The following is a 72089-nucleotide window of genomic DNA, read 5'->3' as shown; positions in this document are numbered from 1 at the left end:
TATTATTATTATTATTATTATTATTATTATTATTATTATTATTATTATTATTATTATTATTATTATTATTATTATTATTATTATTATTATTATTATTATTATTATTATTATTATTATTATTATTATTATTATTATTATTATTATTATTATTATTATTATTATTATTATTATTATTATTATTATTATTATTATTATTATTATTATTATTATTATTATTATTATTATTATTATTATTATTATTATTATTATTATTATTATTATTATTATTATTATTATTATTATTATTATTATTATTATTATTATTATTATTATTATTATTATTATTATTATTATTATTATTATTATTATTATTATTATTATTATTATTATTATTATTATTATTATTATTATTATTATTATTATTATTATTATTATTATTATTATTATTATTATTATTATTATTATTATTATTATTATTATTATTATTATTATTATTATTATTATTATTATTATTATTATTATTATTATTATTATTATTATTATTATTATTATTATTATTATTATTATTATTATTATTATTATTATTATTATTATTATTATTATTATTATTATTATTATTATTATTATTATTATTATTATTATTATTATTATTATTATTATTATTATTATTATTATTATTATTATTATTATTATTATTATTATTATTATTATTATTATTATTATTATTATTATTATTATTATTATTATTATTATTATTATTATTATTATTATTATTATTATTATTATTATTATTATTATTATTATTATTATTATTATTATTATTATTATTATTATTATTATTATTATTATTATTATTATTATTATTATTATTATTATTATTATTATTATTATTATTATTATTATTATTATTATTATTATTATTATTATTATTATTATTATTATTATTATTATTATTATTATTATTATTATTATTATTATTATTATTATTATTATTATTATTATTATTATTATTATTATTATTATTATTATTATTATTATTATTATTATTATTATTATTATTATTATTATTATTATTATTATTATTATTATTATTATTATTATTATTATTATTATTATTATTATTATTATTATTATTATTATTATTATTATTATTATTATTATTATTATTATTATTATTATTATTATTATTATTATTATTATTATTATTATTATTATTATTATTATTATTATTATTATTATTATTATTATTATTATTATTATTATTATTATTATTATTATTATTATTATTATTATTATTATATTTATTATTATTATTATTATTATTATTATTATTATTATTATTATTATTATTATTATTATTATTATTATTATTATTATTATTATTATTATTATTATTATTATTATTATTATTATTATTATTATTATTATTATTATTATTATTATTATTATTATTATTATTATTATTATTATTATTATTATTATTATTATTATTATTATTATTATTATTATTATTATTATTATTATTATTATTATTATTATTATTATTATTATTATTATTATTATTATTATTATTATTATTATTATTATTATTATTATTATTATTATTATTATTATTATTATTATTATTATTATTATTATTATTATTATTATTATTATTATTATTATTATTATTATTATTATTATTATTATTATTATTATTATTATTATTATTATTATTATTATTATTATTATTATTATTATTATTATTATTATTATTATTATTATTATTATTATTATTATTATTATTATTATTATTATTATTATTATTATTATTATTATTATTATTATTATTATTATTATTATTATTATTATTATTATTATTATTATTATTATTATTATTATTATTATTATTATTATTATTATTATTATTATTATTATTATTATTATTATTATTATTATTATTATTATTATTATTATTATTATTATTATTATTATTATTATTATTATTATTATTATTATTATTATTATTATTATTATTATTATTATTATTATTATTATTATTATTATTATTATTATTATTATTATTATTATTATTATTATTATTATTATTATTATTATTATTATTATTATTATTATTATTATTATTATTATTATTATTATTATTATTATTATTATTATTATTATTATTATTATTATTATTATTATTATTATTATTATTATTATTATTATTATTATTATTATTATTATTATTATTATTATTATTATTATTATTATTATTATTATTATTATTATTATTATTATTATTATTATTATTATTATTATTATTATTATTATTATTATTATTATTATTATTATTATTATTATTATTATTATTATTATTATTATTATTATTATTATTATTATTATTATTATTATTATTATTATTATTATTATTATTATTATTATTATTATTATTATTATTATTATTATTATTATTATTATTATTATTATTATTATTATTATTATTATTATTATTATTATTATTATTATTATTATTATTATTATTATTATTATTATTATTATTATTATTATTATTATTATTATTATTATTATTATTATTATTATTATTATTATTATTATTATTATTATTATTATTATTATTATTATTATTATTATTATTATTATTATTATTATTATTATTATTATTATTATTATTATTATTATTATTATTATTATTATTATTATTATTATTATTATTATTATTATTATTATTATTATTATTATTATTATTATTATTATTATTATTATTATTATTATTATTATTATTATTATTATTATTATTATTATTATTATTATTATTATTATTATTATTATTATTATTATTATTATTATTATTATTATTATTATTATTATTATTATTATTATTATTATTATTATTATTATTATTATTATTATTATTATTATTATTATTATTATTATTATTATTATTATTATTATTATTATTATTATTATTATTATTATTATTATTATTATTATTATTATTATTATTATTATTATTATTATTATTATTATTATTATTATTATTATTATTATTATTATTATTATTATTATTATTATTATTATTATTATTATTATTATTATTATTATTATTATTATTATTATTATTATTATTATTATTATTATTATTATTATTATTATTATTATTATTATTATTATTATTATTATTATTATTATTATTATTATTATTATTATTATTATTATTATTATTATTATTATTATTATTATTATTATTATTATTATTATTATTATTATTATTATTATTATTATTATTATTATTATTATTATTATTATTATTATTATTATTATTATTATTATTATTATTATTATTATTATTATTATTATTATTATTATTATTATTATTATTATTATTATTATTATTATTATTATTATTATTATTATTATTATTATTATTATTATTATTATTATTATTATTATTATTATTATTATTATTATTATTATTATTATTATTATTATTATTATTATTATTATTATTATTATTATTATTATTATTATTATTATTATTATTATTATTATTATTATTATTATTATTATTATTATTATTATTATTATTATTATTATTATTATTATTATTATTATTATTATTATTATTATTATTATTATTATTATTATTATTATTATTATTATTATTATTATTATTATTATTATTATTATTATTATTATTATTATTATTATTATTATTATTATTATTATTATTATTATTATTATTATTATTATTATTATTATTATTATTATTATTATTATTATTATTATTATTATTATTATTATTATTATTATTATTATTATTATTATTATTATTATTATTATTATTATTATTATTATTATTATTATTATTATTATTATTATTATTATTATTATTATTATTATTATTATTATTATTATTATTATTATTATTATTATTATTATTATTATTATTATTATTATTATTATTATTATTATTATTATTATTATTATTATTATTATTATTATTATTATTATTATTATTATTATTATTATTATTATTATTATTATTATTATTATTATTATTATTATTATTATTATTATTATTATTATTATTATTATTATTATTATTATTATTATTATTATTATTATTATTATTATTATTATTATTATTATTATTATTATTATTATTATTATTATTATTATTATTATTATTATTATTATTATTATTATTATTATTATTATTATTATTATTATTATTATTATTATTATTATTATTATTATTATTATTATTATTATTATTATTATTATTATTATTATTATTATTATTATTATTATTATTATTATTATTATTATTATTATTATTATTATTATTATTATTATTATTATTATTATTATTATTATTATTATTATTATTATTATTATTATTATTATTATTATTATTATTATTATTATTATTATTATTATTATTATTATTATTATTATTATTATTATTATTATTATTATTATATATTATTATTATTATTATTATTATTATTATTATTATTATTATTATTATTATTATTATTATTATTATTATTATTATTATTATTATTATTATTATTATTATTATTATTATTATTATTATTATTATTATTATTATTATTATTATTATTATTATTATTATTATTATTATTATTATTATTATTATTATTATTATTATTATTATTATTATTATTATTATTATTATTATTATTATTATTATTATTATTATTATTATTATTATTATTATTATTATTATTATTATTATTATTATTATTATTATTATTATTATTATTATTATTATTATTATTATTATTATTATTATTATTATTATTATTATTATTATTATTATTATTATTATTATTATTATTATTATTATTATTATTATTATTATTATTATTATTATTATTATTATTATTATTATTATTATTATTATTATTATTATTATTATTATTATTATTATTATTATTATTATTATTATTATTATTATTATTATTATTATTATTATTATTATTATTATTATTATTATTATTATTATTATTATTATTATTATTATTATTATTATTATTATTATTATTATTATTATTATTATTATTATTATTATTATTATTATTATTATTATTATTATTATTATTATTATTATTATTATTATTATTATTATTATTATTATTATTATTATTATTATTATTATTATTATTATTATTATTATTATTATTATTATTATTATTATTATTATTATTATTATTATTATTATTATTATTATTATTATTATTATTATTATTATTATTATTATTATTATTATTATTATTATTATTATTATTATTATTATTATTATTATTATTATTATTATTATTATTATTATTATTATTATTATTATTATTATTATTATTATTATTATTATTATTATTATTATTATTATTATTATTATTATTATTATTATTATTATTATTATTATTATTATTATTATTATTATTATTATTATTATTATTATTATTATTATTATTATTATTATTATTATTATTATTATTATTATTATTATTATTATTATTATTATTATTATTATTATTATTATTATTATTATTATTATTATTATTATTATTATTATTATTATTATTATTATTATTATTATTATTATTATTATTATTATTATTATTATTATTATTATTATTATTATTATTATTATTATTATTATTATTATTATTATTATTATTATTATTATTATTATTATTATTATTATTATTATTATTATTATTATTATTATTATTATTATTATTATTATTATTATTATTATTATTATTATTATTATTATTATTATTATTATTATTATTATTATTATTATTATTATTATTATTATTATTATTATTATTATTATTATTATTATTATTATTATTATTATTATTATTATTATTATTATTATTATTATTATTATTATTATTATTATTATTATTATTATTATTATTATTATTATTATTATTATTATTATTATTATTATTATTATTATTATTATTATTATTATTATTATTATTATTATTATTATTATTATTATTATTATTATTATTATTATTATTATTATTATTATTATTATTATTATTATTATTATTATTATTATTATTATTATTATTATTATTATTATTATTATTATTATTATTATTATTATTATTATTATTATTATTATTATTATTATTATTATTATTATATTATTATTTATTATTATTATTATTATTATTATTATTATTATTATTATTATTATTATTATTATTATTATTATTATTATTATTATTATTATTATTATTATTATTATTATTATTATTATTATTATTAACCTATTTAGGTGTATTTATGAAAAGTTTACAATGTTTCGCTGTAGAGCTCACAAAAATGTATAGTCAGAAACATTATGTTGGATGTCTACATGCATTGAAAATAATGTTCATTGTTCAGATTTCGATTCGTGAACTGCTAATATCTAATTGGTGATAATTCAATATTTATCATCAAGATAGATCATAAATCTTTTAAGAAGTATCAAGTATCTTTAGTTTCCTACTGTTTATAGTCAAACAACATTGATCATTTAACTTGTATAGTAACTGGAATGACTAAAATATGGTTACTTTTTAACTCAAAAAGTATTAATATTTTTGATTATTTTCAATTAATTCAATACTATGACTGTGCTAGAAAATTTTATTTAACTAGTAATTGAAATTACTATAATGTCCATAAAAACTCCTTCTGATTATGATCATTATATGCGCAGTAGTGACTGACTTCAAGAGGTATTACCTGGGGTTCTAATGAGAAGCAGTGACTAGTGGAGTTCAACCAAGTCTGTTGTGAGATAGTAACTCACTAATGACAATGATGAATATGACAATCAATTTCGTGAATTAGTTGGAGTCAGACATTAACACCGTTGGATGCCGTCCGACTCAATGATCTAGAGATTAAGCGTTCACGCGTGAAACTGATAGGTCGTAAGTGAGAACCTCATGAGGCGGCGGGATGTTGGATGCACACTGATAAGGAGTGCCACACTGGGACGAAACGTCCATCCGATACTTCCAAGTTTTCCATGATGGACTATCTTTATTTGACTAATAATCTCAACTATTGATATAACTAGTAAGCACCTTTTTTCTTCTTTTTTGTTTTCACAAGCAAATAGATTCAATATGAACAATGAAGTAAACAAAAATGATGGGTCATATTTAACCGACAAACAAAATGAAAAAGTAAGTTACATATTTTATACATCGACACACTTCATGGTTTATATACAAATGACAATGGATATTTAAAGAGAATTACTACAATGAAATTTTTTAAATTCTTTATATGAATGACAAGTTAATTTTATGTTGTTTACAAAAAGAAGAGGGACACTTCTAAACTAACTGAGTTTCAATTATAATCTTAGCCTACGCTCAATTAACTAGTTTTATTAATTTTATTTTTGTTTTTGATAATACAAACTATAGAGAATAACCATTTTGTGAACTTTAAAATAACTACCGGTTTTAAGCAAAGATGGATAGTAGCTAGTTGTAGAATCCAAGACGAGCGTTTTGTCCTATTTGGGACTCGTCAGGTGGATACGTCCAGATACTTCCAGCTTGGAATTTAAACTTCACCCCATTGCACAAACAGGTGGCTATGAGAACTCAGTAGCTAAATGGATAACGTGATGGCGTTTGAAGCGAACGATACTGGGTTCGGGTCCTGTAGTGAACATCAACTGCGAGGTGCAGGTACACCTAGTCGACGAGTCCCGAATGGGACGAAACGCGCTTCAGACTAGATTCCACTGCTATTTACTATCCATCTTTGCTTAAAAGGCTTGTGAATTAAGGTTATATCGAGCCAATGAGCACATGATGCACATGTGCCGATAAGAAAGAGACTAATCAGTTGCAGTCCTAAATAACAATGGGAAGATACAAGTAAAAACAACACCAAGTGAATTTAAACTACAGATTTTTTTATCTCTAACTTGTTGTCTATCAAGATTTAACATTATAGTAGGTGTAACACGAACGTACAGGCTGGATGCCATTCTGAAGGAATACTATAATAATGTTATTTTGAGATTTAAATGTATCTTAGCAGTTAGACGTGAATGTTGAGATGAAGAAGATTTATAGCCCAGATGGATGATTTTGTTAAAGTTTTGTTCTCTGAGTTGCATAGTTTGGTTGTGGAGCGTTCAGTGTTCTTCTGAACAACATCATCAGTAAGAACTTCAGGTAGAAGTGAAATGTTCGGATTTCTCCACATATGGTTTACTGCTTGTCCTGTAGACCTCGATGTTGATTGGTTTTTGTTGACCTTAAACCTGTCGTTGCTTATATGTAGTGAATCCCACTACTTAACAATTATAGATTCAGTCGGAAAATTTGACAATTCAACAAACAACAGACCCGATATCTTATGTATGCATCATAAAACATTAGTATAGTTGAATTCCATATTCGGAAAAATTATTTACCCGGTCTCAGTCGATCCTCGAAGCTAGTAAGATATACGCAACTCATTTTCTAATGCAGAGAATTAAATCTTTAAGATTTCTTGGCATTCAGGCAAATGTTTGTTTTACCTAATTGAATATGGTTTACACTAGCCCCCGAATGCCCTGGTACGGCGGAGAGTGGGGAGAGTCAACTCTTCCTCTCGAAATACTCTCAAGTGGCCACATGCATACAAGCACTGCCACACAAGTCCTACTCACTGCCTTCTCATGGTGGGGGTTTTGTTTACGAACTTGAAAGAACAAAATGCGAATGTCCGACGCCTTAACCAGGTTGGTGGATACGGATGATCCACCTAGGGGAATTGAGAAACCCTGATTTCAAACAAATTTTGCACATGGGCTCCAGTATCCTAAGGAAACAAATGGCGTATGAACAAATTGTTGGTCACCAGCTATCCTGGGACTTCGTTTCCTGATGTTTCGCCACTACTTTTAGATCAAAGGCTCGGAGTGTGGCCCTCTAAGAAAACCATCTGCTTCGGTTTGGGCACCCGGGTATTATATCAGCCCTCACATAAATCGAATGATTTATGTGGCGCATATCTGTTTGGTGCATCCTTGTACCTATGCTTATGTGTTTAAATGAATAAATAAATAAATGGTTGACACTAATAAGGGTGATTATCAAAAGGGCCAGTGTAAAAGGTAGTGGATATTGAATATATCTGGTAACTAATTTGGTCATACGAAATGACCAGTGTATTAACTTAGTCCTAGACATGCTTATTTTAGCTTATACTAATGTATATAAAAAAAATTAACTGATTCGACTGTGATTTTGTGAACAATTGTTTAGTACTTTAGATTATCTTTCACTCAAATACAGTCATTAAATGAAACTTTATGAGGGCAGATTCATTGGTGTTTACTCTCCATCATTATTGTCCCGGATTCAATGCTTTCTATGTTATTGAATGTGAAATGTGACAACTTAAATCTATCTATATCCATTTCAGTTTTAAACTGACAAACAACGCACTTAATATTAGTAATAAATTTTCATTTTAGAATGGTAGATAAGGATAATAACCTAAGTTTTTATACAATGAAAAGCATAGATCGTTTTCAAAAACCGTTATTACTAGTAAGACTACTTCAGATACTGAACCAGTTTCTATTCCATTCAATTTCAAATGACGGTTGAAGAGAAATCTTGATCTGGAAAATTATAGGTTGAAATAATATGATCTGTTCAATATATGGGATAGCTGAGTTATATCAAATTTTCACGGCATATTGAACAAAACTGTCAGAGAATTTGTAAAACGTTGGTTGGGAGGGAAAGGTATGTTTATATTGATTACAAATTGGGGGGAAACAGCTCTTTTTTTAAGTGTAATTAAAGAAAATTGTCTGTTCACACAGTTTCAATGAAGATAGAGTTGGGAATGAGAGAGCAATTAAGAACCCTGATTTCTGTAGTGTTATATTGCAAATCGACCAAATTTAAGGATTTCAATCATTGGTTTATAACGGACTGATAAAAAATACATCACAGTTACCATCAGATCTGATTACCATTGGTTAGATCATGATATTGAGATATTAACATACTTGTTTTAAGTAATCAGCCATTTCCGATCTGCCATATAACATTCAGATTCAAATTTCGGATTTGTGTAGTAAGGACAGAAGGCCTACGACCAATGTTATTCCTTTTCTAGTATGCTTCTGTGAGTGTCCAGTCTTCTCTTGAATGAGTCAATTGAAGGTGCGGACACTAACGCTTCGGGTAACAGGTTCCAAGTATTGATAACTCAATGTGAAAACTTGTATGCCACAGGTATCTTGTCTTCGTAGTCAACTCTTTATTAACATTGTCTAATGGGAAGTAAGTCAATAGTGTTTGGATAAACGGCTGCTCTTTGAAATTAAATCAAGATTAAAGATTTTCCAACACAATAGTGAATCTATTCAAATTTTCTTCAGGGTATGCATAATTTTTGTTTTCAAATTGAATTAACTCTTACTATTACTATCAGCAGAACAGGACTCTAACAATTACTTAAAATAAGTATCTGAGATGCAGGTACATCCAGCTGACGAATCCCAAATAGGACGAAACGCGCGTCCTGGATTCCACTGCTAGCCACTAACCATCACTGCTTACAAATAGCTTGTGAATTAAGGCAATATTGAGGCATACGCATAGTATGCACATATGCCAATAACAGACTGATCAATTGCAGTCTTAAACCTCAGTGGGAAGATTCAAGCAAAACAATACCAAGTGAATGCATATAATAGTTTATAAAAAATTGAGAGGTACATCTGGTGTTTGAATTAACTAATGATTCTTTTGAACTTGTTGAATACTGGGTTTCGAATTCTAAATACAGTACATTCGTTTGTGCCTATCCATTACTTCTTGATCTGATTACGTTGTTTCCGGGATTCTTAATTCATACTATAATTCAAATAATTCGAAATACCAAAGTACACTATTATTTATTAAGCTAATCGAAATTTACCAAGGGTTTCAGGTATCAAATGCAAGTTTCTCAATAGTCTTAGTAGTATTAAAAAGTAATGATTTTTTAGAAATGTAAGAGATAAATTTTATAGATTATATCGTAGATTGACCTTAGTTAAATATTATTTGAAGACTGGGAAGAAATAGAATATCCACGATTCCTCCTTTAGACATTAAATTCCTGGATTTGTTTCCTGAAAACAGAGCGTTTAATCCATGCTGTTGAGTTTTCCTATAGTTAAAAATCTTAGAAAACAATTATGAGGAGTAGAGGAGATGACTTTATAGTCGCTAATATTCAAAATGAATAAAGTAGAATAATGTAAACGTAGTAAAAATTATAAGTGAATGTGCAATCACTCGACATGATTAGAACCAAAATCTACTTCATACATGAGTATTAATAAGTTCATGTAAAAGATAAAAAACAGAAAAAAAGTTAAAAATCTCATTTAACTACAATCACAGCCACCATAGAAGAGTAATTTTATCTCTCTTTCTCACCGTATACATAGGTCCGGTTGGAAGTATTTGATCGTAATTTTCTCTACAAAATAGATCAAAAGTGGTATGACATGTTTCGCAATTATTCTAGTTGATTGACTATTTTTTTGCTGATTTTCACTATCCATCAAGTAATTGACGACTAAACTTGGGAAAAGTTTGTCTCTTTCCTATCAAAATTTTCTAAAGGGACGCTGAAAAAACCCTAAAGGGTAAGAGTAGATTTGTACATGACAACGAAAGAAGCAATATTGGTCTAACGCTAACGGTGTGATGAATGCTGGATATGGTATGGAGGAATCAGTTAAATTAAGATTAAGCGTATTTTCAGTATTACCCTGATTTTCCCATCAATTTTTCTTGAAATCTAATCTCCGAAAGATGGATCAGAAAAACATTATGCCGGCAGTCAGTTCTTAATGATTCTTTGAATGATGATTTTGATATATTATTATAAATGTATTCGGGTAAGGGCTTTTATTTAGTTTTTTAAATAACCTGGTCCCATTAAACAATGTTTTTGTTAAAGAGTGTTTATGAATGGAAGGATATGATCTACTGCAGTTTAAGTAATTTTGTGACAACGTTTCGTTTCGATACATACTATACATAATCTTTTCATACATTCCTTGTCTCTAATTGGATCCCACAAAAATAATTGGTTCGAATGGTTGTAAATGGAACAGAAGAAGCTTTCGCTTAATGGGTTTCCCTATCTAGTAGCAGCGGATAACCAATGACTCTAGGTAAAAACCTAGGTGCACTAACGACAAACGGAGAAAACGAAAAATTTTTAGTAAATCATAGTGGGGTAATGTCCTCAATCTTTAAGAATACGTCGAGATTTCCCTTAAAAAACTCCTGCGAAGTCTCTCAGACTAGCTCAGCCAGCAACCAATCCCAGTATTTGACTACTCTTAAGAAGCAGAAGATGTGTTCACAGTTCGTTCTGCTGTGATGTGTCTCCAGCTTTTTGGGTTTTACCCCTAAGGTTTGTGCTGGAACTAAGCTTAAGTGGGTGTTTAAGGGGATACCCAGAAGTGTTTAAAATGCTACAAGTCATCAGAAGGTCACATCTAAGACACCTATACTCTAGTGAGTAAAAGTTCATTAATTTGAGTCTCCTTCCATAAGGCTCAAATCTGAGTCTTCAAACTGATTTTGTGACTCGCCGTTGGATATATTCCAATATATCCTTACTTTTCGGAACGAGGAACAAGAATACTATGTTTCCGTACTATGACTGGGGATGCATAAAACCATCGAAGATTATGTGGAAAGTTCTTCCATCGAACTGACCGAAAATACGTCCTAACGTTATCAGTGCACGGTTTGTTCGGCAGGCATTTTTGTCGCAGTTAGCGTAATACCTCAGATCGTAGAGTACCAACGCTCCTAGATCTTTTTCAACTTGGGATACCTCTAGAGGAGTGTTTGTAACAGCTCAGGTTAGTTGGTTAAGAGTTGACCCCAAACAACCAAGCATATGCCAGAACAGTATTGTTCAAGTATTCATTAACTTCCTTATTTTTTATAAGCGTTATATTCCCTATTATCTTATATTGGATGTTGGGAGCCTTTGTTTGTCTGAACAGATAATCCCACGCTCCACTGTGACTGCGCGAAGATCGAAATAAAGGCCTATTCACTACTTCTCTGGTTTCTTCTATCAATAGCACGAGGGTTACCTTAAGGCACGAAAAGTTACCTAGGTTGTATTCGTAGTCTGTAACTTGCCTCAAACGGACTACTTTACACTTTGAGGTATTCAACTTAAGTCCGTTGTCATCTGCTCAACTTTGAAGTCGAGTCAGATCCTCCTGAAGTGCCAGTTTATCCTCTTGGTTGAATACTTCTCCCCAAAGTTTCACGTTGCAGTGACCTACTTTTATCAAGAGAACGCGATTAGTGTAATGGAAACAATTATTATTATAACCAGTTGTGCCAGGGATTGTTTTGCCGTACTTGTTTGTTTGACTGTACCGGAATACATACTTCCTTTGATTGTGACCTTGCGCGAATTCGGTTACGCTCAGTAACCACACTTGGCACGATCTCGGTATTCTTTCGATACCATGAGATCGCCAACGAATACATCTCGACTACAGCCATCAACTGCCTCCTGATATTCGGCTTTCGGGGTCTTATCGGTTAACTGGCACGTAGTCTTCCTGTAGTGGTGATCGTAGTCAACCGCGACTCGACGCCACACTACATCATCATCGAAAAGTAACAAACCAGGCGATACCCGCTGAGGAAGGTCGTTCGTACAAATTAGGAATAAAGGTCTTATTACTGAATCCTGTGAGACCCCACTAGGACATTTCATAGCCTGAGAGAAAGTGAGGTTAACCCTGACCTTAAAATGTCGATTATTTAGATATGAAGTGAGCCAATTAGTTGAAAGTGATTTGGACGTATCACGCCAAGCAGACAGCGCATGAGTTGAGCGGAATTAGAAACAGCGTTGAATTGAATTCCGATACGTAGAAGAAACATATTCTTATGTGTTTTAGACTACTCCACTCACTAAATACATATAGGAAGTTGCTCGTTAAGTGACACTGGATTCAAGAGTACGTTCGGCTGTAAACGTAAACCATAAGGTTTTAGAATACTTAGTAGATAGTGAAGAATACAAATCTAAAGTGATACATCAAGTTCGAGTTTTCGAATAGTTCTACGTGGTTCTACAACTGAATAAGAGCGTGATAAAGTCATACCGGACGATGCGTAATCATCGTTGGGAAAGTTTGTACGTGATTTGTGATCCGTGGATGGGGCAATTAGCTTCAGAGGATAAGGAGAATCTCAAGCCAGTTGTGATCCAAACTTGGTCCTTAGATCAAGCGGCAGAATCAGTTAGACGACGGACTAGCCATGAAGGCACTATAACTAATTTGAAGATGCGAGCTCAGATGTCTACAAGTAGGTGCGTACTCTTATGCTTTCAAACTGTTGTACTCAACTGAAGTCTTTAGTTTTCGAAGACAAAAGGTGGACTGAGATAATTTTCATCCGAGGACAGACCTGTTACTAGAATCTGCTTACACTGCTGTCATTAGATCACATTGCACAAACGAAATCCAGAAGTTGTTTAAGCCAGTGATAACTGATGAATTCGATCGTGGTCACCTGATTTTACTTTCATGGATACAATCGGATATTAAATCGACGACAGATTTGGTGATGCTCGTGTACTGGTTGTTCACCGGAGGATCGCCAGTTACTATTGGCGAGTACTAAATTGATATTTAAGAAACGCGTTTCATTGTTTCACGATCAGCTGGTTACCACTTCTTCATTCTACGTGCACTAACGCGTTCACGTACGCAGTACAGAAATTGTCACTGGTAATTTCCTGTTGTTCTTATTTTTCGTGTTATGATGCATAAATAAACTGTTCCACGTGATCGATATTTGTTTTAAATGTCATCATGTCCGTAGCAATACGGAGACGTTTACCGACCTTTCTCCCCGTATGCAGGTGGAGGAGTTTCATGTAAAGTAGATGAGTGTTAGTTGACGTGTACCAAGACAGCAACAGTACGTTCACCCTGATCTTGACAATAAACCATGTTCCCCTATGTGGTTTAGCACGATAGCAGTTCGGTTTTACAACTCTTCTAGTAATGTTGTAATTACAAATGTGTTGTGTAAATAAACGGTCACACCTGTAGCCCTGTTAAGGTTTTTTGCAAAAATAATACATTTGTAGATAGCACTAGTCCAAACGTCATGTGTGGCTAATAACTCAATAAAATATATCTTTCACTCATCTAAAAATTAGTAAACGCATAAATCTTTTAAAGGTCTCAAACATTTACGGAGTGGACGGGAATTCATCCTATGTATTTATGATGAATCCTATATTCAAATACTTTGAAAGCTGATAACTCTTTCACTCTCTCTCTCTCTCTAGAGACAGGTACTTAGTCCTACTGTTGAAAAACAGTATATGTCATAAAACGTTAAAAATCTGGAGATGAAACTAATATGAACATTAATCGGTTGATCGACCTTGCTCACGTAATCTTTGGGATATGGAAAATATTGTTGCTGATGAACTTACGGGTTATTTGCTCGGTGAAACGCTTATCATTGGGACTCGTCATATCTTCTTCATAACACGGTCTCATATGACTCTTCAATTTCGTAATTATTCCAATCAGCCGAGAATATCTACCTTTAATCCCATACTTTGACATTTATTAAGCCTTCAATAAGGTTGCTCATCAGCTTCTTATGGGCAAACTACATCTTGTTCGATCAAAGATCATCTGTTTGCTTGGTTTGATTCTTTCTTCAGTCACCCACGCCAAATAGTTAAAATCAACTCATCGTTGGATGCTGTCGTAAGCGATGTAACTCAATGTCATATCTCAGGTCCTTTGTTCTTAATAGATATATGCACGCTATCTTAAAACAGTATTTATTTTCTTCTCATGAGCTAGATAATATAGAAAACTGCAGCAGTGTACAAGTCAAAGGACAGGCCGGTGGTGCTCAAAATGGCAGTTGCAGCTTGACATAAATAAATTTGAACAGTTTTGCCTCGGTAATATTTTACTCAATCTAGATCTGTCTATAAATGGGAAGGTGTTATCCAAATTTCATACAGTTGTTGACTTAAGACAAAGATATTCCCACAACTTGTCAATTTCAGGTCTCTAAACAGACATGCAAGTCTCAACGTCCTTTAGTTTGCACGCTCCGCAACTCCTAAAACAACAAGTCACGTATTTAGATGTAAATAGTATGTGTCTGATTATTCCTAAAATACTGCACATTCGTTCTTATTGGTGTTCACATTAAGGATAAATTAAAAACGGAGTTCCTTCAGAGACGATTTAAACTTCTCATTATAAGGATTGATTGTATCTTAACTTTTAAATTCGGATGTAACAAACTTTGACTAGATTTTATGAAAAAGGGAACCGAAACCAAATCTGATCTTTTTCTTCAAGATAGTGAACCATCTTCAACATTTATCGAAGTAATTCAATATTCAGATTGTCCCATTTACAAAATCATTAACTCTCGTTTATTAGTGAAGCACCTCATTCTACATCATCCCTTTATATGCATTACTTCATCAGTACATTTTCGAGACTATGAAATAATTTTCCACAATCTGTATATGTACTAAGATCAATATCATTCTTTGTTCTGTGAATGAATGCTTACTTCGCTGAAAATGCTCTTAACGTGCTTATACCCGCATGTATACTTCAGTTCACATATGGGACTATAGGAGCTGCAAATGTTGGGTAATATTTATTACTGGGTTCACTAGTCAAGCCTCCCTACTTGCTAATACTTTACCCTAACATTGTATCTGGTAATCTTAACTAATTTGAATCATATCCAACAAGAATAGTATGTCACAAAATAGTCTGGCACATGTATTTTGGCAGATCTGAATGGCCGAATGACCTATGGTGGTAATTATTGTTTTTTCTGTTCCGTGACCTCCTTTACATTTTACATCCTCTAGTTATAGATGATTGCAATTAATTTATTAGGTCCCAGAAATCGATCATTAATATACCTTTGATACATAAACAAGATGTTACTTTTAAAAGTTAAAAGTCTTCGGCTGGCGCTTTTCACTGGTGTAATGCACGGAAACAATGTACTACCTATCAAACAATCTAATATCCTCTAATGCCTCTACATTTAATACTAATATCTATATCAGGTTGACCATGCCTGTTACCTGCATGAATTTCGTAACCATTATTTACAGAATATAGTATCATTACCAATAAGTACAAAACCAATTGGCGCAACTCTCTCTATATAATACAAAAGCATAACCTTTAGGCATACTGATATGTAGCAAGCCACAAGATACAACAACTAATCAATAAAGGTAGAGGCCATGCTGAGTATTACATTAGAAGAAAGATGCTTGGAGTTACCTTTGCCGAAGGGATTTCAGAACTATTGACGGGATTTCGGTGTTCTTGAGATTGCCATAACAGACAGATTCATGAATACCGGCCTAGACCTACATCTGAAAACCTCAACAATTAATAAGCTTCTTTGGAAGCAGTCATATCAAGACAAAGTTTTGTTGAGTTCAGCCACACTAATGTATAACTTTCTTCTTTCAAGTAACGAACTGGATGATACTGGAAAACTCATGGTTTATGGTGAATATTCAACGACATTATGCTGCCTCGACGACTTATTAGTTTAGATAGTTTTGAGATCTACTTGAAGGGACTAAATAACTGAAAGACACGCCGAATAATAAATCTTTACACAGTATACGCACATCAAATATGTCATATCGGTATGTAAAAAGAATGAGTTTGACCCAACTCTGAAGTATTTCTTCGTCAAATATATTTTACATTTGAGTATAAGCACGTTGCATTAGGGTCAGGTGCCTGTCTTCAGGATGTATATAGTAAGTGGTTAATAATATTCGGACCATAAGCCTCCTAACTCATCTCCACAGCTTAGACAAAGAAGGTGACATCTGTCATCCAGGTATAGCACATTCCAAATAAATGTATGTTTTAGGTTTAATTACTGCTACTGTCAATCTGGATTTTGCTTTTAAGCTTTTAATGGTAATCTAAATTTTGACTCCACTGGAACCGTTCAGAATTCTCATCGCACAGAAGGGTATGCTTGTGTCATTCTTCAAAATGAGACTGTGTCAATTAAACTATTGCGTTTGAAGCTGCTTTTGTTGGGTAATATACCAACTCATAGCGTTCAAAATTCGGTTTCTTTCAGGTTTCACCTCACCATGGACTATGTTGCAAAAATAATGTCACAATGGTATACAGGTTGCAAATTGTACAATCTAACAAATTACTTAGGACATTAAACATATCAACGATGTCTGATGGAGAGTTCAGTTTGGTACAGAAGGTACAGTATTATGAAATGAGAATATACCTTCGATTTGTTTCGGTTGTTAAGAGCACATAAATGGCAATCGCTCTTTTCTAGAAGTTGTTTATATTAATTTAGCTTAACAGACCTGCGAGATTGACAAAGATTTTAGTAATAACAACCTTATTTAGAGGTTTTCACTGTCACAGCTAGTCGTAGCAAATTCTCGGAATGTTTCATAAAACGAAGGCGACCTTATGTGTAAGCTCCGCTTTTCATGGTCAATTATATTCAGGTTAACTCATTAAAACTAATACCTGAAAACACATCTTCTACGGGGCTATGGATACATGAGAGGTCACTTAAGTAACAGGAAGGCAATGTGGACTCGCCAATATCAGCTACGTACTGTTAGCTTGGGCAGTCAGACAGACAATGCTGTGTAATGTGCTAACATACCCTTAAGCGAATGTCACAGATGAGGTAATCCTCCTCCATTAGCATTCTGTGTAAGATCCATCTTGAATGCTTTGTGTGTTTGTGAAAATCCCCCCATGTATATACTTGCACTTTGTTCCTATTGATCCTCTTAGTTGCACATTGTTAACTTTTTGACTACATTTGAGTTGTTATAATTTGTACTTTATTGAAGTTTTTATTTTTATTACGCCTTCACTGAGTCTCCATGTTTCTTCTTGAACTGCACTTGTGTTGTTTTACTTTATACTAAGTCTGGGCGGCAGCCATATTGGTTTGTTCCTGCTTTTGATTGCTTGACCTGTGTTGACTGGAATCGTGCATTTTGGTTGTGAATTGAGGCACTATTCCAGAATTGAGAACACTCTGTGTTATAGAGCGACCAATTATTACCTTTTGAACGAATCTCTACGTGATCTATCCAGACAGGATAGACTAACAGTTATTTGTGGTGATTGGTAATTTTCTTGCATCCTTTATCAACTTTCTTATTTATTGTAATTTAGATTTGATCAATTGAACAATTATTGGTTGGATGTCTGAGTGGTTATATTTGTTTAGGTAATAATGTACACTTAAATTTATGATAAATTATAGAACCGTCATCTTACCCAATTACTTTGTTTTGGTTTCAATCGAAGAAGGGCGCGTATCTAACTCATCCAGACAGCTGTCCGGCAGTCCAAACCATAGTTTGGATCTTAAATTCTGAAAGGTCTAGAGTACGACAGAAATTATCCAACATTTGCATTCATACGATGAAACACATGGTCTATAACATGTTGCCCTAAGCTTGAGGTAAGAAATCCATTTAAAGGTATATTCGATTTCACTGCAAACACTTTCGAGTGGACTTACAAATTCCCCAGCTAACACTGTAGCTGTTAAGCATAAACCCGTTAGGAGAGTGAGACACAAAGTAATAGCATTCACTGCCACATTTGGAACCGTAATTTGCCTTCATTTTTCCATCGATTCCTTTATGTAACTATCAGCTTTTTACGACAGTGTTTTGGCGGAGAGAGGGCACTGCGTAGCGACCCGTCTTGTCTTACTCAGTGGCTGTAAAAGATCGAAATGAGTTTATGTCAGGTGTCGATAGATACAGATTACCTGATTATCGCCATGTCCATGATCTTAGTGAAATTACTTCTTTTCTCAACTTCTATTCCGCTACTAAATGAGCTTCAGTACCAGTGGGCTACTTAAAAAGCTGACCGTAGTGACTTTTCACTAGGATTAACTTGATTTCGCCGAGCATTTTTTGAAGTATACACGAGCAAGACAGAAAAATCAAAGAAATAGAGTCCTATAATCTGCGCAACATTTAGGGGGTGGATGATAGAGCTAATTTGTGCTAGAAGTAAAAGAGTAGCATTGTTTGTAAAAACTGGATACTTACCAATGTTTTCTACCTGTCTTCAATTACAAGCTGCCAGGCGCTTCTATACGTCCAGGAAAAATCCTCAAAAATTAAGAACACAAGCGATAAATCTTTTTTACTGAATGCTCGAATAAGTTTCCTAAGCACTTCTAATAATCTCAGGCTAAATCTGCGCAACAAGTTGACCATTAGATAAAAAGAGAAGAGAGAAGAGAAGAGTATTACCTTTGTTGGCAATTAGCAGTCAGCACTTGATGGTATCTAGGAGGACGGAGTTTTTTTGGTTTAGCCTTATCTCCTAGTCTTTTTTTTCTGAAGAGATATACTGTCATTTCGACCCAGTACCTTTCTCCAAGTCTTACGGCCATATGTATATAACACACTTTAAGAGTCTGGGGTATAAGGTAAGTTGTTACCAAACAAATAGGAAAGAAGTAGTTCAGCAATTGAGCCTGTGACGCTCCATTAGTCGTTGAGATCCAATCAGATAGTGTAGTTGGAATTCTGACAGCTTGTGGTCCCTCAAAAATAACCTAAACGTTATACCAAGAAAAATCCAGACGAAACAAATGTTATTTAGTGTCCAACGTGCAGTAATCGTCTAGGTGTTCTGGAAACATTACTCTTCTTCCAGAACATGTTGTTTTGAGTCTGTTTTCAGGTACCCTCAAAGCATCATCGTGATTTGTGGCTATCGGATGAGGTATCGTAAATGTAGGACTTGTGTATTTCAATCGCTCCGAAGGAAAATCGACATGAATACGCTTTTCTTCTAAATGCGCGGCTTTGATGGGATTGATGCTGATGCTATCGTTAGTTCGTTCTTATCGATTATATAGTGCTTAGGTTCACGATGAAGAACAGTGAAGGGTCTTTCGTATGCTGTTTCGAGAGGTCATCGAAGTGAGTGGCAACGTACAAAGATCTGTGTACTATGTCAGAAGGCAGGTTGAATGAAAACATCAGTTGACTGCGGTCGAGTGGAAACAGGCTTAACTGAACGCATTGCGTTTGCAAGCCTGCCCGTGTAGGAGTTTAGATCATTATTCCTTGAAGTAGATAAAGGATCCACTAAATCTCATGGACGTCAAAGTGTCATTCCATAAACGAGTTGCGCTACGGTGTACACAGTGTCATCTTTCAATGCATTACGAGTACCAAGTAAAACGAGTGGAAGAGCGTCGGTGCTCTGTGAAGCGTTTGCGACTGATAGGGAAGCTTATAGCTGTCGGTGGGATCGTTCCGCCGACACTTTTGCCTGTAGGTGGTCGTTCAGAATCGCGTTATTCGTAATAATGTGGTCAAACAACGACAAAGTCCAGATTCGAACTGGCGTCCACAGTCCGTAGTGATAGCCAAAGGTCAGTCAAACTTTGCTACCCACCGTTCGACGAAAGTGCAGGCCAGTGTTTCAGCAGTAATGGCCTTGTTGAGTACTGCTTCTGACCATTGAGTGAAACAGTCTGCATAAGTTAAGATGTAAGAGTATCCATTTGAATCTGGTAAGGGTCCTACTAAATCTAAATTGACATGATCAAAACGAGCGTCGGTAGTTTCGAATGAGCTCAAGGGACATTTGTTGCGTCTAATCATCTTAGATTTCCGGCAGCCTACACAGGAGCGTTTTCACTACCTCATGTCTTGATTCAGGCCGGTAAAATCGTTCTGCTTGGAACTTGATGGTTGTACAAAGACCTGTATGAGAAGGATTTCTATTAGTAGGACCATAAATAAGTAGAAAAACCATATCTGGAAATTAGTAGTAATAAATAAGTGTGACATGAACAAGAAGGAACTCACTAATATCTAAGGGATATTGAGCTTCCTATAATCGGCCATAATTGAACAGCACTCATAGGGTTAGTGAGTAATTTTTTTACGAACTAGTGAGTGAAAAGTTATTTCATTCAATGTTCTCGCAACTGAGGTTTGGGGATGACTCTTTACAATTAGTCAAGGAATCTCGATTGTGAGATGTGGTAGTCGTTGAAGAGAATAAAGACTTATCCTGAGAGGCAAAATCTTACGAATTTCAAGGGAAGTAAATAGACAAACTACCATCCTCACCTCCCACGATAAGTGATATGTGTTTATGGAACATCTGAAAGTCGTCAAAAAAAAGTTTGCTATCTGTGGTATCGTAGGAAAGCCAAGTTTATTAAGATGCTAGCGTAGTAACGCGCCTGATTATCGGAGAGAAGGACAGCCTTTTGGAAAATGTGATACGGAGTGAATTATATAGAGACGTATCTTAAAGTTGCATACAACAGAAAAATGTTCTGAATATCCCTGCATTTCCGTCAAACAGCATTATTATTTCCTGAGATTTTCTCTCGACTTATTATGTTAAATTTTATTCTCAACTCATTTAACAATTTTTATTACGCTAAAAGTTTGCTCCAGTTCGTTATTGAAGCACGGTCGATTGATCCACTCGTAACTTACGACCCCAAACAACAAGAGAACCAATTTCCAATTCAGATACCAAAGTTTATTCATAAATTATAAGTATGAACCCACATTTATCGTCCTAGCAATAATTATAACTATTACAAAACAAACATTCAATTTTCAGGTCTCCGAAGCAAAACGTCCAAAAGAGTAAACCGAAACATCCGAGGTCAAAGTTATAGACAAACAAGTTCAAAATATGTGTCAAACGAATGCATCCAAAACACAGTGAAGTTATTAATATTTAATATAACGGTTTTTATTCAGTCAAATATTTTTAGCTTTTACCGAAACACCTTCGACCGAAAGAATAGTAGTTCCTTTCACGGATGAATGAATTGACAATACCAATTCAAAGATTAGGCATCGCAAATAATCACTAACAAAATTCCAGAATACTGACAGGCTACAGTGTCTACAACGGTAAACCTTAAGTCACACTCGACAGCTTGATCCCTAGGACTAACACCTAAGGATCCGAGTAATCACATACCATCCGCAACCTCAAGGAGACACAGTTGTCGAACATCTTTGAATAAGATTCGTATCATTGCTCTCAACCCTATTAGTCATACTAGACCATCATTAACCAAAACTTAACGCTCTGTACTAGACTTCATTAATTCAATGGAGTTGTCCTTAAAGTAAATTTATCGCCGTGATGCCCGTATATTCTCAGCTCAATCAACTTCTAATAAACTGAAACTGCCGAAATAAATGTATTGATTCAACCAATCAGTCAATAATTTCTTATTAAAGTTAGTTCATATCTTACAGAGTAGTTAATGTTACAAAATCAAATCACCAAATCTGTCGTCGATTTAATATCCGATTGTATCCATGAAAGTAAAATCAGGTGACCACGATCGAATTCATCAGTTATCACTGGCTTAAACAACTTCTGGATTTCGTTTGTGCAATGTGATCTAATGACAGCAGTGTAAGCAGATTCTAGTAACAGGTCTGTCCTCGGATGAAAATTATCTCAGTCCACCTTTTGTCTTCGAAAACAAAAGACTTCAGTTGAGTACAACAGTTTGAAAGCATAAGAGTACGCACCTACTTGTAGACATCTGAGCTCGCATCTTCAAATTAGTTATAGTGCCTTCATGGCTAGTCCGTCGTCTAACTGATTCTGCCGCTTGATCTAAGGACCAAGTTTGGATCACAACTGGCTTGAGATTCTCCTTATCCTCTGAAGCTAATTGCCCCATCCACGGATCACAAATCACGTACAAACTTTCCCAACGATGATTACGCATCGTCCGGTATGACTTTATCACGCTCTTATTCAGTTGTAGAACCACGTAGAACTATTCGAAAACTCGAACTTGATGTATCACTTTAGATTTGTATTCTTCACTATCTACTAAGTATTCTAAAACCTTATGGTTTACGTTTACAGCCGAACGTACTCTTGAATCCAGTGTCACTTAACGAGCAACTTCCTATATGTATTTAGTGAGTGGAGTAGTCTAAAACACATAAGAATATGTTTCTTCTACGTATCGGAATTCAATTCAACGCTGTTTCTAATTCCGCTCAACTCATGCGCTGTCTGCTTGGCGTGATACGTCCAAATCACTTTCAACTAATTGGCTCACTTCATATCTAAATAATCGACATTTTAAGGTCAGGGTTAACCTCACTTTCTCTCAGGCTATGAAATGTCCTAGTGGGGTCTCACAGGATTCAGTAATAAGACCTTTATTCCTAATTTGTACGAACGACCTTCCTCAGCGGGTATCGCCTGGTTTGTTACTTTTCGATGATGATGTAGTGTGGCGTCGAGTCGCGGTTGACTACGATCACCACTACAGGAAGACTACGTGCCAGTTAACCGATAAGACCCCCGAAAGCCGAATATCAGGAGGCAGTTGATGGCTGTAGTCGAGATGTATTCGTTGGCGATCTCATGGTATCGAAAGAATACCGAGATCGTGCCAAGTGTGGTTACTGAGCGTAACCGAATTCGCGCAAGGTCACAATCAAAGGAAGTATGTATTCCGGTACAGTCAAACAAACAAGTACGGCAAAACAATCCCTGGCACAACTGGTTATAATAATAATTGTTTCCATTACACTAATCGCGTTCTCTTGATAAAAGTAGGTCACTGCAACGTGAAACTTTGGGGAGAAGTATTCAACCAAGAGGATAAACTGGCACTTCAGGAGGATCTGACTCGACTTCAAAGTTGAGCAGATGACAACGGACTTAAGTTGAATACCTCAAAGTGTAAAGTAGTCCGTTTGAGGCAAGTTACAGACTACGAATACAACCTAGGTAACTTTTCGTGCCTTAAGGTAACCCTCGTGCTATTGATAGAAGAAACCAGAGAAGTAGTGAATAGGCCTTTATTTCGATCTTCGCGCAGTCACAGTGGAGCGTGGGATTATCTGTTCAGACAAACAAAGGCTCCCAACATCCAATATAAGATAATAGGGAATATAACGCTTATAAAAATAAGGAAGTTAATGAATACTTGAACAATACTGTTCTGGCATATGCTTGGTTGTTTGGGGTCAACTCTTAACCAACTAACCTGAGCTGTTACAAACACTCCTCTAGAGGTATCCCAAGTTGAAAAAGATCTAGGAGCGTTGGTACTCTACGATCTGAGGTATTACGCTAACTGCGACAAAAATGCCTGCCGAACAAACCGTGCACTGATAACGTTAGGACGTATTTTCGGTAAGTTCGATGGAAGAACTTTCCACATAATCTTCGATGGTTTTATGCATCCCCAGTCATAGTACGGAAACATAGTATTCTTGTTCCTCGTTCCGAAAAGTAAGGATATATTGGAATATATCCAACGGCGAGTCACAAAATCAGTTTGAAGACTCAGATTTGAGCCTTATGGAAGGAGACTCAAATTAATGAACTTTTACTCACTAGAGTATAGGTGTCTTAGATGTGACCTTCTGATGACTTGTAGCATTTTAAACACTTCTGGGTATCCCCTTAAACACCCACTTAAGCTTAGTTCCAGCACAAACCTTAGGGGTAAAACCCAAAAAGCTGGAGACACATCACAGCAGAACGAACTGTGAACACATCTTCTGCTTCTTAAGAGTAGTCAAATACTGGGATTGGTTGCCGGCTGTGCAAAATGTACATTTTGCTTTGATATAGTTCAGTAGTTTTAGGCTATACTCAACCTTATCAAAGCCTCTTGTTGACTATGTCATTAATTTATGTTTTTTCGTTTTAGGTTCCCACTGGGCTCTCCAGATTGTGATTCAAAGTATCTTAAAACTGTTATAGTATAATTTATTGTTGACCTTTGAGAGACGCTAGACTGACCTTGACAGTGTCCACCTAATGACCAGGACCGAAGAGGGTTATAAGCCTGTGCGAAGAATTAAAATTATTATCAGTTGGTGATTAAGGTTAGGAATTAGGTTTAGGGTTTTAATCACGAACTGACATCAGCTATAATGCCAAAACTCTATTTATCCAAATAGATGAGTGATTTTTGCACCAAAATCCGAGATGTTATCTTATACGTGATTAGTTCATCCACAAATTATATTCTCGCCATAATTTTCAGTTTGCTACAGTATTATTGTATGGATGAGTAAGTTGTCTGGAAACTTCCTAGGTCACCGCTTATTTTTCGTTTCCTGACTAGCATGATTATGCAAAATTATGTCTCGAGACATGATTATCTGGTCACAATTTCTTACCCAGAGTGCTTATTGTCAATATTTATTGACGTTGTTATTCACGGACGTAGATCTGACTCTGACCAGTGCTTATAAAACTATATTTATTTAGCAAAGTTTTCATCACAAAACTTGAAAATCTCGTCAGAACTGATAAATAACATTGTCAACTTTTGGATATGGATGTCATTTTTGATTGCTATAATTTTAATTGGTTTTTCATGAAGTGTTAATTGTTATAAATGGTTAGTAGTGTTGTAGTAAACATTACGTAGACTCTCGTAAACAGTTACTGTGGGATTATATATGTTAGCATATTAATTCCCATACGCAATACAAACTTAGTATACTCAGATTTCTTGTGTCCATGTATACTCTCCAAATCAGTAAAAAAAACAGTAGTGAGATGAATTAAGGTCAATATTCTTACTCATGAATACCAGTTCATGTAAAACTACATAGACTTGATACGTTAAAAGGTTTCATGGTACTTTGCTTTGAGTTTAAATAAAATAACTTATATTAACTTTAAGATATGATTACCCTAACAAATCAACTTATATACGGCTTCATTTTCAATTTATTTAATTATTTTGGTGGTTCCATCCATAAAACCTTGCGCGAATGAAGTCCAAGAAGTTGGCTAAACTACGGCCAGCGGTGGAATCCAGGATGCATGTTCCGTCCTTGTCTTAAGACTCGTTAGCTGGATGAACCTGTACACCATTGGTGTCTCCATTGGCACCAGAATATAGTTATTTTCGCCCTAAACACTGAGCTGTTAAGTCTAGGGCAAGAATAGTTGTTTCTTTGCATCGATGCCACCTTCGACTTGTTGGACAAGGCTGTTCCGAACACTTTGTTAACATCTTAAAAGCGTTGTACACCAACACTACATTCAGTGATAGCGCGCAACCACCTCTCCGCTTTCCCATTGCAGCCGTGAGTCTAGGCAGGAGTACTCAGTCTCATCATTTGTCTCCAACTGTTTCAGAAGAAGATTGCGATTAGGTAGTTGCCCAAACTCACCATTTCTCTCCAAGTTTATTGTCAATAACACTCATAAAACAGCTCTGACGGAAGCAGGCAGTAGTGATTTGCATCTGTTACCGAGAGAGAGTCATCAACATTGGGTGCATATTGTCTTACTATGCGATGAAAATCATGCTATCCAATCTTCAATTAATCAGTAGTCATTGTCTGTAGATATTCTATGTACTATGCATATTCAAAATGCAAGGTACTTCCGCCAGTTTGACAGGAGCCTGTGTTCGCACTCGTTCTTGATTCTGAGTCGTTGGAATCAGTAGAAATGTTCATGTATCTGGTTGGTAACGTTAATGAATAGACTAATATACGTATGATAAAAGTCAGCGCGAGATATATCAATCTGAACTGTGGTGTTAGTCTAGCTGTGAAAGGTCGTGTACAATACATTCGTTAGAGGATTCCTACTCTGTGTCAGTGAAGCATGACCTTTGGGTTGAGAATCTCTGGTGACTGTTTATGTCTGATCATTGTTGTCTCTGTAGGATTGTTGACGTTCAGCGACAACACCATGTTAATCAATGGTGAGGCTCAGTAATGTGTGTCCGGACACATTTACGATAATTGAAATCATTTTACCATCTTGAAAGACTTGTTTTGGCGACTTGGACGTGTATTATGAATATCGTTCTGGAGAATTGCACATCATCCATTAATTGCCAACACAAGGACTGGGTGGGAAAGGCAGAGAAGTGGTCAGTTTATAATATAGTGCTGGAGTATGAAATGAAGTCGCGTAGGATTGTCGTTGAGGTCCTGATGACGATGCAACTCAGTGGCTTGAGATGTTATTAGAGAAGGCTCACAACAGAAGTTACTGAAGATCCTACAGTAGTTTTGTGAATTTATGTAAAAAGAGGAAATTTAACTGTAATAAATATCTGTGTTGCTTTGTTGACTGAAGTGTCTATCCTTTTGTGTTCACGTAATTTTTCTGGTTACACAACTGGTCTTTTCATTCCTCCACGATATTAACTCCTCGCTTCGTACTATTTTAATGCCTGGTTGTACGAAATTTTATGTGAAATGAGTAAACAATATAAATGAAACATTTCCCTCGACCTTCAAATAATCAAATTAAGTGAAAAGCTAAAGTGGTGGATATGGTCGTGAATTGAGGGGGGAGTTAAAGATGTTTTGTCGAATGGTCCTAGATCTGTAGTAGTCACGTTGAATGATTAGTCTTTATCTTTTGCCATGTTTCATTTCTGTTTCATACATTCCTTGTTAAAGGTCAAACGAACTCACGAAGTAAAAACTGGTCTCATTTTTTATGTGTAAGGTGTATTAGTATTACCTGACTAGCCATACTGAATTTGAGATTATCTGTTTCCAGCCTGTAGCCCAGTAGTTATTTCTTTCTTTTGAAAGTATTATTCTCACTCAGTTTTACATTGGTGTGCTAATATTTACTGTTACTAAACAATTTCACATTATTCTGCTTAGCTTTTCTATTAATCACTTTACACTATGTGTATTGAGTTTGTACTTAATTTTCCTGGTATATTTTTCTACTTAGCCCAACTATGTAATTTACTGTACATTAAGGGATTAAATTGGATTTAAATAGTATGCCTATTAAACGATCATCTGGACGTTTAGGACCTATTGGTGGTGGTGTTAATAACAATACACGAAGGTAAGAGTACCAATAGAAATTCCTGTTATCCCTTTTCTGATGTATTTTATTATAGAGCATGTGAGCAGATGGTGTCGTCAGTACCATTAGTGAAGCACTCTACATTTCCTGTTGTGCCAAAATTATCCCGTATATCATTTCTTTCTCTCAGTCTAATGCTGTGCTTAACATCTACATTAACTCAGCACATGTATCTGTATAGAACTGTGTGGTGGTTACCGAATTCGTCAATCGAATACCCTGTAGTAAGTTAAAAATGCATAAATAAACCTAGAGTTGTGAAAGTTCTCATTCAGGTATTCAGTAAAACGACGAATATAGTAATGGAATATTTATTTTCTATTGGTTTGTCATCATGGCTCTACACTAATATACATTTAACAATAAAATATATCGGTCAGTTGGTGGTGTTAGATAATATTACAAATTCAAATGTTTACGAAAATAGTTGTAAATGGCTAGAAAAAAAACAATTAGAGGATGGAGTTAATAGATGACAAATATTCGAGGGTATTAATGGGTCAATGAATGGAATAGGATATGGGGTTTAAGGATTAATAACAGTAAAATTGATTGAGTCTATGATAAGAAGTCCAACAGAAGTAACAAATACGTAGTAAAGAATTTGAATATTCAGTTCTAGGGTTGATAATAATAGGCTTGCTCTTCTTTTATTTGGCCTCTGTCGATAGCTATACAAACTTCTTTTGAGTACAGAGGTTGGTTTTCTGGATGTGGATTGTGATAGCTTCAGAAATATACAAAAGACGAACCTGTAAGCCATGTGGTAAATTTAATGGAACAAAATGGATAACTTGAAAGGCTTTATTCACGTCAATGTTACGTCCTGTGTCAACTGAGTGAGCGAATTTGTAACCTTTAGTCACCTCTAACTGTTTGCTTAACCACATCAGATGATGTGATACTTTGACGGACTTTGCATATTATATACCATCATCATGAATAAACATCATCTGAATAAAGCGTATTTTCTTAGTTCATAGCTATATACACCCTCATTTCTGTACGAAACCAGATATTATATTTTCAGTTCCAGCGTCGAGTACTTCATCATGCATTCATTTCATAAGAGCTCAATATTTTACATTCTCCAATCAATTGATGATATAGAATGGTCATCGCTAAGGTCTGTAAAACCAAAACTAAACACAATAGTTTTTTTATTTTTAATATTCCCAAATCAGAAGTCAATTCAAAATTAAATTTTTCACGTAGTTCAACCTGAAGATTAACAATATTCTTTTACAATTTTTAGGAATTTGGCTCAGTCGACTATTATGTTATGGCCCATATCATCTTTATGCTGTGTACTCCGTATGTCTATTTAATAGTGCTTAAGGTATGTTCTTTTCCGCTTCACTGAAGTAATGCTTATCTAGAATTAAATTCAATTTTATAGATGACTGAATGTTTTAATAATTGAACTCATGAGCTAATTGAAGCTAGACTACCATGGAAAACCTGGAAGCACTGGATGGCTGTTTCATTCTAGTATGAAACTCTTCAGCAGTGGTCTAGCTTCAATGGACTCATGAATTCAATTATTAAATTACTACAATGTCCACAAAACCCCTCTCTGACTGACTGTTTGTTTATCATCTGATTTAAATGATGTGTTCGAGCCACCTGTTTTTCAAATCTACAAATCTTTCAACTAACCATCATGTTTTAGAATTATTTGGACTGAATAATCACGAATGCTAAATGCATGTACTCGTCTGCCATTATAAGAAACGTAAAAATTTTTGTATACTGAATCTTGAAAAACTCAAACGGAAACATAGCAGTTGGTGACATATGTTCTTCCTTATCTATTGTTTGAAAGGAATGAGAAACGAATTTATTGGAATTTATGTACTACCACTCCCTAATTAAACTAGTTTTTGGAAAGTGCTGTTTATGTCGTTGCTGTCTAACTCTGATTCCCGACTCTATGTGTTCTTGAGTTTGTCTCTTTTTCTTCTTCCTTGAGGATTCCAAAATACGACTTGTCCTGTGATGCAGTTTGACAGTTTACTCAATATGTATTCTATCCACCTCCAGCATCTTGTCCTGATTTGTTCGCTGCCACAGTAGATTATTGCTGAGGATCTCCGGACAATGGATCTGTAGTATCTTTTCTATACAGCTCTTTATAAATACATGTACTATTTTGGTGATGGTTGTGGTACTTCTCCAAGTCTCAGCATCGTACAATAGAATGGTTTTAACGCTAGTATTGAAAATCCTGATTTTGAATCAGCGATTATTCCTTTGACTTCCAAATGTCACAGAATTGTAAGGATGCTACCATAACTTTGCCAATCCGTACTTTGACATCAGTTTCAGATACACCATATTTATGTAAAAAAGGCTCTCACCTTTTCGAGAGTCTCCTCACCAAGTGTGATTTGTTTAATGCTCGATGTACTGTACTTCAAGATTTTGCTTCTTCTGTTGTAAATGTCCATGACTATTTTGAAGGAAGCCGCAGCTACATAGGTTCGCTTCACCGACAAATATTTGTGTGTACGCATGTATTGGGGCTAAGAAGACCTCGAATTCCAAATCATCTAACTGTGTTCAAGTTGCCTACCTACCTATCACCCTCCTCGTAGATCTCGGTGATTGGTTCACCTTGTTTGCTCCTGACTGTCCGATCGGTTCTACTATATTTCCGTGCCAGCTTATTTGTTGAATCATGAGATTATTTCATTTTCATTCTCTTGCAGCTTTTTCTCCTGAAGTTGCCAGATCTTCTACTTATTTCCACTTGTCGGCTCTAATGGTCTTCTTCACTCTTTTGTCTGCTTTTTCTGTGTATATTCAACGTATGTTTTGGCTTTCTCTGTTCTGGTTCGGCTGTTGTTGACTTCCGTCGTCTTGTTTTCCATTTCTTGATTTTTGCCTGAGCTGTCAACGAAGATCCGTTGTTCATGATGGTGTTTTTTGGAACCCAAAACCCTTTGACATGCTGAAGTTATTACTTCTTTAATCTCTTTCTAGTTGCTCTCTCTCACTAACCAACCACCCAGTCAGTATCCTCTGTTTCTGTGAGTGAATTTAGTCCTTAACCGTTTATTGAAGAACAACTACTTTCAATTACTGTTCAGTGCATCTGTTAACGTACCTAAGGATATACAAATGTTGTAGAAAACATTGTTTTATAGTAATACATGTATAAATATACCTGAATACGCACGCTAGTAAAGATGTGTCTGACTATAACATTAGTCGTATCTTGAGGTTGTATTTTAACCACCATTGATTTTATGCACTTAATAAACAGAGCTTGGTGATGAACACTAAAAAGTATAATTTTACGATAGTTGCCTCCTATCTCTGTGTACAAATCCGAATCATTAGACTTGGCGATCGTGTTAAAACATTCATTGATGGAGTTTTATCAGCACTATAACTTAGATAAACCAACACATTAGTTGCTGCCCAATGTGTTGTTGCGTGAAGTTGGTACTAACTTTCTCTGGCCACTAGCGAGGCTTCAAACTAAGGGATTAAAGTGGACGGGTTCATAGTGAGTGCTAACAACTCGTTGTTTTTATCCTTAATCCCGTTTCGACATACATATATGAACACAATAAAATATTTTTGCTTTTTTTAAAAAGCTTCTTCCTTCATTTGTAATGACATCACTGATAATGCGCTCAGTCCTGGGTTTACTCATTTTTACTTCCTGGGGCTACATCATGATCTGGATTTTAAATCGGATAGAATATTCCGGGACCACAATCTTGTATCACCTATCCGGAATATTGTTGCTGGCGTATTTGTAAGTTTTGATCCTATTTAAGTCTCATGTTTATTACTGATAATTTCTCTGTTAAGGTTTTACACACTGAATATGTGGTTGCATAGACTTGGTATTTTTCAGTTTGACAGATGCTCCTCACTATTGCTCACTAAATGTGCGTAGCAGGTCTTATTTCTTCAGGACGATATGGACATTTAGCAAGACAGGAAGTAATTTCTTATATCGTGTTTAAGAAATATCGATACATAAATTTGGATAATTAGAACTGTATCAATAAGTCATCAAATTAAAGACTGGTACAGATGTGTTTTGGCCCAAGTTATCGAAACACATTAGCATGGAGAGATGAAAACAACAAGACGAATTGTGAAAGGAATCAAAATAATGTAATACGAATGATAATGAGCAAGACTAAATACGGTTCGATGTGACGAATTCAAAAGGAAGTATTAGGCTAAACTAGAAATCTGAAGATTGAGATAAGGATATATATTGGATTCATCTGCTCCATGATGACTGTGTGTATGATTACATACTAATCATTTATCCTAATTATTTTTTTATTATTCATTTCAGTCCCATACTAACTCTCTTAGTTTACCATTCTCGTTATTTGGAGAAAATCGTTTGTCAAGACAGTCGTCATCATCAGCCAAATGGTACTGATAGTACTGATAATAATTATTGGGGCGACAGTAGTTCAAGAGTTGTATATCGACCGTCTGTTTTCAGGTTAAGAAATTGTCTACAGGTATATGCAGATTATCAGTTTGTGCCTTTTTTATCTATTCTTTTGTGTTATTATTATTAATAATTTCATTCTGACCTGTTATTATGAGTTGTAGAGTAGCAGTGTAACAAATGATTTATTCGTTCTTTTCTTCCTCCTTTAAACAGATCTTAGTTTAAATTATCATCAACTAGGATAGTTTGAACATGTGTGATATGCTGACCGAGAATACTCATTGGTAATCAGGTTGAAAGTGTGAAACTTTTTGATAATATAGTATTGTGTATTGGTTAAAATGTAACCTGATCAATAAGTTTTCAAATACTAATAATAGTGATATGACTCAGTGATGAGTTCCAACACCTCTTTATATCTTCAAAATTACCCCATTCACTTTGAAACGACAAAGCGCATTATGAACCTGTAAACAATAAACAGGGTTCTTCAAAGTGCACAATTCGTAATATATGCAACCATCGAACCCCACTGTTTTAAATCCTATATTATATGTGGTTACAGTAATCACTTCCTCTGTTTCTCTTCGCATCTTTGATTAATGATGTATCAAGTAATGGTATGATATATATTGGATATTGTTACCACTTACCAACCTACAGTCTATTCAATACCTTTTAGTTTATAGAACAAGTGGTTTAGAATAATCAGAAGGAGGAAATGCCTTTCAACGAACTAGAACTCGATGGATTTCTGCAGTATCCCATCGAGCTTCGTCACCCAGTACTGAAGTTATACTTTTTACTAAATGACAGCGATCCCTTCGTCAAACTAATTGTTCTGCTTTATGAAATATATTCAGCGTTATAATAGCTATGCTCAGAATGGTACATGTTAAATAATCCATTCAAAGCAAACGTATTTACGATAGGTAACTCGCATAATTTTGGCATGTTCATGTCCGTAGTTTTCATCAAATACAACCAATTAATTGTGTTGATATACCTATAAAAATATGGATAAATGAAACAAAGTGAAGTAGAAAATTACATAAAAATCAATTGGCGGCTGCATATCTTTTCGTGTTTACCCATTAGACTAAGTTGTTCAAACTGTTTTAGTCGGAACACTCAGTTCTACTGGTTTCATTATTTTGGAATTATCGGTCAGATGTTGTTACTAGTATATTTGTGATTATCTAAGGCTGTAGCCATACTGATGATAAGAACGAGGGATTAAATGAAAATAAGGGATTTCTCTAAAATACCAATTCACGAACACTCTAACTATGTTTGTTTAATAGGTCATACCATTTCTTATTTTGTAGAGTCAACTTCGTACAACAATTGTATTGACTGTTTTTTCTCCTTCAACAGAAAACTTGTATTAATATTAAACAAACTCATATTACCATATGATTTTTCATAGTATATAAAGAACGAAACGATTCAGGGTTAAATTATGAAATTATATCTATGATTATAATCTGCCATGCGATGCGATTTGGTCATCGTCGCACGTTTCTAACATTCAACCAGTTTCAATTTACGTAAGACAGTTTTGGGTAGGAAGTTATGTTTACCTGATAAACAATACTAACTACTGGGTGAAATCTACAACGCATCGGTGAGAACATTTTCACTCTTTGCTAGTGAAGCCCGGCCTTTGGTGACTCTGTATATCTGATCATTGTTGTTTCTGAAGGATTGTTGACGTTCAGTGACAACAACATGTTAATCAATGGTGAGGTTCAGTGATGTTTGTTCGGACACATTTACGATAATTGAAATCATTTTACCATCTTGAAAAACTGATTTTATGATAGGCGGTGTCCGAAATTCGATATTGATACATAATGTGCTACGCGCTAATCCGCCACCTAGCTACTTGAGCGAAAACACAAGAGTGAACGGTGGGCTACCGAATAAAATGCACAAATACTCAATTATATATAAACATTTCTAGTCCCTAGGAAATCAATCCGTCTCTTAGCCAATGATATGTACTTGTCCCGCAGATCACTTCTAATTCCCACCAATTGATCTTCTTATTTGGTTACTTCTGATCAGCTCACCTTTTCAGGTGGCTTATATGGGCAGCTTTTATGTGTATTACGAGTCTCATCCCGGTAAACTCCATCCATTTACGTCAGTATTAATGCATTAAATAATATATACAGTTAAAATAATCCGGGAGGCGAATATGTAGAAAGTACACTTCACCAAGTAAATGATCCAATTACTCAATATCTCACTGATGCGTGCCTCTGAATCACCATACAGTCATGGGGAGTAACAAGTACTGTTTCGGTCCTTAGGTATACCGAGTGAGATATTTTTAGTAAAGACAAAGTAAATCTATCTTCACTATGAATCAGTTTGAGTCATTTCTCTGGAGAACTCAAGGTACGACATCAGAATCGGTGATTGTCCACTACATTTTCCATTTAGTTTCACCAGGCATTATGACTACTTTGGTTGGACGGATAGTCGCTTTCTTAGCTTTTTGTTCGCCTTATTTTACGACTGTATAAAGGATAAAGCGCACTTCTTTACGAATACTTTTCTCCAACTGCACTTCAATAAACTATGGAACGTTAGTCGAGTTTCTTTTTTGGCCTACAAGAAATAATACAACTGATTAATTCGAGAGCCGATTCTCCCTACAATTTTATTATCTATAGGTAAAGTGGGATATGGCACAGACTGGTTTAGAAGCGATTAATAAGTCAGCTAATGCAGCTTAAAATAAAACAATGAAGAATTGTTCAGCACCAGATGAATAATCTTTCTAATCTTTTATCTATTCAGAAGAAGTGATTTTGTTTAAGCTTTTAGAAATTATAACGTCTCATCACAGTAAATTATTATACTCTTCAAAGTCTGTTTTGTAGTTATCACAAGTTATCATTAAAGTCAGTCAGTGACAGCTTAGAACTTCGTACATACGTACATCAGTTCAAGTTGCTATACCACGTTACCACACAGATACAATTGTCGATTCAAATCCCGTAGTGGTAGAGGTATTAAAAGTATAAGCATTAATCGGAAACATTAGGGTTTGAAGATGTTATTCAAGGAATATAATCCAGTGAAATAAATTTGGGAAGAGAAAAAACAAAGGGACATGAAGAGTTCAGAAGATTAGAATTTAAGAGAACACAAAGAGTGGATGCACCTGTGCTATTCCAAACGATTTCGAGCCAAGTCATTCAAGGTCTCTAACCATCGGTTGCTATCATCTCGCGGATCCCAACCAGGTAGTCGACGCCTACCAACATGGTTCAGTCCACTTGTCAGTGACTTCATGGATTTGTGCAATGTTTTGGTCTGGCCGCACCTAGCTTTCTTCCGACCTACTCCTACACCATAAAACATCGCACGTCGGGCACTTGGTGGTTGGGCATACATAACACATATCTCAGCCATCTCAACTGATGACGTTTCACTACTTCATAAGAAGATAAGAAATTTTCAGTTATTTGATTATAGATTTCCTCGTATTATCGGTTATAATTCATATTTAGATATGTGAAGTAAACTGATAAACATATTTCAAGATACTTAAGGCATGAATCCATTAAATATAAACTCAGTGACGGATACAAACAAGAATAATACCAAGCAAACCTTTAAACTGTCAGACCGATCTAAAATATATGCTACTTAACTTATTAAACCATATGATTATCACAAAGTCATAGCTATAAAGATAACAGGAATTTAGGGTTAACAAACTCGATTTAATACAGATTGAAATCAGTTGGTTCAGTGGTCTAAGGTTTAAGCGTTCGTTCATAAGGCTGAAGGACCTGGGTTCAAATCTTGCGAGCGGGATCGTGGATGCGCACTGCTGAGGAGTCCCAAAGTAGGACGAAACGGTCGTCCAGTGCTTTCAGGTTTTCAGTGGTGGTCTAACATCAATCAGTTCATGATCTCAATCAAAAACTTAATAACCTCCACAACCCTATACTGACAATCGGTTATGATTCAAATGAAATTGTTCTTCATTATGTTCCAATTCTCAGAGTCAACTGAGTTCTTCTCTTTACATCTTCAGTTTTTCATATAGATAATTGTTCAACAGATATAATATATTATGAATTGCTCAATTTTTTGATGATGATTCTTAACTTCATATTAAAACATTTTCTTATTATCATTTAAGTTTAATTAGACCTCTGGAAATAAATTTTGTCGCTTTCCATAAGTTATTCTCTTCTTGTGAATTTGACTAATATAGCTGTTTACATCATCCTGTTGGCGATGTCTCACAATCATTACGGATTGGCCATGTTTACCTCCTGAGAACATGTTTTTTCCAACGCCATATACATTTGTTCCTTCAAGACAACTCCATGCATCAACTGATCATCCATCATTTCAAACCATCTACTATACAAGTGACGTAGATTCAAACAATTATTTAATGAATCATCAGTGTTTAGGTGCAACACCTGAACAAATACGTGAAGAAGTCGAACTGTATAGACGTGATTTTAATGCAAGGTTAATGGATATTTTAATTGGTACCTTACATGCAGTTTATTATGGATGCTTTCTACCAATGATATTTGTCCAGGTATGCACATTTCAAACAAAAATATCATTTCTTGAAAATTCTATTTCTCTGTATGTTGTAACTCATAAAAGACATTTCATAAGCGTTTAGTCATAACTTCTAGCATCATAATGCTGTAAGTTCGATGTTTTATAACCCAACAAACTCTGCGATAACCCTAAGGGTGTCACACATCACAATCCACTCAGGCATTTACCTTACTATGCTACATTTTTTTTATCACTCACACTTACTCCAGTTGCAAGAACTTCTCGATCTCAAACACTAGGTCCTGTCAATCTGATAGCGGTGCTCTACATTTTTTTTGCTTAAATATATCCCATACTAACAAGGAATGATTGTCATTTATTTTGGTGCAATATAACGATATCGCCTGTACCCTCAAATCATTTCGGTCTGAATTTTGCTTTGTTTCTTTAATTTTATCGGTCCCAAAGTTAGGAGAATGACTAGATAAGACAATGCGGTTCCTAATCTTACTACTTGTGTGGAACAGTACAGAGAAGTGGTTATATTCCCTTACTCCTCATTGGGCTTATTTTTTAACAGCTTTCGAGATGCTAATAAATTCCATACATACGCTTGTCTATCGAATGATTTATATGTATAGCTTTATCTAACGGATGAAATGCGCTTTTATTTGTCAAGTTACAGATTAGTCGTTGACCTACAGTGCATGTAGAGTTATTCAAGGAAGCCTGAAAACATAATAAATACATACGTAACTCGAACGGAACCCTGTTAGTTTTTAAAGCCAGGCTCACAAATTTGTAAAGACCAGTTTCAAATGCTGGTTTATCTCCAACAGACTAATGTATTATTCCAAGTCGATAGATTATTATTATTATTGTTTTCTGTTATATTACAGAATGAACACTTATATATTGATTATTGGTGGTGCATTCAGCATTGTTTCTTGACTGGCTTAGTAGTCTTTCTGTTACGTTGGCATTATTTTCTACCATGTGATTACATCGATTTGCTGCATCGAATTTCTATGCATCTGGGTAGTTGGGAGAATTCGCTCACACGAAGTGGATATATAAACACTATATCATGGTCAGCGTCTACCGTAAGCTGTTTTTTTGTATGTTGATAAATGATTTGCTTATTTTTCTATATTTTCAAATATACAAATGGTTGTTAAAATAGTTTCATAGTAATTGTCGTATGCAAATCTGCATCACCCTAAAAATGTAAGAAAACATAACAATCCATTTCTGTATTGGTTTTTTGGATCTTCCCATTGATCAGTCTCTTATTGGCATATGTGCATCCTGTGCAGATTACCTCGATATTACCTTGAATCAAAAACATTATAAGCAGAGATGGATGGTGGCCAGCAGTAGAATCCAGGACTCGCGTTTCGTTCTATTTGGACTCTTCAGCTGGGTGTATATGCATTCGAGAGTTGATGTTCACTCTGGGACTTGAACCCAGTACCGTTCGCAATGGCGTTTGAAGTGAACAGTACTAGGTTCAAGTCTCGAAGTGAACATCAACTCTGGAATTCAGGTAAATCCATCTGACGAGTCTTAAGTAGGATGAAACGCAAGTCCTGGCTTCCACTACTGGCCACCATCCATCTCTGCTTATAAGAATTTTAACATTTTAAAACTGTTATGATGTAAATAAACAAATGAATTACTGTCATTAGAATCATATAGAACCCGAAACAATCTTTTTTTTTCTCAATGGCTTTCTACACACTGGTAAATTTGATGTCGTCTTGAAAATAATCCTGAGACATACTCGTCTACCTTTACATTATACAGCAATCTTAAAATATAGATTCACTTCAGGTCTCTTTTTTCTGGTTTATGTTATCCAATACAAGCATCTAGGTGTAACAGATCTAATGCGTGTCATTCAGTATTTGCACGTAAATAACAATCCATCATTGATTAGCAATTTTGTTCAATGAGAAAAACACTACAATTTTCTATTTCAAAATTGCGTTATAAAAATAAGTTGCGTTAGAGGTGGTAACAACTAATAGTTATTGACATTTAGGGTTGCTATTGCCTCTCCATGACTCAATTAATGACTGTCAGATTACAGAAACCATTAATCTAACTCAATGACCGATATGTATTTTCATTCTCCTTCTTCTTCTTCTTCTTCTTCTTCTTCTTCTTCTTATTATTATTATTATTATTATTATTATTATTATTATCTGCTTTATTCAATATTATATTTTTGGTACAATAAAGAATTCTCAACGCAAAGTATTTCAACAAGTTTCCGTTTCTTTCTTCTTGGTCAGTCCTGGCGATAAATATTGAGTGATCGCCAGTTAGATGTTAGCACTTCAGTGAATGAACATCTGAATAATGTGCATTCTTTTCGTTGTATATTGCCAGCAACCACATTGTCTCTTATTTTTTTGTAACTTTGACAACGAAAGGTTGTACACTTTTCAGAAACGCAGTAGGATAGGTTATGCGATTAATAAACATAATGATGTATTAAAACAAACAAAAATAGATAACTTGTTGAAATATCTGGATGGCAGGAACAGGTAGCCCAGATGCTCTAAGTTGCCTGTATTTCGTAAAAACATCATATACTATTCAACTGCTCAAATGAGATTAGCAACAGCCGCGTCCAAACTTGAAACCTAATATTTGGAAGTTGTTATATCTCGATTTTCAGGATTCAATACGAGTTCAAAATTATTGCGAAATTGAAAACGATTGAGCTACTCAAAAATAACTTGGTCTATTTCATAAATCGATAACAGCGACTAGCACACAACACTTACCCGATAACACAGCGAGATGATGAATAGCAGGAAAATTTTTTATTCAAAGTAGAACAAATAAAGCAGAATGAAATGGTACAACTCTGTTCATATATAGTAACAAAAACATGACCGTCAGTGATACAGAAATTCAGAGAACTAAGAGTAATGCTGACCAATCAGAAAAAGGTGAAGGTTATTCAGAAAGTTGAATTATAAAAATAACATTTGCAGTTTCCATTTCTAGTAACATTTCATCATTGTTAACAAAATTTGAGTAATCTTGTAATCTCCCTAACAGAAGTCAAATGCGCCACATAGTTAAGCTACGTTAACACCTATTAAAAAGTCCATTCAATGGTTGATTGTTATAATATTTAATGTAGTATTCAACTCATTTATGTTTAACAAAACGACAATATAACTACCGAACAGATATTTATTTTCCTGGATTTTCGTTCTCTGGGTTGGATGGTTTAGCCTAAGAACCTTCATTGTTCTTCTGAACAGCATCATCAAGACAGACTTTAGATAGAAGTGAATTGTCCTATCGACCTCGGTCTTGGTTGTTTATTATTGACCTTTAACCTGTTATTGTCTGCATCTTTATTTTGATTGTATCTCCCTTTGATCTGATTCTTGTTCCTATATTCGTCCACGCACTACAATGATTATGGACAAGAAAGAATATATAAGGAAAGCTGAAGAACTACTTGAGAATAAGAGCTTATATAAATCAATGGATTCAAGTCCATAAGACTCTAAACAAGCTTGTCAATACAGGACAACTGTCGAAACAAAATCAATGGCGAATGAAATCTAGTGGACCAGTACTCCCTCAATCTTATGGTAAACTGAAACTAAATATACCAAACATCCCACTACGTTCAATTGTATTGCTCCAGGCAACCCTTACATACAATTTGTCGAGAGAAATTTCAAGAATATTGAAGCACTCAGTGGATACATCCAATCACTCCACTAAATCTCATACAATTCTTAGATAAGAGTAAAGCGATTCAAATCAACAATGACGAACTAAAAATATCATTCAACGTAACAGCCTTATTCACCTCATTCGAACCAAACTTATCATAGAAAACTATCTATTCTCCTCACTAATAACACAAATCTCCCAAAGTACACGAAACCTTAAAGTCAAAGTCTACTAAAACTCATCGATTTATGCTTAATAACATATTTACATTTCAACAATAAAATGTACAAACAGACGAAGGGAACATCAATCGGATCACCAATATCGAGACTTGTTGCAGTAGCTGTGATGCTCAGACTGGAAGCCTCGATCTTACCAATGATCAAGCCGAAAATGTGGAATCGTTATGTGGACAACGTATTCATTATCATCAAAACGAACGAGCTGGAAATTACTTACAGTTTGATTAGCAACGTCTTCGATGACATACAATTCATAATCGTACAAGAGTCGAATAATGAACTATCATTCCTGGATGTATTGATCATCAGGGCCGACAATGGGAAACTGGAGACTCAAGTATATCAGAAGTCAACCCACGCAGATCTAGTTCTCAATTACTGTAGCCATAACCCAAGAACTCACAAAATAAATTGCGTGAAAACTTTATTCAAAAGAGCGAAAACACACTGTGAAACACAGCTCAGAGGAACGAAGAAAAGTATCTAATGATTATGTTTCGAAATAACAGCTATCTACGCAGTTTCATCAAGCGATGTCAATACAAACTTATCAACAAAAACAAACTCAAATATAGAAATTAACAAATGGACCATCCTAACATGCATAAAAGATATGTCGGAAACTACAGTGATATTATTAAACCAGTTCAGAACATGTGTAGCACATAAACTAGCAAAACTATTCCAATAAATCTTCCATAAAGCAAAGGATGAAATGACAAAAGAAAATCTGAACATCATCTACAAAATAAACTGTTCCCATTGAGAGAATTTTCTTTGTGCTTCCGGACTCAAGGTTTCCCTAACTTAAAGTGTGCATCGTGTATGGGGTAATGATTTTTGGTTCTTTATTGCAAATCCTTTCAGAAATACATCAACTTTTCTGGCTACATGATATTGTTCTGTTTGTACATGGATAATCGTATAGTTCTCTCGCATTATAAATTGTCACTATATTGTTTTGCATACTAACAAAGTTTATAAGTAGTACAATTTTATTAACTCAATATTTTCACCGTTGGGTCATGTTACATTTCTAGTTGACTTCAAGTTACAAAATGAGTTGATTTTGCGTACTCATTATCACTTTTTCTCCTATATTATTTTGCTTTCATATCCTGTCGTAGTTTTCTCCCCTTTCGTTAGCATTATCACACGATTTCTGATTCCTGTTTACTACTAGTGAGCATTCGTGTTCGCTTTCATTATGTGCAAATATATATGACAGATTCTCTTACCAGGTACTTAGATAGAGATAATACATTTTCCTCAGTAATTATTGGTACCAACTACACGTAGAACTAGATTACGTGCGTTAATACATTGGACAGCAACTAATGTGTTGGTTTATCTAAGTTATAGTGCTGATAAAACTCCATCAATGAATGTTTTAACACGATCGCCAAGTCTAATGATTCGGATTTGTACACAGAGATAGGAGGCAACTATCGTAAAATTATACTTTTTAGTGTTCATCACCAAGCTCTGTTTATTAAGTGCATAAAATCAATGGTGGTTAAAATACAACCTCAAGATACGACTAATGTTATAGTCAGACACATCTTTACTAGCGTGCGTATTCAGGTATATTTATACATGTATTACTATAAAACAATGTTTTCTACAACATTTGTATATCCTTAGGTACGTTAACAGATGCACTGAACAGTAATTGAAAGTAGTTGTTCTTCAATAAACGGTTAAGGACTAAATTCACTCACAGAAACAGAGGATACTGACTGGGTGGTTGGTTAGTGAGAGAGAGCAACTAGAAAGAGATTAAAGAAGTAATAACTTCAGCATGTCAAAGGGTTTTGGGTTCCAAAAAACACCATCATGAACAACGGATCTTCGTTGACAGCTCAGGCAAAAATCAAGAAATGGAAAACAAGACGACGGAAGTCAACAACAGCCGAACCAGAACAGAGAAAGCCAAAACATACGTTGAATATACACAGAAAAAGCAGACAAAAGAGTGAAGAAGACCATTAGAGCCGACAAGTGGAAATAAGTAGAAGATCTGGCAACTTCAGGAGAAAAAGCTGCAAGAGAATGAAAATGAAATAATCTCATGATTCAACAAATAAGCTGGCACGGAAATATAGTAGAACCGATCGGACAGTCAGGAGCAAACAAGGTGAACCAATCACCGAGATCTACGAGGAGGGTGATAGGTAGGTAGGCAACTTGAACACAGTTAGATGATTTGGAATTCGAGGTCTTCTTAGCCCCAATACATGCGTACACACAAATATTTGTCGGTGAAGCGAACCTATGTAGCTGCGGCTTCCTTCAAAATAGTCATGGACATTTACAACAGAAGAAGCAAAATCTTGAAGTACAGTACATCGAGCATTAAACAAATCACACTTGGTGGAGAAACTTTCGAATAAGTGAGATCAATTACGTACCTAGAGAGCATCACCCATAAATACGGTGTGTCTGAAACTGATGTCAAAGTACGGATTGGCAAAGTTATGGTAGCATCCTTACAATTCTGTGACATTTGGAAGTCAAAGGAATAATCGCTGATTCAAAATCAGGATTTTCAATACTAGCGTTAAAAGCATTCGATTGTAGGATGCTGAGGCTTGGAGAAGTACTACAACTATCACCGGAATAGTACATGTATTTATAAAGAACTGTATAGAAAAGATACTACAGATCCATTGTCCGGAGATGGTCATCAATAACTTGTAGTGGTTAAAAAACTAATGTAATAATCATCGCTTTGTGAATATAATGTCTGTTTTAAGATCAGACAACTATAAAGAGTAGCTCTTGATTGAATTGTTTTTAGTTCTCTAGTCATTAACATATAACTCGAAATGTAAAACAGTCTTATTTTAGTCATCTATTCTGTATCGATACGTTAACTATCTCATCATAACTATTAGAGGTCTGTCATACACGACTATTTGATGATGAATAAGTTTTAATGCACCAGCACTTTATTTTTTTCAAAGAAATTTTTTGTATGTTTATCTGATCAAAATTAAACTATTCAATAGTTTCGTGCATCTATTAATTTATTATTACTGAGTAATTAATTAACTAATTAATTCACAATTTGTACGAAGAATATTTTTGTTGTTGTTGTTGTTGTTTTACCGATGGTACTGTTCAAGAACAAAAGTTAATCCTACCTGCTGTTTGTCTTCCTTTTTTGTTTTGTTTTGTCTTTGTTTGACCTTAATAATAAAAAAACTCAGTTGTTCGTTGAATCCATGTTGATATAGAATCTCAAACGTTTTATTATCCTATTTTGTTGTTGTTGTTAGTGCTGGTGGTGGTGGTAGTGGTGACGATTATTATCCTATTGTGTGTGTGTGTGTGTGTGCATGTACAATCCATATAGCAATAAATAATCTTAGTCATATTCAATGTTTCTATTTTATCTTCTATAAAATTAATAGTTTATGTTGTTTTATTCAAAGTCCAGTTATTATGAATAGATTTCTTTTTATTCACAATTTTTCTCACCCATATTCAGTTTTTAGTTTATATGTGCGTTGATACTCATTGTATTTCTACTGTATAAAACCCTTGGGGTTTTTTAATATTTACTGATTGACTTATTATTCCTCTTTTAAACATTTATTCTTTCCTTACCACCACTTTCTCTCTCTCTCTCTCTCTCTCTGTGGATGTGATTATCGACCTGACAGAGTAATAGGATGTTAATAATGAGAGGGGTCAAAAGGTGGAAAATCTCATTAAAAGTGATAATTTAACAAAAAGAAAACTTGAGGAATTTTATTTTTAAATGCACACCAAATACTTTCATATCATCAAGATATTAGCACTCTATGTTTTAAGTAATATCAAAAGGGGTTTTTGTGGATATTATAGTAATTTCAATAGTTGAGATCATAAGTCAATTGAAGATAGACCATCATGGAAAACCTTCAAACACTGGACGGCCATTTCATCCTATTGTGGGACTCCTTAGCAATGCCGTCCAGTGTTTCCAGGTTTTCAGTGGTGGTCTAACATCAATCAGTTCATGATCTCAATCACAAAACCTAATATTTTCCACAACACCATACTGATTATAATTTTGTTAAACTGACTCATCACCGTCTAATTTGTATCGACTTTCTACTCACTTATAATGCATATATGTTAGTGTAGAACCTTGATGAAGAACTGATTAGAATGAAAATTTTTTCTCTCAGCTTGTCTTTTTAATGCCTCAATTACAATATTTAATAAATTTTTATTTGCTGTAAAAAGTTACGAAGTATTTACATAACACATACATATAGCCTTCAATCGTGTATTCGCATCTTTCGGTGTGCTTTTCCATCTGAACTGTCTTATCGTCTGATCTCCAAGTGTTCTACCAACGTCCTGCTTTCGATTTACTGAAGTTCTTCCCTTTGTCTGACAATTGTACAATCGACTCCACATTCCGCTACATACTACACACAAACAGTCCTGTTAGTAGCGTTTATCACACTTGTTCCTCTTTCGAATTTTCGAGCCTGCAGGTCTTCTGACCTCTGTAGTTCTGTTTTCACTGCCTCCGGTCTGTCAATCGACTAAACCCACTTTAATACTAAAAACATTTATTTATTTACTTTAACACGTAGATATTAGTACAAGGAGGCACCAAATACATATGCGCCGCACAGATCTCATTTGGTATGTGTGAAGGCTGTGATACTGCCCGGGTGCCCAGACCGAAGCAGGTGGTTTTCTTAGGGAGCCACATCCCGAACCTTTGACCTAAAGGTCTGACCCACAAGGCAGTGGAACATCGTAGGGAGTTGCAGTTCCATGGTAGCCGGTGACCAATGATTGTTTCATACGCCATTTGTTCCCACAGGGTCCTGGAGCCCATGTGCACGATCGGTTTAGGGTCCGGTTAAAGCGCCGGATATTCGCTTTTCGTCCTCTCATCTTCGTAAACAACACCCCGGTGAGAGAAGGCAGTGAATAGGACTTCCCTGGCAGAGGCTATATACGCGTGGCCATGTGAGAGCATTTCGAGAGGGAGAGTGGACTCTCCCCACTCTCGGCCGTACCAGGGCATTTGGGGGCACTTAGAACATCACATATCTCACATCTAACATACAACTTAATACATAAAAAAATTATTCTAACTTAGGAGCCTGTATTTGGATATTTATACTAATTAACATCTGTTGCCTACCTACATTATTCCATAGCTTCTTGTGAAGATACAGAGATAAATATCTGTATATCGGAATCTTTCTAACAATCTAATGTTTCATAGAAATTAATATGGGTGCATACAAAACCATTATTTGTCATTTCAGACTAATTACTGTTTGTATATATGTAACAATTTATTCTAGAAGGACTGTACCATATTAAAATTTCCTGCTTTCATAATCAGATTACTTTAATATATATAAGGTGTATACTCCTTCCTGATAGTTATGAATAGTAGTAATTCACAAAGTATGAAATGATAATGCAAAAAATCTTCAGACTTTCCAACAATATAACATAATTGATTCGTTGCTATGTCGTTTCTTTCTTCCCTTCTTTTATAAGTCTCAGTGTGAAATATATCAATTAGTAGAAGAAAATTATTCATAATTTTTATTAAGGTTCATTCATGCGTATGACTACATTGTCAATGAAGTGAAGTTTAACAATATGACTAATTAAGTTCTTATCAAAAGATAGTAATCATCCCATTTCATTGCTAATAATCTTCCAATTATAGTCAATCCATGATGAGAACTATCTTTTCCCTTAATCATAGTTCTATACCAATAATTATATATATATATATATATATATATATATATATATATATACATAAAGTTTACTTTAGTCTTATAGACAAAGAATGTTTTACGACTAATCTCTTCAATATTAGATTTTTATCATTTAATATTATACTACTCATAATTCTATTGATTGACAATCAAATTTACTACTTATACTCAATAGAAATAATCAGTAAATTAATAATGATGAATTCCGTTTCACCATGCCTTCTTATGTCAATCAAAATTAATAATATTTTGTTTAAATGAATTAATTCATGGTTCAATGATTATATAATATGTAGATTGTAATCTTAACAAAAATAAACATATACTCACTAGTGACTAGCTTCAAGAGGTATTTCCTGAAGTTCTCGTGTGAAGCAGTGATCAGTGGAGTTCAACTGGGTGTTTTGTGAGATAGTAACTCACTGATAACAATGGTGGATGTGTGGATTAGTTAGAGTTACACATTAACACCGTTGCATGTCAGCCGGTTCAGTGGTCTAGTGGTTAAGCGCTCGCTCGCGAGGCTGATAAGTCCTGGGTTGAAATCTCGCGAGGCAGTGGGATGATGAATGCGCACTACTAAGGAGTCCCGTACTAGGAATAAACGACTGCCTAGTACTTGCAGGTTTTCTATGGTAGTCTAGCTTCAATTGATCCATGATCTGAATTATTAAAAATAAATTTCTCATTGTGTTTAGAAATACTCGTCGCTTGTATGTATTACATTTTTGTATATATATTACCACCATTGAATTAACTACTTTATGAATCCGATGTTGATCTTGTTGTGCTAATGAGGTGTAACATCTTGGATCGATGCATATATATGCCTGGTCCTACGTTGTAGCTGACTGACATTTTTCTATTAGATTAGAGTTTTTCCCTTGTTGTGTACGATTATTTGTGTAACATATTTGATTTTAAATAGTAATTGATTCAATCAAAATGATTCTATTATATTGAAAAGTGTTATGTAATCAATCACTTTGAATGCATAAGTTCTATCGATCAAATGTAATAGGATAAATTAGGTATCATTACCAACGTTTAATTTGATAATTTCGAATAAATTGAGCATTGGGTAGATTGTTATAAATAAATAAATAATATATTTGTAATACCTCAATGAGTAGAAAAATTAGATTTTCTGACGTTTCGTGACTTAGTGTAAGTCACTTCTTCAGAGAATAAATAACCAAATTAAAATTAATCCAAGTTTAAATAGTGCAACGGAACAATAAGAATAATAATATGTGATCAATTAAAGAACAGATCTAAGTTGATGTCATGTCATTTCTGTCAAGGTGATTCACAAGTGATATGTATGTAAATAAGTGTGTGTATGTATGTGTGTATTGTTTAAGAATGAAACATTGTGTGACATTTATGATGAGAAAGGATAGAGTTTATTAATTTGTGAGATGACAGTGTGAATTGTAAATAAGATCAGACTGAATGGCTAGGATAGATAGTCCAAGTAGGATTAAGCATTATATGGAACAATTCAACTACTCTCCTTTCTTTGTAATTGGAAAAGCCTTTTTGCAATATTTTGATATTTTTAAAATCGATTTGGTGGTTGTTGAAAATGGCATGAACTGCTATTGCCGATTTAATTTGAAGTTGGTTCAATTCTACAGGATTGTTAGGAGGTTTATTTGTGTATCTAATATGTTCTTTGGCTCTAGTCAAGATTAAGAACAATTCTTCTTACATCATTCGAATTATATCTTATTGCTGATGTTTTCTTATCTTTCTTCCTTTCTTTGATGTTTTCGAATTTTTTAATTTGTCGGTGTTTCGATAAATTTAAATAATGACGTTCTCTTTCTATAAACAGGTTAGAAATCATGATTTGTAATTTGGTAGAAAGAACTCCAAACAATCTTAAAACATCACAGAATTAAAGTGTATTACAAAACAACGAACACACTTCGAAGGACTATAGTTCGCTTTAAAAAAATCCCTTTCATGTCCATACAGAACTGCGTCTACAAATTAGGTTGTATCGATTGTGATGCCTTCTATATTGGAGTCTTCTCGAGAAATCTTGACTAAAGCCAAAGAGCATACTAGGTACACAAATAAACCTCCTAACAATCCCGTAAAATTGGATAAATTTCAAATTAAATCGGCAATAGCAGTTCATGCCATTTTCAACAACCACCAAATCGATTTTAAAAATATCAAAATATTGCAAAAAGGCTTTTCCAATTACAAAGAAAGGAGAGTAGTTGAATTGTTCCATATAATGCTTAATCCTACTTGGACTATCTATCCTAGCCATTCAGTCTGATCTTATTTACAATTCACACTGTCATCTCACAAATTAATAAACTCTATCCTTTCTCATCATAAATGTCACACAATGTTTCATTCTTAAACAATACACACAAATTTACATACATATCAGTTATAAATCACCTTGACCGAAATGACATTTTTGTATCCAACACTTTATATTTTGTTTTCTATTTCTGTTAAACCAGATTTATCCGCATGGGGTTGCAGTTAAACATATGCACGGTCTATTTCGATCTGTTGGAATTAATAACTGTGCTGAACCTGGCAATCGACTTCATTCACGGTTTTATGTAAGCTTATCATTGTCAGTACTTATATATATAATTTATTAATGTTAAGCTGTGAAAACTTTGTAAAAAATGTTTGATAATAGCATTATTATTATGATATGCCCCCAAGTGCCCTGGTACGGCCGAGAGTGGGGAGTCCGCTCGCCCTCTCGAAATGCTCTCACACGGCCACGCGTATATAACCTCTGCCAGGGAATTCCTACTCACTGCCTTCTCGTGGCGGGGGTGTTGTTTACGAAGATGAGAGGACGAAAAGCGAATGTCCGGCGCTTTAACCGGACCCTAAACCAATCGTGCATATGGGCCCCACGATCCTAAAGGGACAAATCGCGTATGAACCAATTTTTGGTCACCGGCTAATATGGGACTGCATCTCTTCACGATGCTCCACTGCTTTGTGGTTCAGACCTTTAGGTCAAAGGTTCGGGATGTGGCTCCCTAAGAAAACCACCTGCTTCGGTCTGGGCACCCGGGCAGTATCACAGCCTTCACATATATTAAATGTGATGTGTGTGGCGCATATGTATTTGGTGCCTCCTTGTACCAATATCTATGTTGTAAAATAAGTAAATAAATAAATAATTATATGCTATTGATTTATACACTTTGTTTATTAAATGAAGAAAAGTGTTAAGATCTCAATATCCTTTTAATATTTCTATTAGTTCATCCCTTTTCTAATTAAAAAATTGATCCTTTCTATTTAGATCCATATAGATCATGATTATTTATTTCAAAGCTTATGAGATTGTTATTATTCTCAAATAATATTAATCAGTAACTTTAAAAATTTCTAGCAAAAAAAATATTAATTTTTCAAAACAGTAAATTATCTGCCACCCCTCCAGTATAAATAAAACAAAAAAAGTATTTGGTGCCTAAAATTATTTGTTATGGATACTGTTACCAAGGCTGTGAATATTAATAAGCAATTAGTTTTAATCTAACTTATTCACTTTTATATTGTTTACTTGATTGTTATTATTATTCTGATTGGTTATTCTCCATTGTTAAATAATTTCTCTTATCGCTTATGTATATACTTTTTATGTATCCTTTCACCATCTCTTATAGTTATAATTCAGAGATTAAAAAGACTGTTCTTTCAGAGTACTCGAAATAAATATCACATCATTTTTTCTTTAGTAACTATCACATCACCTTCTGACATCAGATAGAAGAATATTTAAAATTACAGAACACTGGTTATCTGTTATACGGCCCCCAAATATCTTGGTACGAACGAGAGCGAGGAGAGTCAGCTCTCCCTCTCCAATTGATTTCACATGACCACATGCATACAACCACTGACAGGGAAGTCCTACTCACTGCCTTCTCGCCAAGGAAGTGTTGTTTACGAAATTGAGAGGACGAACAGCGAATGTCCGACACTTTAACCGGGTTAGTGGATACGGAGAGTTCCACCTAGGGAGTCGGAAAACCATGATTCCAAACAAATGGTGCACTTCTGCTCCAATATCCCGAAGGAACAAATGACGTATCAACTTATTATTGGTCACCGACCACTATGGTAATTCATCTCTTGAAGTTGCTCCACTACCTTGTGGATCGAACCTTAGGGTCAAAGACTTGAGGTGTAGCCCCTTAAGAAAACCACCCGCTTCGGTTTGGGCACTCGGGTAGTATCCCAACCCTCACACAAATCGAATGATTTATGTGGCGTATATCTATTTCATGCCTCCTTGTTATAATGTTTATGTGTTTAAATAAATAAACATTTTATGTTGCTCATTCATAAAACCCTTTCTAGTCTAATGATAATTTCTTACCTGTTGAATACAAATTTCTAAATAACTTTAAGATAAAACATGTTTAACAAACATCACATAGTTGATAATCATGGTAGATATTCTTGCAGTTGTTATTAAATACTTCCTCTAAATTGGGATAATACAATTTCCTACTCATATTTTCATGTTATTCATCCTGATAAGATTTTTTTTAGTTCATTTTCTCTAGAGATGTACTACTGAAAATGTAATAAGTAGTTAACGAAAGTTTCACATTTCATGTTTTCATTTTTATATGTCTTATAGTAAGGACTTTATACTTGTATACACCAACTGTCCACATAGCCTCATACTCACATTTATACAAGAATTATAATTGTAGATCCTTCAATTGTTTTCACCAGTTTAATGATTCATGTGTTTTCCGTGTATGTACGTATCGATATTGCTTTTTTTCTCTTGTAAACTATCATTGTTATTGTACATTGTATTTTCCTCCCTTTTCTCTTCATTTCTCTCTGTGGATAACTGTATATTTGTCTGACCTCAAAATTTACAGTCCTACAAATAGGCTATTGTAGTTTTTGTCTCTTAAATGACTCAGCTGAAATTGAGGATTAGGTTAAATGCTTATCTCTTTAGACAGATAGTATCATTATTTTTGACTTTTTTTATTTATTAGTAGTGTTATTAGTTGTTATTGTTCTTCTTGTTTGACTTGTGTTTCCGTTCAACCAGATGGTCTAATAATAAAAAATTCTTTCATTTCTTTTCAAGTGTAAATAATTAGCAACAAATGGAAATGTTCATTGTATCTGTATATCATTAATATCGATTAGTTGTAGATGGAAGTTTTTCTTATTAATTATTGTGTCATAAATGAGAGTACTACTGATGAATCTACTTCAATTATTGAAAAAAAAGTATTTAATTTTGGATACCGACCTAGTGGTCTAGAGGTTAAGCACTCGCATGCGAGACTGAAAGGTCGTGAATTCGAATCCCACGAGGCGATGAGGTGTTGGATACGCACTGCTGAGGAATCCCACAATAGGACGAAACGTCCGTCCAATGCTTCCAGATTTTCCATGGTGGTCTAGCTTCAATTGACTGATGATCTCAACTATTGAAATTAATTTTGAATTGTTTGAACTGACTATTATAACCTTGAGCTTCTTGGCGAATTCCAAATTACGTAACCTTTGAATTTATTTTGATGAATATATTTTCAATTCTTTAAATAAGAATTTACTTTTCGAAATCTGTAGGAAGATAGAGAATGATTATATTTGTGCCATAATGGCTATAATCCATAGCTGTACGGTATTTTTTTATATTTATTTAAACATATAAATGTTGGTACAAGGAGGCACCTAATAAATCATTCGATCTATGTCACGACTGGGATCCTGCCGGGGTGCCCGAACCGAAGCAGGTGGTTCTCTTAGGGGGCCACACCTGGGGCCTTCGACCTAAAGGTCTCATCCACAAAGCAGTGGAACTACGTAGGGAGATGCATTCCCTTGGTAGCCGGTGACCAACGATTGGTTCATACGCCATTTTTTCCTTTAGGATCGTGAAGCCCATATGCACTATTGGTTTGGAATGGGGGTTTTCCAACTGCTTTAGGTGGACTCTCCATATCCATCAACCCTGTTTAAGCTGCTGCCGGACATTTGCTTTTCGTCCTCTCAATTTCGATTCTCCTCACTCTCGGCCGTACCAGGGCATTATGGAGCGCTCCACGGCTTTGCGTGTCGTCCTTGCGCAGGGGGCATGCTAATATTACCTGTAATGATGAGTGTCTTTAAACAGTCACCTATATTGTAAACCAGGTTTGAGTGCTCTAGTCAGTAGATAAATATTATGTCCCTTTAAAACCCAACGCTATTATCAATGTATATATTTTGAAAAACCGGTTTGTTTTTAAAGATACATTTCATCCATTCACTGTTAAATGTTTTTACTATAAGTCGTGTGCACCATTTCGTTGGTTTCAGTAAACTTAGATATATCGACTTTCTTAATATTCATTTACTGTTGTATTGTATACCTATTGATAAAATCTACCTATCATTTAAGCTATCGAGTGTTGTAGTATAGTAGCAGTTTTGATAATCTAGTCAACAAATTGGTTAACCGTTCCAACAACATTATTTCACGTTGAATTCTGAAAAATTGTTCTTGTAAATTTCGACCTCTGAGTTAAGTTAGTGTCAAAAAAAAAAATACTCAGAACTAGACGTAGTATCTGTCCAGTTATGTCTGATTTCTAAGTGTCAATGATGAAAGTAGCAGATGTTACGCATAATTTACAAAGTGGCTTTATGGAACTAGCTATTCTGTTTGTTTATACTTATCAGTAAAATGTATAAGAATTCTCACACAAGATATTACCATCAAGCCATTGTAAACGACTTTATCTAACGTATCCAAATGATGTGTTACTTAAACAAGTGGAAATATGATATCAATCTGAGTCATTTTCGATTAGTATGACATGGGTTACCATTCACTGAACAATTTGAGCGACTCAAGAGCCATAATACTGTTTGCATTATGTTATGGTTTGACTAACTTTCAAATATATGAATTATTGTACCCTGATTTATCGATTGAGTTGTGCGTAAATATTCTGTATTAGTTCTTATATTTCATCGTGGATGCTTATTATCAATGAGCCTTAGATGAGAATAGTATAGTTGTACAATATTTCTAAATTTTAAATGGTTTTTTATATTGTCATTCAGTAATTTAAAAGAATTGTCAGTATAGGGGTTGTAGTGATTATTAAGTTTTTGATTAAGATCATGAACTGATCAATGTTAGACCATTATTGAAAACCTGGAAACACTGCCAGTTCAGTAGTATTCGCGCACAAAACCTATAGGTCGTGGGTTCAAATCATGTGAAGCGGCGGGATCGTGAATGTACACTGTCAAGGAGGAGTCCCATGTCTTCAGATTTGCAATGATGATCTAACATCAATCGGTTTATGGTCTAAATTTAAAAGGAATTATCAAATAGATTTGTTCAAAATGATCATGTCATATTTTAACTAGTAATCACTGCTTACCTTTATATGTACCCCTTGTTTTGTTTTGTTTTTTTTCTCTAGTTTCTATTCAATAATCCGAAATATATAAGTAGTATATTAATGTGTTTTTTATTATTTAGTATTATGTATCAATGTATTTGTTCATATTGGATATATGAATGGTATAAATTAATTGGTTTAATTATAGATGCATTATTTTGTTTTCTTAATTTATATTTACATTTACGTAATTTAATTTTAATACATTTTGTTTATTCATCATCAAAAGAGAAATTATGTAATATGACAAATTATTTAAGTCATTCATTAATTCATTTCTTTATTACTACTACGGCTACTACTACTACTACTACTACTACTTCTTCTTCTTCTTCTTATAATAATAATTCATCTACAAATTCTATGATTAATTAACTTTCTTATTTGTTCTTCTTCTTCTTCTTCTTCTTCTTATATCAATCTATATTTAATTCATAATTATGATACTTTTCTTTTATCTTGACAATCATGAATTATTTTTTGTATTTCTTAATGGATCAATATCTTCCCCCCATTGTTTACTCTCAAGGTATATATTCCTTGTATAAATCTATGAGAATATTATATTCTGGTTACTACATGGTTACTACATCTTATACTTGTGCTTTTTTATATATTTTTTTGTTAATAAAATAATAAATAAATATGGTTTTACTACAATGAATACTTTTGTAATACTTAATTATTTACTCCTATTACTTTCAATGAAGTATCCGCCAACCGACCAACATTCTTCAACCCACTCTGTCTTGAGCATTCTTTTCTACTTCTATCCAATTGTTGTTCATTCTTCTCATATCTGTCTCCGTTTCTCGGTGTTATGTGTTTTTTTAGTCTTCCTCTCCTCCTTTGGCCTTGAGGATTCCAGGTGAGGAATTGCCTTGTGACGCAGTTGGATGCTTACCTCAATATGTGAGCTATCCATTTCCACGCTTCTTCCTCCGTTGGGATCTGGTTTGTTCTTTCCCACAGTAGGTTGTTGCTGATAGTGTCTGGCCAATGGATCTGAAGTATTCGTGTAGATACCTGTTAATAAACACTTGTAATAAATAAATAAACAAGAATATGAAAGGATGGTGCTGATAGCGAATAGGCTATTTAATTTATCTTAGTTTCTGATGAAGATTACGATCAATATCTTTTAAAGCTCTACATTTGAAAACAATCTCAGAACCTTCGATGATATACGCCTTAATTATATCAGCAAAATGTTTGTTCTGTTGTCGTATTTTTTCTTGCCCTAAATAGATAAACAGTCATTATGATGACTGGTTTTTACTTTCATAAATTCAAATAAGTATAAACAATTTCAGAATGGGTTTTTGTGGATATTATAATAATTTTAATAGTTGACATAATGAGTCAATTGAAGCTCGACCACCATGAAAAACCTGGAAACACTGGACGGCCGTCTCTTCCTAGTATGGAACTCCTCAGCAGTTTGCTCGCACAAGCCCGCTTCGCGGGGCTCAGATCCAGGATCGAAATCGTCGATGAAGATAAATGATCATTGAGATCACTCAGCGTAAGAGGACCGGAATTACAAAGTTTGGCATAAGTTGCAATGAAATAAACAGTATTACAAGTTGATTGAATGTGTCCAATCATACCACATTTAAAACATTTAGCATTAGGAAATACACATGAATTACATGGGTGAAACTAGTCACAGAACAAACATTCACCAAACTTGTGCTCTTCTTTGTGACCTGCTTCACAACTCAATGAATTACCTGCATATCCTTGAGAACGCATTGGGTTGGTATGACGTAGCAATGCAGTGGAATTTTCGATGTCCTGACGAGTCATTTTTCGAAATTTTTGTACTTTACATGATCTAGCAGTAGCTCCTTCAGAGTTGCATAAGGAAGTGAAATAAGATTTTCTGGAAATGCCAAAGTTTTTAATAAGCTGTGTGCTTTTCCAATGAATATAATCCTAAAAAGTACCAAAATTTGAATGTCCAACTCTCCCATCACAGGCCCCCTAGCGATGCCAATGTGATGATTAGAAGTATTTGAATTATTATACAAACTAGGAATACTCGAAATAGCGCAATTTAAGTAGACAGAACAAGGTGAGAAAACCCGAACGTATTGTATTTGCAATTCGAAATCAGGCAGTCATCAAGTACCAAGAAATAATTAGGTCATACAAACACCACACTAAGATCTCACAGTCTGAAGTATAGATTTGAAATAACACAAAAATGGAGAAGCTTAAATGTTTCTGATAGATTTATTGTGTTAGTTGACGTCTTACGTTTTTTTGTTTACAAAGCTCCGTTTGCAAGAATCCATAAAAATCATATACTGAACTCTTAAAATTCTCCCTTTACCGAGTAAATAATCCGAATAGCTCCTGTCCTCTGAAGGTGTACAATTCCAGTATAATAATATGATGTACCCGAAATTCATGAAGCTGCTATAATAACCTCCTAAGTTCAATCCTACCTGATATACGTATGTGGAACTTGTAACAGATGAGTTTAAACAATCAATCAATGGAACATTATTCTGCCTTACATATAGTGTTGTAATAGTTTGAAGCATCCTACATGACTACTTAATCTATTCAAAGAATTACATAATGAAATAAAATTTAGTATTGAGCACGATGCCGAAGAAAAATCCCGTTTCTTAGATGTGAAATTCAACAAAATATAGGAGGGAAACTGCAAAAATATATCCATTGTGAAAGTACACAGAGTAGAGTTTATATAAACTATAGCAGCTTCTGTCCAATCAGTTGTAAAAGAGGGATTGTGTTGACCATTTTTGACTGTACTCATAAAATCTTTTTAGAAGGAAAGACTAAGAATTTGCTGTTGTTAAGAAAATATCTATGCGAAAATGGATACCGATCGAAATTCATCGATAAGTATGCTAAAACAAATGAACCCACTTAGTATAAATCAGTTGGAAAGTCATGTTTCTTACACCTAAGCTTAAAAAGCGATAATGGTAATGTTATAACTTGTGCCCTGTGTCCTATTAATGTATAACGTAACGATACCGCCACAGACAGAACAGTGAATTATCGATCGAACCAGTGACGCATAAAACACGTACAAGCAGCCTAGAGTCCTTTCGGTCCTACTTCCTGTCTAGCCCAGCCTGTTAAGTCCAAAACACCAATCTCGGCCTCTGCGATATGAATCATGTATTTCAAACATCTTAGGTTTATATACAAACCAACCAGACCATATCGTATCATAAAATAATGGTTTGAATTATTTCTTCTGGTAAGCGTTTTTTTAGCGAGTTAGTTTTCTACGGGATGGGGACGCTAACCCCATGCCCAACCCTCCTCCTTTACCCGGACTTGGGACCGGCAGTAACTCTAGAAGAGCTACAGGCGGAGTTCGTATCATTAAATAGCAAACAATATTTAGTCAAAAGTGGCTGTGAATGTGAGAGGTAATAATTGATAGATAGGTCATCAATTAAGAATGGTAAATCGTATAATAATAGTTCATAGATCAAAATGAAGCTTATGATAGGAGGAACACCAATATGAATAGTTTAGTTACTTATCAATTATACGATAAAAATATATGCATATTATTAGCCCATAAAGAGATTTCAAAAGTTACCATTCATTCTTCTCATCGGGATACAACACCTCTTTTTTGAAGATCCAGAGTTGATACCCGGATTTTAAATTTTCCAAGTTTATCCTCCCCCACGAAATACTGTTGGATCATCATATTCCCAAGTTACATTTAACGTGACTATTTATATTTCCTGTATTGAATAGAGAATCTGCTAGAACTGACTGGATGGTGAGGAACAACAACACTTGATATGAAGTCATCAGAGTTTGATTCTTCTGAAATATTTACATCAAATTTATTGAAAACCTCATTAGTAGATGATGGATCATTAGGTTAAGCAGCATCTATAAAAATTGTATTAGGTTTCTGATCATCATTTGATGCATCTGACAAGTAATAATAATTATTATAAAATGAGTGTTAGCTTGAAGATTGGTTATCAAGTGAGAAAGCTCACCTCATTGTATGAAATGAGCTGTTCCCTAAAACAGACAAAAGTCGACAAGTGTAATTTCCTCATTACCTTCAACCAAATTATTCAATTACACAGTATGTGTACAAATATTAGAAGAATAAAGATGAAAATACATGTTCTAAAGAATCTTATATTAAAGGGTACTACAGTTATGAATAGGCCAACAGTTTGATAATTAATGAATAGCAGACATAATACCAAACTTCATGTTACAAATAAACAAACAATATAAACTTTAAGTTTCACTGAATCAAACGCTCACAATAAGTCAAACCAAATTTCTATAATTAGAAATAAACAGTTATCAACCTACAAGTACCATAGTAAATTCACAATTGATTGATCACTGGGTGGTGATCAATGTCATACGTGTCTGGTCCTTATTAGTGCAGATCGAATCCTCCAGGGAGCACCAGTTCCCTCAAGATTACAAGTACACCTTGCTGACGAGTGCCAAGTAGCACGAAACCCGGGTCCAGGGTTTCCTGTTAACTACCACCATCTAAATATCATAGTAAATTATTATTTTTGATTCAAATCATGTTAAATGATGAATATGATTTGCATATTGTGTATGTACTCTCTGCTTACCTGAAAGTTACTTTCAAAATTGTCCATTTGTTATTTTTACTCATTAAACCGAGAAAAAGAAAAAAAAAGAAAACAAACTTCAAATCTCATTCGCAACTTTCTCATGAATTTTCAAATTTATAAGTCAATTAAACCTAGACCATTATGGGAAACCTGGAAACTTTGGATGGCTGTTTCGTCCTATTGTCAGACTCCACAGTAGTGCACATCCACGATCACGCCGCATCGCGAGATTCGAACCTAAGACCTATCGGTCTCGTGCACGAACGCTTAACCTCTAGACAACTGAACTTGCCGGCATCCAATAGTGTTAATGTCTAACTTCAATCAATCCACGAAATTGAGCCACCGTCTAGTGCTTCCAAGTATACCATGACTCATGAATTCAATCATTAAATTACTGCAATCTCTACAAAACCTCTCTCTGATTTTAATCATTAGAGAATGTGGTTGTCTAACTTAACTCAGTTCGCGATCTCAATAACAAACAGATATTACGTCGAGTTCAAATGTTAATGATGAAAATATGTAAATTCTAATGATACACACATATTTACGGTGAAGTATAAATAAAATGAGTTACGGGATGTTAAAATCTAGAATATCATGATCTCAACTATTGAAATTACTGTAATATCCATAAAAACTCCTTCTGATATTAATCAACATATGCTCAATAGTGACTGGCTTCAACAGATATTTCCTGGAGTTGTAGTGAGAAACAGTGACGAGTGGAGTTCAACCGGGTCTGTTGTGAAATAGTAACTCGCTGATGACAATGATGGATATGGATTAGTTGAAGTTAGACATTAACACCGTTGGATGCTAGCCGGCTCAATGATCTAGAGGTTCTGGGTTGGAATCTCGCGAGGCGGCGGGATCGTGGACGATGATAATAATAATATTAATAATAATAATAATAATGAGAAACGACGAAAATGAAATGAATTCATGATATTCTACCTCAATCACTATTCTCAATTTATGATTATCAGAAAAAATCAATCTATCATCATTACTTTTTCAATTCTATTTCAAGGTAAATTCAAAGAGTTTAAAAATCAATCAATTAAAAATATCAATACAATAAATCAATAAAATTCGTATCATAATTCAAATATTTTTTTAAAATTATTATTCAAGTGGCCCAAATTCTATTTCAAAGATGATACTTACTCACAGAACTCAATATAAAAATAACATAGAAAAATGGAAAACCTTTCGTCATGGTAACTAGGATATGTTAAAAGAAACTATTGTTGTTGTTTTATTCTTTTTTAATTGAACATATTTATCTCGTATACAATAATTCTGGTTACTGTGGCAACGTATTGTATAGATTTATGTTTTGTAAAACCATACTACCGTCAGAAGTTTTTTACTTATTAGGTAAATTGAAATAGAATGAAATGATTGGAATTTGTGTAATTTTTACCTTTTGTATAAAATAAGAATAATATTCACATTTATTCATATATCTATCTCTATTGAAAAGTGAAGGTGGGTTTCATAAATAAATTCTTATCATTGTTGGTAGGGCGTGTCATTGGTTGTTAAGGTTAAACAATGATACATTTAAAATGGAGACGGAGAGAGAGGGAGAAAAGATTCACAATAATATGAGTAGGCAATTTGAAAATGTTTAATAATTTAGTAAAGTAAACAAACAAAAGTGTTTAAATTGTGTTTATATTATTGTTTATCAAAAGAAAAAATAGCATGATGATAATTGTGTACGTGACCTTATCAAATAGGAAATCTTTGCTAATTAATAAATAACTAATAAAGATGTAGGCAAAGATGGATAGTAGCTAACAGTGGAATTCAGGACATAGGTTTCGTCTTATTCGGGACTCTTTAGCTGAATCTACCTGTACTCCACTTTGAGACTCGAACCCAGTACTGTTCGCTTCAAATACCATTGCGTTATCCACTTAGGACAGAACACACATCCTGGATTCCACCACTAGCCACCATTTATCTTTGTTTATAATGCTTATGAATTAAGGCAATATGGAGGTAATACGCACAGAATTCACATTCACCAATAAAAGACTAATCAATTGCTGTCCTAAACATCAATGAGAAGATTCAAACAAACAATATGAAATGAACTTAACCATTAAAATTGTTTGTGAAGGAAATTCTTAACTTCAATATTGTTCTTATTGGATTGTTAATTTCTCTTAAGTATTACTTCCTATGAGTAACGGCTACTCATCTCTTGAAGTTGCATAGAAAACTATAGTTTGGCTAATAAACAATACTCTCTAATACGATTTTTTCAACTCCTATTCAAATGTATAATATCATGAACAAGTTGTTTAAAAGGACTATTTTCCAAATCAAGTAACTCATTTTGATGGAGTTTCGTTCTATGAGCTGGATGGTTTGGTCGTGGAGCTTTCATCGTTCTTCTGAATGACATCATCAGCACAAACTTTAGTAATGATAAGATTGGTCACTGCTCCTATTATTCAATCAAGAGATTTTAATTGTTCTATCTATATGTTCTGCATTTAGACAAAAACACCTTAGTAGTTTTATCACTTTGAAAATTAAATGAGTCTTGTATTCAGTCAATGGAACATGTTATGAGTTTATAACAAACAGAAATATTTAATTCTCATTGAACTCAACTGTTTTACAGAACAATTTATTGTACATTACTTAGTCAAACCTGCAGTATATACCGTTTCTGATACATTAGTGTTAAAATTAAAATCTGGATTTATATTCTAAGTATAATTTAAAAATATACTATTACCAGTACTTACTAACTTACGCCTGTTACTCCTCATGGAGGAGTATAGGCTACCCACCAACATTCTCCATCCAACCCTTTCCTGCGCAATTCTTTCAAGCTCTTTCCAGTTGTTATTCATCCTTTTCATATCTGCTTCTAATTCCCGACGTAATATGTTATTTGGTCTTCCTCTTTTCCGCTTCCTTTCAGGATTCCAAGCTAGTGCTTGGCTCGCGATGCAGTTTGGTGATTTCCGTAATATACAACCTGTTCATTCCCATCGTGTCTTCCTAATTTCCTCTTTAGCTGGAAGCTGGTTTGTCCTCTCGCACGGTAGGCTGTTACTGATGGTATCCAGCCAATAGATGTTGCGTATATTGTGTAGACAACTATTTATAAATACTTTACCTTTTTGATGATGACTGTGATAGTTCTTCTTGTACAGTAGAACTGTCAAACTAATTATGGAATTCACTGACATGAATCCCAATTTCACTATGCTCCTAAAATCATGTATATAGTCAACTTTCAAACCAGAAAATATACCAGTAAGGAAATAATGGTTCCTAAAACAACAACTTATGTGTTTTATAAAGTCCACTTTCTGAAATTAAAAGAGTAGACTTTTTATGGGATTTGAACACCATTTCACAATTATTAATTATCCTAAAGAACTAGGCTTCCGATCTCGTTCCTCATTGTCTTTCAATACATGCTATTTTAAGTAAAGATGGATAGCGGCTAATAGTGGAATCCAAGACACGGATTTCGGCTTATTTTGGACTCGTCAGCGGTATATACCTGTATCTCGCGGTTGATGTTCACCCTGGGACTCAAACCCAGTACCGTTCTCTTTAAACGCGATCGCGCTATCCAATTAGCTACTGAGTCCTGATAGCCCACTTGCTTGTGTAATGGGGTGAAGTTTAATTCACTTGATGTTTTACAACTGAAATTGATCAGTCACTTATTGGCATATGTGCATACTGTGCGTATGCCTCGATATTGCCTTAATTTACAAGCATTATAAGCAAAGATGGATAGTGGCTAACAGTGGAATCCAGAGCGAGCGTTTCGTCCTGTTTGGGACTCGTCAGCTGGAAAACGTAGTCATCTCCACGGTAATTATTTTTTTGTTTAAATATTTTCCATTAAATAATATTAAATAAACTACTATTCATATTAATTTTTATTTTATCAGGTTCGTAAATATTTTTCTTAACTAGTAGTATAATTTTTTCTGCAATATTTTTCAATAAAATAATTTGATTAACTTTAAACTTTTACAATAAACTGTTTTCACACAAGTTAGCTGTATTTCCTTAAGTTTTCTGAAAATCTGATATTTATAATTTCGCTGTTCGCATTATAAACTATTCCTAAATAGCAAAGATGGATAGTGGCTAGCAGTGGAATTCAGGACACGTGTTTCGTCCTGTTTGGGACTCGTCAGCTGGATGTACCTGCATCTCAGAGTTGATGTTCACTCTTGGACTCGAACTCAGTACCGTTCGCTTCAAACGCCACCGCGTTATCCACTTAGCTACTGAGTCCTGATAGCCACCTGCTTGTGCAATGGGGTGAAGTTTAAATTTATTTGGTGTTGGCATCCTGGTTTTCACTGCTAGCCACTATTCATCTTTGCTCAAAAAGCTTGTGACTTAATGCTTTATCGAGGCAATCCGTATAGGATGCACATACGCCAATAAGAGACTGATCAACTACAATCTTAAATAACAGTGGGAAGATACAAGTAAAACAATACCAAGTGGATTTAAACTTCACACCATTGCACAGTTAAGTGGCTATGAGAACTCAGAAGCTGAGTGAAGAACGTGTTAGAACTTGAAGCGAACGGTACTGGGTTCGAGTCCTAGAGTGAACATCAACTGTAAAATACAGGTACATTCAGCTGGCGAGTCCTAAATAGGACGAAAGGCGCATCCTGGATTTCACTGCTAGCCACTATCTTTGCTTAATAAGCGTCTGAAGACTTATTTCAGTAAATTTATTTTCTTGTTCACTCTCTGAATACTTTTCTTTCGTGACATTCAAATAATAAACAGTAAAAAAACGTTTGATTCAGAAAAGAATCTAATATAATGAGATGAAATGATAAAATTACATCCTTAACTCGTTTTATTTCTTATTCAAAATTACTGCCATTTTTTGATTCCATATAATGTTTACCCAGTGTTATATTTGTTTTTCATTTCAGAGTGTATTTTTGACTACAGTCGTCGTGTTTTGGGGGTGAATAGATCATCAGTTGTATCAGTCTTCTGTGTTTTTACTTCGAGTCGTGAGAGTTGTATCGGTTCCTCGTTTTCCAATATAAATAATAGACGACTCGAAAATATCAGTATCACAACAAATACCATTTTTGTTTTTTTTACTTAAACACCTACTACATTTTTTAGGAATTACAATGAAATTCGCAACACATGATATGCAGATTGGCATATTTTATAACTCATAAAAGTAAAAGTAACAACTTAAAGGGTATTTTAACCACCACCCAATAAGTAACGAAGTTATTAGGAAACTAGTACTAGATAAGGATGGCAAATCAATTGATGAAGTAGTGAAACTTCATCAGTTGAGATGGCTGAGATATGTGTTACGTATGCCCAACCACCGACTGTCCCGACGAGCGATGTTTTATGGTGTAGGAGTAAGTTGGAAGAAAGCTAGACGTGATCGGACCAAAACATGGCACAAATACATAAAGTTACTGACAAGTGGACTGAACCATGTTGGTAGGCGTGGACTACCTGGTTGGGATCCGCGAGATGATAGCAAACGATGGTTAGAGACCTTGAATGACTTGGCTCGAAATCGTTTGGAATAGCACAGGTGCATCCACTCTTTGTATTCTCTTAAATTCTAATCTTCTGAATTCTTCATGTCCCTTTGTTTTTCCTCTTTCCAAATTTATTTCACTGGATTATATTCCTTGAATAACATCTTCAAACCCTAATGTTTCCGATTAATGCTTATACTTTTAATACCTCTACCACTACGGGATTTGAATCGACAATTGTATCTGTGTGGTAATGTGGTATAGCAACTTGAACTGATGTACGTATGTACGAAGTACTACGTTGTTGACTGACTGACTGATAACCTACTTTTAAGTTTTTAATTAATGTACTCTTTTGGCGTTTATCAGACTGAATCTCAGGGTTTTAAATCTCGAGAAATACACTAAAACGACTGAATTATTATATTATCATCAATTAGTCTGTGTTTGTTTTTTTTTAATATATTTTGGTTCCTTATACATTTATAACTATCACCATTCAGTATTATTAATCAATATTCTTTCTTATTATCGATTAAGTTAAACCCATTGATTTGTATCGTTCTATAAGAATTTCACGATCTTTATTTAGAAGTAAGTATTGATTTAGATCAAATACTTTATGAAGGGATGGTTAATTTAACATTAGTAATGACATCAGTGATCATTCGATCAAATTTACAAGCAAACTTACTGTTGTAATTTACTAGTTGTTTGATGTTATTTTATTCAGAAGGGGCGAGAGTTGTGGATATTATAGTCATTTCATTAGTTATGATCATGAGTCAATTGAAGTACTTCCAGGTTTTCCATGATGATTTAGTTTCAATTGATTCATGATCTCAACTATTCATTGAATGATGTCAAAGTTATGCTAAAATATTTTCAAATAGTTTACTATTGTTCTAAATATATATTCACTTATATTAATTCCAGAATAAAATATCCTTTTGTGTTTAATTAAGATTAAAGTATTGCAGTTAATCCATTTGTCACATTAAATGATTAAGTATGTCAGAATGGATTAATCTCATATTACTTTATTATAGAAAAGATTTAATTTTGTAAACCAATACATTCTTATTGTATGTGAGTAATTCAATCCAATATCTGAATAAAATGCGAATATAAAAACATCTTATATTGAATAAATTGCTTAATTCATATCAAATGGGGCTTTTGTGGATATTATAGTAGTTTTATTAGTTTAGATGATGATTCACTTGAAGTTAGACCAACATGGAAAACCTGGAAACACTGAATGGCCATTTTGTTCTATCGTGGGACTTTTCCTCAGCAGTGCACATCCACAATCCCGCCGCCTCTCGAGATTCCAACCCAGGACCTATCAGTCGCGTACGTGAACGCTTAACCACAAACATATGCTCACTAGTGGCTGGCTTCAACAGGTATTTCCTGGAGTTATAACGAGAAACAGTGACGAGTGGAGTTCAACCGGGTCTGTTGTGAGATAGTAACTCACTGAAGACAATGATAGATATGACGCTCAGTTTCTTGGATTTGTTGGAGGTAGACATTAAAACCGTTGGATGCCGGCCGCCCCATTGGTCTAGAGATTGAGGGCGCGCGAGACTGATAGGTCGTGTGTTGGATTCTCGCGAGGCAGAGGGATTATGGATGTGAACTTTTGGAGAGTCTCATACTAGGACGAAATGGCCATCCAGTACTTGAAGATTTTCCGTGGTAGTCTAGCTTCAATTGACTAATGATCTTAACTATTGAAATTACTTTATTCCTAAAAGGATTAATTAGCTTTTATTCGACAAAAGGAGTCTAATAGTGTTCATAAAGACTCCATGAAATTAATTTATGGACGCTTGTTAAAAAAATTGACGAATACGACAATTCAAGCATTCAAGTATTCAAGTATTGGACGGCCATTTGCCCTAGTATGGGTCTCCTCATCAGTGCTTCCAGGTTTTTCATGGTCGTCTAGCTTCAATTGACTCATGAATTCAACCATTAAATTACTATAATATCCACAAAACTCCTCTCTGATTATAACCAGATTTATGTTGATAATAATTTCTTTCGTCAATTGTTGATGGTGGAAAAAACTAGTAAAATATTCTAAACTAAGATACAAACGGCGATTTAGATTTAGATTATTACCCAGAAGAAATCTAGGCAAGTTTACTGGACGAAAGATTATTAAAATTTCAATCGCTGAGTTTATCTCAAATATAATTTTCATATATAATGCCCATTTAGTTTTCTCTGGCTCACCATAGTTCTCTAAATAACTCTAGTTAGTAATGAACTGTCAACCAACACGGTCAGAATTTTCAATACAAATGTTAAGACAGTTCTACTATATGCGCCAGAAACCTGGAGAACCACGAAAGTAATCAACCAGAAGATACAAGTATTTATTAGCAGTTAACTGCGCAAAATACTTCAGATCCATTGGCAGACACTATCAACAACAACCTACTGTGGGAGAGAAAAGAACAGGTCCCAACGGAGGAAGAAATCAAGAAGAAGCACTGGAAGTATATAGAACACACATTGAGGAAAGCATCCAACTGCGTCACAAGGCAAGCTCTCCCTTGAAATCTTCAAGGCTAGAGGAGGAGAGGAAGACCAAAAAACATATTACACCGAGAAATGGTGACAGATATGAGAAGAATGAATAACAATTGGATAGAACTAGAAAGGAAGGTGGAGGACAGAGTGTGTTGGAGAATGTTGGTCGGTTGGCGGATGCTTCATTTGAAGTAACAGGCGTATGTGAGTAAGTAATTAACACTATCATCGAAATGAATAAATCTCTATATTACACTTATTTAAACCAGAAATCATGAACATATTTATTTTTGTCTAAATTAAAGACTAATGAACAATGAGTAATTTTGATCAAATTCTTTAAAACTTCCTATTAAGCATAACTATATACTTAACTAGTTACAATCATTCAATGAAGATCTTTAAATTGTAAAGAGTAATAGAAATAAATTTTAGTTTATGCCATAAACTGTTGATTTGGATCAGATTATTTTATGTTTTATGAATTTATCATTCCACTGATATGAATTACGTTTGTTACAATTGTTAAGATGTACATAAATTACAGCAACAACAATGTTAGGAATAATTCACTTGGTATTGTTTTACTTAAATCTCCTCATTGATGTTTAGGACTACGATTAATCAGTCTTCTACTGGTACATGTGCATATTGTGCGGATTGCCTCGAGATTGCCTTAATTCACATGCATTATAAGCAAAGATTGATAATGTCTAGCAGTCGAATTCAGTTTGTACCTTCATCTCAAAGTTGATGTTCGCTCTGAAATTCGAACCCAGTACTGTTCACTTTAAACGCCATCACGTTATCCAGTTAGCTACTGAGTCCTGATAGCCACTTAGTTGTGCAATGGGGTGAAGTTGAAAGTCACTTGGTATTATTGTTCACTTGAATCTTCCGATTGATGTTTAGGACTACAATTGATGTTAGGAATATTATAATCTCTCTGTTGTTCCCTTAAATAAAAATGTACATTCTAAACAATGAGTAAATAATGATTGAGTATATATATATATATATATATATATATATATATATATATACATAGGTTGTATTCACTCATGAGTGATAGTTATTCACACTTTTAAAACAGACATAACAATTTCCTATTTTAAATTATATCCATTTCTTTTTTTCAGTGTCACTCATTCACATATACCATATATATTGTATTTGTGAACAAGTCTATTCTAAGGCGCCCACATGGATACATTTATACACATGCACACTAGGTATGTAAACTGACTGGTTTTTCCTCTCAAATTAATCTGATTTGTACAATCCAACAGAGTTTTTGGAGTTACAGAATTTCAAATACTTATTAAATCAATAATATTTTTTGGTCTAAAATTATGACAGACAAAAAATGACTTTCATATATCTTGAACTGAAGTAGCTGTGTTCAGCTGGTCTTGTGATATTGGAATACAGTTATGTTTAGACCTTTGATTACCCAGTTAATATTTGATCTTCATATATATATATTTTTGATTGAGATCATGAACTGACTGATGTTAGACTACCATTGAAAATCTGGAAGCACTGAACGGCCGTTTCTTCCTATAGTGCGACTCCTCAGCAATGAATATCCACGATCCTGCCGCATCGTGAGATTCCAACCTAGGGCCTTTAGTCACGCACGCGAACTCTTAAACTCTAGACCACTGCGTCGGCCGACATGTTTAACCTCAATTAATATATTTTTAACTGGTGGAGAGAAAAATTAAGTTTCAAAGTATTCAAGCTTTAATTAACTGGATGTATGTTTAACTTAATGTGCTAATGTCGAGATGTTATATTAGAGCTTGTACACTGCCGTCATTAATCTAATACAGAACCGGATCGATATTTCTGTCAAATCTTTAAGTACACGAATCCAATGGCAAGTAGAATATATATATAAAGGGGATTTCAATGTACTGATGTGGTGGCAGTAGATCATCACTTCTTCACTGAAACAAACAACAAAGGAGATTTAGTGGGAAACAGTAATAATAACCAATGATCGCTGAACAGCGGATGATTGTCATAAATAACTACCCTTAGAAAAACTTCCTGGTGTTTGAAACTATGAATGATGTGTTTGAATCTCACTGAGATCATCAACACTGTGTTGTACATAAATCTTGATGAAGAATTTCAAACAGAACGAAATACGCCTTCTGAATTCTACCGTAAGAAATTATTTAGTGTAAATAATGCTGTTCAATGTTTTTGGACAAATTAAACTATACCAATTAGTATCAGTACATAGTTCATCAGTCATCAAACAATTCTCTTACTAGTATCAGAAGGGGTTTTTTGGGGATTGTAGTAATTTCAATAGTTGAGATGATCAGTCAATTGATGTTAGATCACCATAAAAAAAGCATTGGACTATCGTTTCGATCTATTGTGGAACTTCTCAGCATTGTACATTCACAATCTCGCTTCGCTTGATTCGAACCCAGGACCTTTCAGTCTCGCACGCCAGTGCTTAACCACTAGACCACTAACTTCAAAATGTCTTTATCCAAAAATAAGAAAATCGCTTAAGCCATGATGATGATATTATTAATTATTTTCTCCCTGTAAAGTTATTTATGAAGTGATTTATTTACAGTATAAGCTCATTGTAATTTTAAAGTAAACCTATCAAATTCAACTGGATACCTAAATTATTTTTCCTATCAACAATTAGATGGAAATAAATTTCATGATTAACTGACTGATCATACCTCCCTACACGTAACTTTTTCTATCTTTTTCTCGTTCGTTTTTTTCTTTCTCATTCTTTTTTCTTCTTTCGTTTCTATTTCCCCCCCACACACACACTCACTCCTTTATCGTACCGAGTTGTGTAATATGATTTCAGGAGCTGATTACCACTTATATGCCTGTAGGCATGTATATTTATATATATCTATAGTTGTATCTATGTTATTCAATTAGTTTTAATATTATATTTTTCGATATATATCAGTCTTACTTATTTTCTAACCGAACGGTATTAAATTTAATTGGTTGAAAATTGTTTATTCGAATGAACTATCTGATTATTGCCTATTGTTGATTAGTTAAATATATTTTGTATATAATTGGTCGTTTTTACTACAATAATACTTGATTCGATGAACAAAAAAAAGGAATTTCAATCAGTGAAATTTCTAAAAATCTCCACAAAACCCCTTCTGATAATAGTCATCTACTCACTAGTGAATGACTTCACGAGGCATTTCCTGGAGTTCTAGTGAGAAGTTGTTATCAGTGGAGTTCAACCAAATCTGTTGTGAGATATCAACTCACTGAAGACAATGGTGTACGGTGGCGCAATTTCGTGGATTGGTTGAAGTTAGACATTAACACCATTGGATGCCGGTTCAGTGGTCTAGTTGGTTAATCGCCTGGCGCGAGACTGATAGGTCGTGGGTTGGAATCTCGCGGGGTGCGGGATCGTGTATGCGCACTGCTGAGGAGTCCCATAATAGGACGAAACGACTGTCCAGTGCTTCCAGGTTTTTCATACTGGTCTAGCTTCAATTTATAAAAATCTTCACAAAACCCCTTCTGATTTTAATTCATTTCCTTGAAAAGCTTGAACCAGATTGCCAGGTGAAATGTTGGATTTACTTTGAATTCATTCGTTAAGATTTTACAAATACAACATTCTTTCACTTTAATGTCTCACATTAACTCGATGCCAAAATACTGTGAAATTATTCGATCAAATTTAGATGAAAGTTCTTATTCAGTTATAACTGTTAGTAGGTTTTGTTACAGATTATAGATTTGGTATTTTCACATAAATAATAAAGTATGATAATCGTTTAATATAGTGAATTTATTTAAGTTATTAATGCAAACAATTAGCTAGTTAGTGGATGAGTGATTTCATGCCAGTTGAGATACCTACAGTATCTAGTTTTGTTTCTTTAAGCTAAGTCATGGATTCGTTTTATTTGACGAATTCATCACAAGAACTATACAAATGTCTAGTAGTTTCTCATTTGCAATGGTTTACCAAGATAATATAATTTTTTAAAAGAAAACTAAGTATAGTCGAACGACAAAGTGTTTTATACTATCAATTATATCCATACTTTTGCTGTTATACTCTACATATCACATTTGGTCAGCTTAATTACTTACATAAGCCTGTTACTCCCAATGAAGCATACGCCAGCAACTAACATTCTCCAACCCACTCTGTCCTCCACCTTCCTTTCTAG

The 72089-nt window shown here is 32.0% G+C and overlaps 1 protein-coding gene across 1 annotated transcript; it reads left to right on the top strand.

Moving 5' to 3' along the window:
* The first annotated feature begins 25945 nt into the window (after window positions 1-25945).
* Window positions 25946-56965, top strand: TMEM39A (Transmembrane protein 39A). The gene is made up of 9 exons (XM_051217059.1): window positions 25946-29005; window positions 29061-29250; window positions 30282-30365; window positions 32632-32795; window positions 33354-33528; window positions 37705-38043; window positions 38912-39115; window positions 50211-50315; window positions 55185-56965. Exons 1-9 carry the CDS (start codon window positions 28938-28940, stop codon window positions 55536-55538), a joined length of 1683 nt encoding a protein of 560 aa, XP_051065692.1. The 5' UTR covers window positions 25946-28937; the 3' UTR covers window positions 55539-56965.
* The last annotated feature ends 15124 nt before the right edge of the window (window positions 56966-72089 follow it).

The sequence above is a fragment of the Schistosoma haematobium genome, chromosome 6 (assembly GCF_000699445.3).
Source record: "Schistosoma haematobium chromosome 6, whole genome shotgun sequence".
Lineage (NCBI taxonomy): Eukaryota > Metazoa > Platyhelminthes > Trematoda > Strigeidida > Schistosomatidae > Schistosoma > Schistosoma haematobium.
Note: the sequence above shows the minus strand (reverse complement) of the source record. Positions and strands in the feature narration are given on the sequence as shown.

Coding starts and splice junctions, on each gene's coding strand:
- TMEM39A (XM_051217059.1), top strand. CDS start 28,938: ATGCCTATTAAACGATCATCTGGACGTTTAGGACCTATTGGTGGTGGT. Junction 29,006..29,060: donor GTTAATAACAATACACGAAG/GTAAGAGTACCA, acceptor ATTTTATTATAG/AGCATGTGAGCAGATGGTGT. Junction 50,316..55,184: donor GACTTCATTCACGGTTTTAT/GTAAGCTTATCA, acceptor TTTTTTCTCTAG/TTTCTATTCAATAATCCGAA.